This window comes from Lathyrus oleraceus, chromosome 3 (genome assembly GCF_024323335.1).
Source record: "Lathyrus oleraceus cultivar Zhongwan6 chromosome 3, CAAS_Psat_ZW6_1.0, whole genome shotgun sequence".
NCBI classification, from domain to species: domain Eukaryota; kingdom Viridiplantae; phylum Streptophyta; class Magnoliopsida; order Fabales; family Fabaceae; genus Lathyrus; species Lathyrus oleraceus.
In genome coordinates this window covers 420,727,130-420,799,218 of record NC_066581.1, presented here as the reverse complement: position 1 = coordinate 420,799,218, position 72,089 = coordinate 420,727,130, and the positions used below count along the sequence as shown (strand labels likewise).

General features: G+C 38.9%; 1 protein-coding gene across 1 annotated transcript; it reads left to right on the top strand.

Moving 5' to 3' along the window:
- Window positions 1-57,382: 57,382 nt before the first annotated feature.
- Window positions 57,383-59,457, top strand: LOC127128013 (glutaredoxin-C2). The gene is made up of 4 exons (XM_051057272.1): window positions 57,383-57,560; window positions 57,636-57,724; window positions 58,985-59,083; window positions 59,198-59,457. Exons 1-4 carry the CDS (start codon window positions 57,505-57,507, stop codon window positions 59,275-59,277), a joined length of 324 nt encoding a protein of 107 aa, XP_050913229.1. The 5' UTR covers window positions 57,383-57,504; the 3' UTR covers window positions 59,278-59,457.
- Window positions 59,458-72,089: the final 12,632 nt, after the last annotated feature.

The window sequence follows — 72,089 nt, the reverse complement described above, 5'->3', positions numbered from 1 at the left end:
AATAACAAAGAGACGAATTTTGGTCCCTAAGAGACCTCATGATGCAAATGTATGTATGCAAAAGTTAATACTCTATGGGGATATGTGTCCACAAAGGAAAAAGAAATCAGGAGAAACTGAAAATCCACAAGAGTGATACACTCATTAGGGAGACAGGGACTCTGGGGGGAATAAAGGGAATAAAATGCGTGAGCAGGTCACGACTTAAGACTCGCTGGGAGACACAAAGGGATTCCATGAAAATAAATCAATGGAAAGACTCGAGCTGACGCAAAAAATGCATGTATTGGGGAATGTGCCAATACAGCAAACTATCCACAAGGGATACTTCGGATAAAAATCCAGACTCAGGCAGGGAAGTCCAATAAAGGACTCAGCTGAGGAAACAACAAATGAGGTATTACCGATTACTGGGTAATAAGCCCAAAGAGACATGTGATCAAAACACCGGTATAAGGGTGAAAGAACAACACGCTCAAGAAGAATGAATATCTAAGACCGGTATAAGGGTGAGAGATATCAATCATCCAAAACATCTGAGGAAGACCTAAAAGGCATGCTTCAACTCAGGAAAATTTGACTCCACAGGGGACAAAAGTCATAATAGGGAGCAGAAAAGAAGGAACACCGGGGATACCAGTTACTGGGCATATAATAGGTGACCAACCAAGCGTGAATTGGGGAATATTTCCAAGACACTCATCATCCGAAAGGAGGGCTGTAAAAGCAAACTCAATTATAGGATGGACATTTGATTCCATAAGGAAATACGAATCTTACTCGACTGGGGAAGAAAAAGACTTCGACTGAAGAGCGCATGAGATATATTATCTATTACCGTCAGAACATAGATGACATACTCGCATGGAAGATTATCCACAACCGGTTACTGGGTTAATAAAGGATAAATGGACCGAAAAGAAAGGGCATCGAGATACCAGCTACAGGGTATAAAATGATGACCAATCAAGGGGAGAAACTATCATTACCAAACAAGGGTAAATGAAAAATGACTCGCGGGGGATAAATTGCTTGATCAGAACAATTATCCAAGAGATATATCACCGGTTATTGTGATATATACTCCAAACGAAGGAATATCAATACCGAATATTGGATAGAGATAACCAACACAGAGGGGATTACATCTACCGGCTACTGGGTAGAAAACCAAAGAAGAGAGTATCCGCCATCGGTTAGGATCAACAATATCAAGAGCTAACTCTGCAAGGGGATAAAATGGGGTTTATAACTACCGGTTACTGGGTAGAACACCACAGAAATAGGACTTCCAACTACCGGTTACTGGGTAGCAGGCCATAGAAATATCCATTGGGGAGAAGAATGAACAATTACTAGTTACTGAGCAATTGGTCACCTGAACCACAGGGGACTGCAGGGGAAAAACAAGACAGGAGTCAATCTAGGAACAAACTAGAGAGACGCAAATGAAACAAGACTCAACCCAATGAGGATATAACTCAGGGGAGTAATTCCATCTCAATACATATTTTTGGGAGGAAACTGAAATAATAATCATCCATGAGGACATAACTCAGTGGGGAATATAGAAGGAAAGATAGACACTTTCTGCCTACAGGTCTGACTCTACATGGAGAGATAAGACACAAATATCTGCTTGGGGAAATATGTATCACCAAATAGCAGGAGATAACAAGCAAAGATATATGGCAAAGAATGCAACATGAATATCTGAATGTTATAAATATGCATGTATATGCGTGGTTTATGTATGATTAATGCTGACAAACAAACATATCTAACACAAACAGGTCCAAGAATCAATGGACAGACATCCGGTACAACCTCTCAAACGAGAAAGCCAGGCCCACAGGAGAAACTCCAATCTGGTGGGGAGCAACAAATACCAGGAAACACCAATCACAGCTGGGGACCAAACAGGGTCGCTGCCGGGGATCAAGACTACTGCTAGGGGGAACATGCATGATCGCTGGGGATCAACAAAAGATCACAACTACCAAAGTTGGGGATTTTCCATCAGTTCTCAGGAGCTTGCAGAGATAATAATAAAATCCATCATGGATGAACTCTCCTGGGGATTTTATCGGGGGGATAAGATCAGTCAAAGAAAAACTCTATTAGGGATCTTATCAGGCAATAGTATGAAATTATGTGGGGAACAACCACCAAACATAAGCACATCAAATAACCATTCGCTTCTAGCCACTGAAGGAACATCCCTGCTGCGGAGAAGGAAACAAGATTTCGCTGGGAAGTTAACAACACATCCTCCTCGAAGTTCCAACACCAAACTAGGATCAGGTAAAGTCTCAGCCGGGACGCTACAGAGCCACTACCAGGGAACTCAACACGGGTAAGATCCATCGGAGAAGTAACTCTACTGGGGAACTTATCAGGGAAAGATATGAAACTCTGTGGGGAACAACCACCAAACAAAAGTTCCAAAAATCAAAAATTATCTTATATCTGCTGGAGAAATGTCTCTGCCTAGGATAAGAAAACAACTACTCTGCTAGGGAAGAAAGCTAACCAATAAGGAAGAAGTAACAAATAATCAGGCTCCGATCAGGCCAACTCCACTGGGGAAAGACTGCTGACAACTAAACTGAGGGCAACCTGCAGGCGATCATGCTGGAGATAATCTACTGGCGAACCAACTGGGGAAGTCTACGTGAGCAACCCTACTGAGGATGAGTGGTAAGCAAACTTGCTGGGGGGAAAAGTATGTGAATTCGATGAGGATAAGCTACAAACCAACCGGATGAAAATTTCCACTCATGCTGGGAATTCCTGCTCAGTCTGCGGGAGATTTCCACTCACAATGAGGGAAGACCAACTTCCTCGAAGAAAATAGCATATCAACTTTTATCAATCTATACAGGATTTTAGGTCAGTCCACACAAGGGACGACAACCATATAATCGATAAAACACAAATGTTAGACCCATACTTAATGTGTGAGCAAAGTCCTTACCTTGAATAAGTTTTGAATGATAGCAAATTGTGTGATCATTGACCAATTGTTGGCATGTGCATCATTTTGCATGATTCAATTGTGCTTTTATTTCATACTATTGTCTCATGTCTATACATGAAGATCCACAGTGATACATCTCTTAAAAGAACTCATAAAATCCATTTTGTGTCAGTATGCATCAACATATAATCCTATGCATCGATCCATACAGTATGTTGTAAATCACAAAATTCTTTTGTTCAGTATGCATCGATGCATACGAGTCATGTATCGATACATGGACAGGCAAAATGCTCTACGGATCGATCCATACGAGCCTTACATCGATCCATGATTAGTTGAAATGTCCTATGTATCAATGCATGCGAATTATGCATCGATCCATGTTAGTGGAAATGTCATATGCATCAATACATACGAATTATGCATCGATCCATGCTCACTTAAATTCACCAAAAACTCATTTATCTTACAGTATGCATCGATGCATACCCTCATGTATCAATGCATAAATCTGTTTTATGTTCTAACAGCTTCTGTTTTTGCATATATAAGAAATGTTGTGACAGCAGGGGAAGACACGAATTCTGAGAAGAAAAACAGTTGAACACAAGATCAAAAGAGTGTAGCAGCAATTGTTTATGGAGCAATCAGAAACCTAAAAGAGACTTCATCTTCTTCATCTTCTCAATCACTTTTCTTCAAGAACATCAACACATAATCATTCTTGTTCTTTGGATTAAAGGATCAACGAGATAACGTTCAGTGGTACGATCAAGGATCTAGCTGAGTTTTTCAGTGGAACGATCGAGGATCTAGCTGAGTTGAAGATTGAAGGGGGTTTCGAGGAAAAACCAATTGGTTTGTCCTTCAAGAACTAGAGTGTTCTTGAGGGTTTGTTAGTCACGTTTGCAGAACAGATTCAGCCGCAGCGTTGCGTTTGGAGATCGGGGGATTTCGCAAACAGGTCGTGGAACCGGTGAATTGTTTGCAATTTCGTGCAGGAAATTCTTGATCGAGCTCAGATCAAGTGGAGGTTTCATACAAGAAGAAGTTCTTGGAATTTAGAATTCTGTCATTGTATCGTAACCTTGTATCTACGAATTCGGCATAATTGATAATCAAAGTTCTCAATTTCATTTGAAATTGAGAGGGAGACGTACCCACACGCGAGGACGACGTGGGGAACTTCCTTACCAAATCTCTGCGTATCGTATTCTTTCCTTACTTTTCTTTACGTTTTCATCAGTTTTGCAATATCAGTTTATGTGTTGTGGCTGAACCCTTTGTGATACAATAGTGGCAAGAAAACTTTCAAACTAAAGTCCACCATTGTTCATCATTAAGCACATACACACCAACTGTTTGACAAAATTGTTAGCCGGGTTTTATTCATTGGAAATAGACTTTAATGATAAGTGCATTCAACTAGCTAAGATTCTGGTGTTAATAATTTCTGTCATTCTTATCCAAATCCAGCATTAAACTCGCGTGTCCGGTTTTCTAGTAGCGGTTCAGAATAGACGGAAGTCGATTCGGGACTGAAATTTTCCGCCAAGTTTAAAAACTCTGATAAAATTTTAATTTCGTTCAATTTTAAAAAGGTGATCTATTCACCCCCCCCCCCCTCTCGATCACTAGCCACACCGTCTAACAAGTGGTATCAGAGCGCCGGTTCGCTGGTGCTCTGTGGCTGCCTGTAACAGTATGGATTCTGAACCAAAGGGGGCGTATAATAGAGCGCCTATTTTCAACGGTGAAAATTATGGCTACTGGAAAGACTGCATGCGAGTTCATAAAAATTCTGTGGATAGGCTAGTATGGGCTGCCATTGAAAATGGTCCTTTTCAAATTACTATGACAAATGCGGCTGGCGCCATAGTTCCTAAACCAGAAGATGATTGGAATGAGAAAGATGATAAAAAGTGGTCGTGTGATTGGAGAGCTCGAAACATGATAATTTCAGCACTTGGTGTTGATGAGTATTATCGGGTATCCCATTGCAGGACAGCTAAAGAAATGTGGGATGCTTTAGAAGTTGCCCATGAGGGTACTACTGAAGTAAAACAGTCCCGCATTAACACACTCAATCAAGAGTTTGATCTCTTTCACATGAAACAAGGAGAATCTATCTCCGACATGCAAAAGAGATTCACTCATCTCACTAATAGGTTGAATGCTCTTGGAAAACCTGTTTCCAATGAAATTGCTACTAATAAAATTCTGAGGTGTCTTAGCAGGGAGTGGCAACCTAAAGTAACAGCAATTAAGGAAGCCAACGATCTAACGAGACGTACAATCACAACTCTGTTTGGAAAGCTGGAAGAACATCAGCAAGCATTAGAAAGTCTTGAAAAGTTTGAGAACAAGAGTAAGAAAGAAAAGGAGAAGAAAAGAGACAAAGAGGGAGAGAAGAAGCCAATAGCTCTTGTGGCCTCTAGCTCTAAGTCCTCACGAAAAGAGCAAAGCGACAATGATTCAAGTAGTGACAAAGATTCGGATGATGAGGAAATGGGACTGTTTGTAAGGAGATATAATAGATTCATTCGAAAGAATGGAGTCAAGCATTCCGACAAAAACCTCATGAAGTTTCGAAGACAATCTACAGATTCGAAACAGGAAGAGAACAAGAAGAGTAGAGGAAGGGGATCTTGTTTTAGTTGTGGTAAATCTGGACATTATAAAACGGACTGCCCTATGAAGTATAAGGATCAAAGAAAAGCTTCACCAAAAGGGTACAGCAAACAAAGAAGAGCGTACATTGCATGGGAAAGTGATAGTGATTCATCAAGTACACAAAGCTCAAGTGATGGTGATGAAGCCGCAAATATGTGTCTTATGGCTCACACAAAAAATTTGTCCTACCACAAGAAGAAAATCAATGACAAAAAGGTAAAACAAGCCTATTATAATAATTTCTCTTCTATGTCTTTTTCCGAATTGAAAATAGCTTTTGAAAAACTGCATAACGAAGTTGTAGATGCTTTTAAAAGACTATCTTCCGATAAACAGATTTTTTCATTTTTGGAAGGTAAAGTATACAAAGCTGAAACAGATTTAGAAAGGTTAAAAGCTAGTATTGCAGAAAATTCAAAAGTTATTGATATTGACGGCTGTAGTAGAGTTAGGTACTGTGAAGCTTGTCACATTTGGCAAAAAGAGGTAAACACTCTCAAGGTCAAATTGGAAAAAGCCTTACAACCTAAAGTTACTTATGTCGTTGACTCTAGGTTGTTTAAGAAGTCATTAAATCCACCATATGCAAAATACTCTTTTATTCTAAAGGATTTAATGAACAAGAAACAACAAACACATCATCATGGTTTATGTCATTATTGTTGTCATGCTGGCAATACCATTGAGAAATGCAAGTTTAGGAGATTTCTTGTTCCTAAAGGTATTTATCAATGGAAGCCAAAAGGCAACCATGTTAGCACTTACCCACTTGGACCCAATGAAAATTGGGTACCAACTTCTCTCTTTTGATATTGTAGGATGAGTGTCTTGTTTCCGTAGATAGAAGATGGTTTCTTGACAGTGGTTGCTCAAGGCACATGACCGGTGACATATCGCTTTTCATAGACTTCAAAGCAAAGAAGAAGGGATATGTTACTTATGGAGACAATAACAAAGGAGCTATACTCGGCAAAGGTAGTGTAGGTAATCCCTCCACCACTACTATTTCTAATGTCCACCTAGTAGAGGGACTTAAACATAATTTGTTAAGCATAAGTCAATTGTGTGACATGGGCTATAAAGTTTCTTTCACAAAAACTTGCTGCATAATTGAACATGCTGAACATAACGTTGTGTTTAAGGAAATAAGAGTAAACAATATCTATATGCTTGACCTTTTTGATGTGTCTTTAACAAGTACTAAATGTCTAGTCACCTTGAATGATGATTCTTGGCTTTGGCATAGACGTCTAGCGCATGTTAATTTCGATTTGCTTAACAAGGTTGTATCTAAGGATCTAGTAGTCGGTCTTCCAAAAATGAAATTTTCAAAAGACCACCTATGTGACGCGTGCCAAATGGGAAAGCAAACGAGGGTCTCTTTTAAATCTAAAAATATAATTTCAACTTCACGACCCCTTGAGCTTCTCCATATGGATCTCTTTGGACCTTCTAGGACAAAGAGCCTAGGTGGAAATTACTATGGCTTTGTAATAGTTGATGACTACTCTAGATTTACTTGGACTATATTCCTTCATAGCAAAGATGAAACTTTTTCTGCTTTTAAGAATTTTGCAAATCTGTCCCAAAACAAAATGAATTCCAAAATAGTTACAATTCGTAGCGATCATGGTGGTGAATTTCAAAACTATCACTTTGAGAAGTACTGTGACAAGTATGGTATTGAGCATAACTTTTCAGCTCCTCGAACTCCACAACAAAATGGCGTTGTGGAGCGTAAAAATCGTGTTTTAGAGGAGTTGGCAAGAACAATGCTAAATGAGGGTGGATTACCAAAATACTTTTGGGCCGATGCTGTTAGCACAGCTTGTTATGTTTTCAACAGAATCTTAATTCGCCCTATTTTAAATAAAACTCCTTATGAACTTTTAAAAGGAAGAAAGCCAAACTTGTCACATCTTCACGTATTCGGTTGTAAGTGTTTTGTTTTGAATAACGGTAAGGAAAATATTGGGAAGTTTGATGCAAAAGCAGATGAAGGTATCTTTCTTGGATACTCACTATCAAGTAAAGCTTATAGAGTGTATAATAAGCGTTTACTTACTGTTGAAGAATCTGTCCATGTTTCTTTTGATGAGTCTTATCCGAAAAATGTCGGAAAAGGTATTTCTTTTGATGACGCAGGTGTATCTACAGAAGACATACTCAAGGAAGCTGTTGAGGAAACTGATTAGTCCAAAACAGCTGCCCATGAGAAGGAGGAAGATACTAGTCATGAAGAAAATGAGGAAGAAAAGACAGCTGAAGTGAATGATCTTCCAACAGCTTGGAAATCCTCAAAAGACCATCCTATTGACAACATCTTGGGAGACATTTCAAAGGGAGTAATGACTCGTTCTAAGATAAGTAATTTATGTTCTCACTTCGCTTTTGTTTCACAAGTAGAGCCTAAAAATGCCAAAGAGGCCTTGATTGATGAATTTTGGCTAATGGCCATGCAAGAAGAGCTTAATCAATTTAAAAGAAATGACGTTTGGGAACTTGTCCCTCGTCCGCGAGATCATCATATCATAGGTACTAAATGGGTTTTTAGAAATAAGCTTGATGAAAACGGAGTGATAACTAGGAACAAGGCACGTTTAGTAGCACAAGGGTATAACCAAGAGGAGGACATAGACTATGAGGAAACTTATGCTCCAGTTGCTCGGCTTGAAGCTATACGTCTCTTGCTTGCCTATGCGTGTTCTAACGATTTTAAGCTTTACCAAATGGACGTAAAGAGTGCTTTTCTTAATGGTGTCATAAATGAAGAGGTATATGTTTCACAACCTCCTGGTTTTGAGAATGCTGAAAATCCAGATCATGTTTACAAATTAAAACGAGCTTTGTATGGTCTTAAACAAGCCCCTCGGGTTTGGTATGAAAGGCTTAGCAAATTTCTAGTTTATCATGGATATTCAAGAGGTAAAGTGGATAATACACTCTTCATTAAACACAAAGGAAAGCACATTCTGTTAGTTCAGGTTTATGTAGACGATATAATTTTTGGTTCAACTAACATACACTTGGTCGAAGAATTTTCTAAGGTTATGCAGGGTGAATTTGAGATGAGTCTTATGGGGGAGCTGACCTACTTCCTAGGACTTCAGATAAAGCAACTTGATGAAGGTACAGCAGTATGTCAAACAAAATACTGCAGAGAACTACTCAAGCGCTTTGGAATGAATGACTCAAAATCAATTGACACCCATATGCCTACCAACGGGAACTTAGATAAAGATGAGCATGGTAAGAGTGTAGATGTCAAAAAGTTCAGAGGTATGATTGGATCTCTTCTGTATCTTTATGCTTCTAGACCTGACATCATGTTTAGTGTTTGCATGTGCGCACGCTATCAATCAAATCCTAAGGAATCACACCTAAAAGTTGTTAAGCGCATATTTAGATATCTTCACGGAACACCTAAATATGGGCTTTGGTATTCCAAAGGAAGTGATTGTAGTTTAGTAGGGTACTCCGATTCTGATTTTGCTGGCTGAAAATCAGATAGGAAAAGCACAAGTGGTACATGTCACCTGTTTTCAAATTCCTTGGTAAGTTGGCATAGCAAAAAGCAGGTTTCTGTGGCTTTGTCAACTGCAGAGGCAGAATACGTTGCAGCCGGTAGTTGTTGCGCTCAGATTTTATGGCTGAAGCAGCAACTACAAGACTTTAACATTCAACTCAAACGTATTCCTATAAAATGTGACAACACTAGTGCCATAAACCTTACTAAAAACCCTGTTTTACACTCACGCACTAAACATATAGAGATTAGACATCACTTTCTTCGCGATCATGTTGAAAAAGAAGACGTTGTATTTGAGCATGTTGATTCTAAAAATCAGCTTGCTGATATTTTCACTAAACCTTTGGCAACGGAACCATTCTTCAACATTCGTCGCGAATTAGGGATATTAGATCTATCTCCATTGTTGTCTTAAGCTTGGTTGATTTTATTTATATTATGCCTCACCTTGGTTGATGAGACTTGCTTTAGATTTCACTTATTCCTCTCAAGGTTACACCAACAGAGGTAATATCACTCCTTTCTATATCTCATCTCGAACTATGTAATTGTGTATGTTACAACAAATTTCTTACTATCGTTTATGTAAATATCTTTGCATATATTGTTTGAACATTAAAATCTGATTTGTGAATCATACTTGAGCATATTGCATAAAAATTAATTAAATTGTGGTTTAGCATCAGTATGCATCGATCCAAAACATGTATGCATCGATACATGTCCTCAGGATTACAAATATTTCAAAATGGGTTCAGTATGCATCGATCCAACCATCGTGTGTATCGATACATAGATCCTTTACAAACAAAAATTCATGACATGGATCGATCCATGGCAATATGCATCGACACATACTGTCTGCTACTTGGATTAATTGCATATTGCTTAAGTTTCATTTTTTTTATTTAGTTGTACTTTATATGGTTTGGTTTCTGTTTATCTTAAACATCTTCTACTAGTAAAATGCCTATTACTTTCTGTTTACTTTCCGCCTTTGATTTCCTTACCCCTATTTGTCATTCTTTGTGAGTGACTCGTTACTTTTAAGCTTCCTTCTCTGTGATTGTTAGCTTTATTATCAATTTTGCTGTGTCTTGCTACTCACATATTGCCTTGATGAAACTGGTTCTTCTTTTTGATGTTGACAAAGGGGGAGAAAGCAGATGTTGACACAGCTGACAGAATTGCACAAACTCAGGGGGAGTATCACACATCTTGCCAAAAATTTGCCATCATCAAAAAGGGGGAGTTTGTGAGCAAAGTGGTTCCTTGAATAAGTTTTGAATGATAGCAAATTGTGTGATCATTGACCAATTGTTGGCATGTGCATCATTTTGCATGATTCAATTGTGCTTTTATCTCATACTATTGTCTCATGTCTATACATGAAGATCCACAGTGATACATCTCTTAAAAGAACTCATAAAATCCATTTTGTGTCAGTATGCATCAACACATAATCCTATGCATCGATCCATACAGTATGTTGTAAATCACAAAATTCTTTTGTTCAGTATGCATCGATGCATACGAGTCATGTATCGATACATGGACAGGCAAAATGCTCTATGGATCGATCCATACGAGCCTTGCATCGATCCATGATTAGTTGAAATGTCCTATGTATCAATGCATGCGAATTATGCATCGATCCATGTTAGTGGAAATGTCATATGCATCAATACATACGAATTATGCATCGATCCATGCTCACTTAAATTCACCAAAAACTCATTTATCTTACAGTATGCATCGATGCATACCCTCATGTATCAATGGATAAATCTGTTTTATGTTCTAACAGCTTCTGTTTTTGCATATATAAGAAATGTTGTGACAGCAGGGGAAGACACGAATTCTGAGAAGAAAAACAGTTGAACACAAGATCAAAAGAGTGTAGCAGCAATTGTTTTTGGAGCAATCAGAAACCTGAAAGAGACTTCATCTTCTTCATCTTCTCAATCACTTTTCTTCAAGAGCATCAACACATAATCATTCTTGTTCTTCGGATTAAAGGATCAACGAGATAACGTTCAGTGGTACGATCAAGGATCTAGCTGAGTTTTTCAGTGGAACGATCGAGGATCTAGCTGAGTTGAAGATTGAAGGGGGTTTCGAGGAAAAACCAATTGGTTTATCCTTCAAGAACTGGAGTGTTCTTGAGGGTTTGTTAGTCACGTTTGCAGAACAGATTCAGCCGCAGCGTTGCGTTTGGAGATCGGGGGATTTCGCAAACAGGTCGTGGAACCGGTGAATTGTTTGCAATTTCGTGCAGGAAATTCTTGATCGAGCTCAGATCAAGTGGAGGTTTCATACAAGAAGAAGTTCTTGGAATTTAGAATTCTGTCTTTGTATCGTAACCTTGTATCTACGAATTCGGCATAATTGATAATCAAAGTTCTCAATTTCATTTGAAATTGAGAGGGAGACGTACCCACACGCGAGGACGACGTGGGGAACTTCCTTACCAAATCTCTGCGTATCGTATTCTTTCCTTACTTTTCTTTACGTTTTCATCAGTTTTGCAATATCAGTTTGTGTGTTGTGGCTGAACCCTTTGCGATACAATAGTGGCAAGAAAACTTTCAAACTAAAGTCCACCATTGTTCATCATTAAGCACATACACACCAACTGTTTGACAAAATTGTTAGCCAGGTTTTATTCATTGGAAATAGACTTTAATGATAAGTGCATTCAACTAGCTAAGATTCTGGTGTTAATAATTTCTGTCATTCTTATCCAAATCCAGCATTAAACTCGCGTGTCCGGTTTTCTAGTAGCGGTTCAGAATAGACGGAAGTCGATTCGGGACTGAAATTTTCCGCCAAGTTTAAAAACTCTGATAAAATTTTAAATCCGTTCAATTTTAAAAAGGTGATCTATTCACCCCCCCTCTCGATCACTAGCCACACCGTCTAACATAATGTGGGGTAGAAAACCGAGACCAAAACTCCAGACTTTCTGGGGAATTTGGTGGTGTATTACCTTTCTCTACGCTCATGGAGGAGACAACCTGAAAGATGATGAAGAGGATACAAATATGCCAGGAATATGAACAAATGTCTTGCCCTTTTGGAGATCATACTATCCTTGGGAGAGCACTGAAGATGTTCCAATATATCTTTTTCAGTCCTTGTGAATGTTCACTTTGTTTAAAAACAGTTTATAAAAACTTGATTTGTTTAAAACAATGATATTAAAACATGCAAACATTTGTTAAACAGAAACAAACAAGAGTGCAAAGAATTGGATAAAGGCTCAAACTTATTTGATAGAATGGTAGTCTGTAAATGGCAAGACTCCATAGATCTTTACAAATTTGAAATTGGTGACATATATTCGAAAAGGGCTACATTGAACATAATGACCATTTCTCCACCAACTCTGAATCCAATGTATCTGAAGCTTCAGTTGACGATGACTGAGCGATAATCTTTGACAGATGACAATTGTAGAACAAAGTCTTGTCAAGATGTAGTTACTTGCCAATTCCCTAATTTTTGCCTAGATTGCCCCAAGGTGAGGTACTCAATCTAGCGGGATACATATTCTTTTTTTATGTCTCTAACTTTTGTCTGGATCTCCCTTTCGGGTTTTCAATCCACCGAGACGCTCATTTTTGCCTAAGTCGCCCTTTCGGGTTTTCAACTTAGTTAGCTATTCTGTTTTTATTTTTGGGCGAAGTATTTCTTGACTGCATCTGAATTCACAGGACGAGTGAAATCCTCCCCATCCATAGTTGTAAGTATCAAAGCACCACCTGAAAAGGCTCTCTTAACAACATATGGACCTTCATAGTTTGGAATCCACTTGCCCCTGGAATCGGGCGCGAAAGACAAAACTTTCTTAAGCACAAGGTCACCTTCTCAGTACACACGAGGCTTGACCTTCTTATCAAAGTCTTTCTTCATCCTTTGCTGATATAACTGACCATGGCACATGGCAGTCAATCTCTTCTCTTCTATTAAATTTAGTTGGTCATAACGACTCTGAATCCATTCAGCTTCAGTCAACTTGGCTTCCATCAAGACTCTTATTGATGGGATCTCAACCTCCACGGGGAGCACAACCTCCATGCCATATACAAGGGAGAAAGGGGTTGCCCCTGTTGAAGTGCGGAAAGATGTACAATAGTCATGCAAGGAAAATGGCAGCATCTCATGCCAATCTTTGTACGTAACAACCATCTTCTGGATAATCTTCTTGATGTTCTTGTTAGCGGCTTCAACAACCCCATTCATCTTGGGTCTATAAGGAGAAGAATTATGATGTGCAATCTTGAACTCACTACAAAGCTCTTTCATCATCTTGTTGTTCAAGTTAGATCCATTATCAGTAATAATCTTGTCTGGCACACCATAACGGCATATGAGTTGATTCTTGATAAACTTCATAACCACCTACCTGGTCACGTTCGTATACGATGCAACTTCAACCCATTTGGTGAAGTAATCAATTGCTACAAAAAATAAACTTGTGACCGTTAGACGCCTTTGGCTCTATCATGCCAATCATTTTAATTCCCCACATGGAGAAAGGCCATAGTGATGAAATAACATTCAGAAGTGTCGGGGGAATATGAATCTTATCCGCATAAATATGACACTTGTGGCACTTTTTCACATATTTGCAGCAGTCAGACTCCATTGTCAGCCAATAGTAGCATGCTTTCAACATCTTCTTTGCCATGGCATGTCCATTGGAATGAGTACCAAATGAACCCTCATGGACTTCAGTCATCAACAGGTCTGCTTCGTGTTTATCCACGCATCTGAGCATAACCATGTCAAAATTCCTCTTATAAAGCACATCGCCATTGAGGTAGAAACTGCCTGATAATCTCCTCAAAGTCTTCCTGTCTTTAACAAATGCCCTAAATGGGTAAATCTGACTCTGAAGAAAACACTTGATGTCATAATACCATGGCTTATCATCTTTCACTTCTTCAACTGCAAATACATGAGCTGGTCTATCCAAACGCATCACAGTAATATTGGGGACTTCATTCCAGAATTTCACCGCAATCATTGAAGCAAGCGTAGCAAGAGCATCTGCCATCCGATTCTCATCTCGAGGAATATGATGGAAGTCAAGCTCAGTAAAGAAAGTTGAAATCCTTCTCGCATAATCTCTATATGGGATGAGGCCAGGCTGATTCTTCTCCCATTCACCCTTAATCTGATTAACAACAAGGGCCGAATCACCATAAACATCAAGATGCTTGATCCTAAGATCAATACATTCTTCTAAATCCATAATACAGGCCACATACTCTGCCATATTATTCGTGCATTTGAAAGTTAGCCTTGCTGTAAAAGGAAAATGGGTGCCCTGAGGAGTAATAATCACTCCCCCAATACCATTTCCATATTGATTTACAGCGCCATCAAACACCATGCCCCATCGGGAACCAGGCTCTGGCCCTTCATCGAGCGTAGGCTCGTTGCAATCTTTCATTTTCAAATACAGAATCTCCTCATCAGGGAAGTCGTACTGAGCAGACCGATAATCCTTAACTGGTTGATGTGCCAAGTGGTCAGCCAAGATACTACCTTTAATAGCTTTCTGAGCTCGATACTCAATATCATACTCAGACAACAGCATCTTCCAACAGGCAATCCTCCCCGTTAAAGCAGGCTTCTCAAAGATATACTTGATTGGATCCATTTTGGATATCAACCAAGTCGTATGATTCAACATATACTGGCGTAAGCGTTTAGCAGCCCAGGCCAAAGCACAACATGTTTTCTCAAGCATTGAGTACCGAGACTCACAATCAGTGAAATTCTTACTCAGATAGTATATAGCATACTATTTCTTCCTTGATTCATCTTGCTGACCCAATACACAACCCATGGAGTCTTCAAGAACAGTCAAGTACATAATCAAGGGTCTCCCTTCCACAGGCGGAGACAGAATCAGAGGCTCAGACAGATACTCTTTGATACTGTCAAAGGCTTTCTGGCAATCCTCGGTCCAATCATGACACTGATCTTTCTGGAGGAGCTTGAATATTGGCACACATGTGGCAGTCATGTGGGATATAAATCTGGAAATATAATTCAAGCGACCAAGAAAACCTCGGACTTGCTTCTCAGTTTTGGGCGCAGGCATCTCTTGTATTGCTTTGACCTTGGCAGGATCAACTTCAATACCTCTTTCACTGACAATAAATCCCAATAACTTACCGGAACGGACTCCAAATGTACACTTGTTCGGATTCAGGCGGAGTTTGTACTTCCTCAAACGCTGAAAAAGCTTCAACAAGTGCTCTACATGTTCAACTTCTGTTCTCGACTTCGCAATCATATCATCAACATATACCTCGATCTCCTTGTGCATCATATCATGAAACATGGTAGTCATAGCTCATTGATGCGTGGCTCCGGCGTTCTTCAAACCGAAGGGCATCACTCGGTAACAGAATGTTCCCCAAGGTGTGATGAATGTTGTCTTCTCCATATCCTCGGGTGCCATTTTAATCTGGTTATATCCAGAAAATCCGTCCATAAATGAGAAGACATTGAATTTAGCTGTATTACCTACCAACATATCAATATGTGGTAGAGGGAAATCATCTTTCGGACTAGCTTTATTCAAGTCGCTATAGTCCACACACATTCGTACTTTTCCATCTTTCTTAGGCACAGGCACAATATTGGCCACCCATTGAGGATATGTAGAAGTCACCAGAAACCCCACATCAATTTGCTTCTGAACTTCTTCTTTAATCTTCACTTCCATATCGAGATGAGTTCTTCTAAGCTTCTGCTTCACAGGCACACACTCAGGCTTCAAAGGCAGGAAATGTTGCACGATATCAGTATCTAGACCAGGCATGTCTTCATACGACCAGGCAAAGACGTCGACATATTCTCGTAGCAACTCAATCAACCCCTTCTTGACAGATTCTTCTAGGAGTGCTCCAATCTTCACTTCTCGAACACAATCTTCAAACCCCAAGTTGATTGTTTCCAGATTCTCAAGATGTGGATGAATGATCTTCTCTTCGTGCTCAAGTAGACGGGTAATCTCATCAGGAATCTCTTCAACATCATCTTCTTCTGCCTCAAATACAGGGAATTCAAAGTTGGGAGATGGTGTTGGATCATTATGTTCAATGGGTTTGATCAACCTGCATAATGGTTTTGGATATAAAAGAGATTTTAGAATTCAAACAAAGAAAATCATTATGCAGATGAAAAGATTGATTTTATTCCTTTTTTAGGGTTTTTTAGTGATCACCAATTTCATGCAAAAAAGCAAAAAGTGAAAATAATTTAGAAAAACAAACATGTAATTATTGAATGAATATCATTGTATTAATGTGTCAACCATGTCATCACTTCTCCATTTGCCATGGGAGAAGGGTTTTCAAACAAAAATGAACATATTACGTGGACTTATGGACGACTGTTGGAACATCAACAGTGACCCAATTATTGCAGACTCCTCCAGGGATGACAAAGTTGCCAGAATCTTCCTCTGCATCATCTTCCACTACAGCGACAGCCTCTTGGTCTTCGACCGTGTGGATGAAACCACCACTCTGAAACAGCCCATGCTTGTTGAAAGTGCCTGAAGAGTACCCTACTCCAGCCCGGGATTTATTGTCTTCCAGCTTAATCATTTGTCCTAAACCAGTAGTTGCGCCATGCTCAATGGCCAACTTCCCATCATTGTAGGACGCAAATGAAGAAGTTCCTTTCTTTAACGGCTCAGCAACAGATAAGGCTTGGAACTGCGTCCCAACCTCATCCTCAGCATCTATGTAAGAAAAGAAACACAAATGGCTTACCAAGAGAGCCTTCTCTCCCCCTACCACCACCAACTTTTTGTTCTTAACGAACTTTAACTTTTTGTGTAGGGTGGATGTCACGGCGCCTGCCTCGTGAATCCATGGTCTGCCTAGCAAGCAGCTATATGATGGGTGGATATCCACGACCTGTAAAGTGATCTGGAAATCACTAGGTCCGATCTTGATTGGGAGTTCAACCTCGCCAATCACATTTTTTCTGGACCCATCAAAAGCCTTGACTACCACTCCACTCTGCCTCATGGGAGGCCCCTGGTAAGAAAGTTTAGCCAGAGTGGATTTTGGCAACACATTAAGCGATGATCCTGTGTCCACCAACACATTGGACAGGGCATCATCCTTGCAGTTCATTGATATGTGTAAGGCCAAATTATGGTCTTTTCCCTCCTCGGGAAGATCAGCATCGCAAGAGCTCAAATTGTTACAAGCAGTTATGTTTGTAACAATGTTATCAAACTGTTCTATTGTGACATCGTGATCCACGTATGCCACGTCCAACACCCTCTACAAAGCTTCGCGGTGTGGCTCGGAGTTCATCAATAGAGACAATACAAATATCTTTGATGGAGTTTATAGCAGCTGATTGATAACATTATATTCGCTCCTCTTGATGAGCCTCATCATCTCATCACAGTCCTCTCTCAAAATGCCATTATGGCCAACAGGGACAGGAGCTCTAGCAACAGCGGCAGGTCTATCAACAACAAGTGCCGGATTCGGAGAAGAAGAAGAAGTTCCCACAAGACGGGTAGCATTATCAACAGCATCAGTTCTACTCATGTCAACCTAGGGTTTGGACGGTGCCGAGAAAACACAACCGCTGCGGGCCAATCCACTGACATCAGAAATACTTGTAACAGAAGTGGAGGGCAAAGTCACCTCCTTCCCATCTTCTAATGCAACCGCATTATATCTGTAGGGAACAACCTTGTCTGAAGAGTATGGAACAGGGTCGGCTGGCATAATAATAAGAGACGGAGAAGCCTTCATCTTGCTGCCATCATATCTGACAACAACAGGTTCAGGTATTCTGAACACAAGGGATATAACATTAACTTCGTCCTCATCACGATTCTGAAGTATCTCGATCACACCCTGATCCAGCATCTCTTGAATGTCTTTCCAGACTTAGTGACATCCTCTCTCGTTGACAGTGCACACACGACAGTTGTCATGGTCATGCTCGTTGTGATTGTATCCATATAACAGTCTGTGCATCTTGACCAAAGATTATCTGATATGGCTAACATACCGGACTTTGTACTTGCCAGGTGTAAGACCCCAATTTTGACCCTAAGATACCTCATGGCATCATAATATTGCATTTGCAAAGCCTCAAGGATCATAAGCATCTTGGTTCTCCTTGCCTTTGGGTGGGACCTCTTGTGAGTGGTTTGAGATCACCAAGCATGCTTGAATTGTATATCGTTGTTTTTCTCATTTTTGTTTCATAACCAAAAGCACCAAAAATATGTCACTAACATCTTTTGTTTGTAGCTTGAGCAATCACAAGGTCTAAAAGCTTCTAGAAGATCATTGATGCAAAGATATGGCCAAGAGAAGATGGAAGCAAGCATGGAAATGGTTCCCAAAGCTCTCATCCATCAAATATGCCTCCCTAGCATCTCAACTCATCATTTTGATCAAAGCAAGTCAAAGGGTTTGAGGTTTGTTCCTCAAGGAAACCCTAATTCATCTGATCACCCCATAATGCCTTGCTAATGAAGCAACCTCAGCCCATGGTCAAATACAATCAAGGGAAGTTCTATAATTCATCATTTCATGTATATTTGAGCTTATTTGAGTGTCCTAAATCATCAATTCATCAAGATATGAGTCGTGGACTTGAGAAGTTGATCAGTCAATTCATCTAACTATTTTGAAATGCACTGAGACCTAACGTTTTATGTGTTGGTCAAATGGAGATGATACCAAAAGCAAAAATGTTCTTAGGGACAATATGAACAACTTTCATGTTCATCAAAAATTGATTTGAATCTTGGAAGGTCATCTCCCATTCCAAGACATTATAGGTCATTTTGACTAAAACCCTAATGTTGGGTCAACTTCCCAAGAACATAACTCATTCATTTTTTATGATTTTGAGGTGGGATCAAATGCATTGGAAATTGTATTGTGTCTAATTCAAATTTTATGTTGAACAAAATTTCAAAATCTCAAACGAAATACATGTGATAATGCAAAACATTATAGGTCACTTTGGACCAAATGCATTGAAAGGCAAAAAAGTCCAACTTCAAGTGCCCATAACTTCCTCATAAAAAATACAAATGATGCAAACTTTAAGTCCATATTGATTGTCTTGAAAAGATATACAACTTTCATGTTGTAGGTGTTTTCATTTGATGCTTTCATCATCAAAAAAGAAGGGCTTGAAGTTGGACCAATTTGGCAAAATTCTCAAAGGCATGTTTTACACTATGAACTTCATGGCCTGTTTTCATAAATTTCCACACTTCAAATGAGTTTTTGTCCAACATAACATTTATTCCTTATGTCAAGACCTTTCCAACCATTACCCGTATGCTTATGTTTGGATTTTCTAATTGGCATTTTCGAAGATATGAAGTTTTTGGCTCATTTATGCATAACATGTTGAAATTCATTACACAAGCCAATTCAATCACATGTACACGTCCATTTCATCTAGCTTGCATCTGAACACTCATTTTCCATTGCATTTGGGCCTCCCATGCGCCTGTACAGGCCCATGCATGGAGGCCCTCTCACTTCATGCACACGAGTTTTCCACCTCCTTGCATCACCTTGTGCTATAAATAGATGCACTGCTCCATTCATTTGGACACCCTGAATCAATCTGAAATGCTGCAGAAATCAAAACCTAGCCATAACTAAAGGAATACTCATTTTTCACTTCTGATTTCAAGTTTGAATTTCAACAAAATTAGTTGACCTTTAATACTTATTCCTTAACCTTGCACTCATACCATACTTCAAGTTCAAGCTGCAAGCAAGAGTTGGAAGGAATCGTGTGAATTAAAGCTGATCTTCAAAGGTTTACACCTCAACTATTTTGATCCATATCTCTTTGTATAATGTGATTTTTTTTGTCCATTTGGTTTTCTAAAGTCCTCGTGCAAGAGGCAAGCCAGTGGTGGTTTTGATTTTATGTTTTGATGAACTTCAGTTTATGCATCTGGATTTTCCAACTCTGATTTCTCATTCCATAGAAACTTTGAGTACAATCCAAGGCCATAGGGGTGATGTACATCACCCCAGCTTTCTAATGATATGAGGATCGCCCATTTTTATTAAGATTTTTGAACCTGCAAATGTCACCGGAAAATGCAAGCTCGCCGGAGAAGACGGTGGTGTACACCACCTTCTCTTTGTCAAATCAAATCTGAGCCATCAGATGCGTTTTCCAGATCAAATCGTGACCATCAGTTGTTATGACTTATTTTAATGCCTCGTGTGTCTCATTGACTAAGGCCTATGGTGAGCGTGCGCATGTGGAGCGTCTGATCCTCCACGTCAATTAATGAGGCTTGATCAAACGCCTCTCCTTTTTTCTGATTTTCTTAATTTCCATTTTATTTCTTTTATTCCATTAAACTTCAAAAAATCATAACTCTTTCATTTTAATTCCAAAAAATATGGGACCAATTGCATTATTTCTCTTTTTAATTTTAGTTTCTAAAAATGATTTTTAATATTTTTTATTTCATAATTTGATATTTTTTGTGATTTTCTCTTTTCTGGTCATTTTTAATTCATTTTAAATAGTTTTTGATATTCAAAAAATACAAAAATATTTTCCCAACCTATTTGAATAATGATGGATCTATGAAAAATATTCTCATCAATTTTTTAATTGATTTGAGATTTATTTGAGATTTTAGTTCAATTAGGTCATTTTTATTCATTTTTAATTGATTAAAAATAGTTTCTGACTTTTAAAAATGCTGAAATTTTTTGTCAAACTTTGTTTGACCTTGTTGAACTCAGGATAAATCATTTGGACTTTTAAAAGTTGAGTTGAAGTGATTTTGAAGTTTGACCTTTCTTTAATATTTTAATTCAAGTTTATTTTAAATATTAAAAATGCCAAAAATATTTTGTTCATTTCTTGACTTCCAATCTTCATCTCACTTCTGTTTTTGATTGTTTGACCATGATCCTCAATGTCATTGGTCAACACTTGTTGATTGGTACATTCTATCTCCTTTAATGCACTTTATTCTTTTCATTTCCATTTCCATTATTCATCTCCTTCTTCTTTTTCTTTTCCTTTTGATCAATGAGTTAAAGGTTGATAAGTTAGTATTGATGAAGAAGGTTTAATCTTCCTCAATCCAAATCTAATTCATCTTGATCAAATGATCTAGTGAATGGCTTTGTATTAAGGATTGGTTGCTTGCTAAATCATACAAAAGGCTTAAACCAATACAAGATCATTTCTCTTCTTCTTTTTGGCATGGCAAGTTGTTGGAACTTGGTTCACTAATCAAGACTTCTAACTTGTGTTGTTGCCTACATTATTATTGACCGGCCTCAGATAGTTGTGACTTCTACATAAGTCCAATTACGATTGCTTAACATAGCGCTAAATTTGCCTTATGGCACACTAACTACTAACATTAACTATTAACCATTAACATTTACTTTTTGCACTTTACATTTATGCAATTTACTATTCTTGTACATATTATTCATTTGCTTTTCCCTTTGCTCACTTGAGCACATGTTTATGTTAATGCAATTTGCCTTTTGCTCACTTGAGCACATAATTGTGTATATACTATTGTGCTTGTGTTTTGTTTTGATTGTTGTGGACCACAATGCAAAGGATTGGACAAAATGGACTTAGACTTTAGGACTTTCCCTATGAAAATTTGGAGTCAAAGAGAAACTAGGCATTGGGCCTTTAAAGTGCTACAAAAGTCAAAGAGCAACTAGGCATTGGGCCTTTAGAATGCTTAATGTTGAAAGATGACCTTGAAAGGACCAACTTCTAAACTCTTCTTGTCCATTCCTTGTTTGTTCTGCTAGAATCTTTTAATGTGTGTGTTCTTGTGCTAGGGATTCCACCTTGATCCAAATTGAGGAACAATTGCCATGAGCTTCTAAGAGAGAGGGATCCAAGATACATCGAGGAGCTTTCCAAGAGTTCATTTGATTGTTGATTGCTTGAGTTTATGCTTATGTGATTGCTTATTCCAAAGGATGGGAGCTACTTGGATCATCAATATGATCTCAAGAGAGGAACTCCATGTGTGGTTTTGCTTCTTATCCCTCACCTCTTGTATGTTTAGGACTTTAGTCATTCTTCTTCTTCCCTTCACTCTACCCAAGCCAAAACCTTTGTGCAAACATTTAACATTTGTTTTTAACATTAGAAACCTAAGCCCTATGCTTTTGATTTTCAAACTTTTCTTTTCATAATACTTATTTTGAATTGGATGCTAAGTCAACTTTGACCATATTTTATAAATACTTTTCATTGGTAAATACCACTCATTCAAATACTTTTGTGGTTTCAATGGCCACTCTCTTAATCAAAAAATTTCATAGCCTTTAGCTATTAGGTTTGAGTTATCCTTGAGGTAGATGTAATGCTCACCTATATCCTTAGTGATGGACAATGAGTCTTCCATGCTTATTATAGGGTTAACCCCTCACTAGCATGTTGAAGCTATCCTCACATGGTGGATTTGTGGTTTAGGTTGAGTTTTCTCCCTTGGATAACAAAATACCTTAAGGCTTTTGGACCAAATCAATCCACCAACTTGTCTTGAGATTTTTACCCCGAACTACGAGGTTTTGATCCTAATCTTCTTTAAGATAGTACGTAGGCAATGGGCTCATCCATCCAAACACAAAATGTAAATAAACTTGTATATTCTCTTCTCATCTCTTCAATCATGTTTGCACAAACAATTTTTCACAAAATAACAACCTTACAACAAGTATGAAAAGGGCTCCCTAGGAGTACCTAGGATGTTTTGGGTGCTTAAAACCTTCCCATTGCATAACCAACCCCCTTACCCCGATCTCTGACATTTTTACTAGTTTTTGGTTTGATAAAACTTTTAGGTTTTTGTTCGCTTTCTAACCATTCCTTTGGATAAATAGAAGTGTGGTGGCGACTCGACTTGTATGATTTACCTTGGATTTAGTCAATATCTCTAATGGTAACGAATACCCCGCTACACCAGGGCAACCCTGAACCATATTAACTACAGCCTTCCCATGCTCGGGCAATGGGTTCTTCTTAACACTAGTACCTACGTCCTCCAAAAACAAAATACCGCTTCTAACAAGGTCTTGAACCTTGGTCTTGAGAGGGTAACAGTTCTCCATATCATGTCCGGGAGCACCGGAATGATAAACACAGTGAAGCTCGGGCTTGTACCACCACTGAGGGTTGGTAGGTACAGCGGGTGGGTCACGTGGAGTGATCAACTTCCTTTCAATCAATGAATGATATAGCTCTGCATAAGTCATGGGAATTGGATCGAAAGTGACCCTCTTCCTATCATAGCTAGTGCTGGCTTGATTGTTGTTTCGAGGCTTGTAGGCTTGTGGTTGTAGACGATGTTGTTGTTGTTGATACTATTGATGTTGTTGTTGCAGGTTCTGATGCTGATAATGTTGATTTTCCCTGAAGGCAGGTGCTATATGAGCCACCTGGTGCTGGTTACTGGTCGGGCGCACAGTCTTCCTCTTCACAGAGGGTCTTCGTTGTTTAATATGGGAAGACACGGCATGTGTTTCTCCTATAGATGTTAGGGAATAACACTAGCCCATAGATGAGAAGTACAAACATGGCCTCGAAGGCATCCTCACTCATGGCCTTCCAAAATAAGTAGCTTGAGCAATGAGGAAATCAGATGGGAGACCTTGAATTCCACCTTTGGTAGTCATGTGAGCACCAATAATAGATTAATCTATATGCAACAAATCAGCAATCTCTTAAGAAGAAGGAACTCTCACCAAGCCACTGAACACAACTGATCTAGGATAGGTATATCCACAAGATAGGCATACTCCTCAAGCGTAGGCAAAAGCTGGAAATCCGGAAAAGTGAAGCAACGGTACAAGGGATCATAGAACTGCACCAACACACTCATCAGACCTTCATCCACCTAAGTAGCAAGAATAGACAGAAGCTTTCCATGGCGAGCTTTAAACTCCAAGGGATCTAATACATAGGATGTCAAACTCCTTAACTCTTTCAAGTCGGGTTGTCTGAAACTGTACTTCTTCGTATTCCTTCTTTGCTTATCCATGTCTGAAAATTTGCAAATAGACCTCTTAAGTTCCTTGAAAATTTTCTCATTGTTGATGATATGGATGCGAATGAATGCATGGATGCAACAATCACACTCAAGGATCAAGCAAGTCACACCACACAAAGTTCACGGGATAGATCAAGTCATCCTTAATATCAATCATCCATTTTGGTGGATTATAGTTTACACCTTATCAACACCCAAGTTCCATTGATATTAAGGATATACGAGAACAGATCAACCGCGAATCAAGGGTTTGTTGCAAGTCCCGAGCATGGAGTCTTGGTTAGGAACTACCCAAAAGGAGTGTACTATGGTTAAACCTGACAATCATGTTCTACAAGAGGTTCCCATAGTCATCATCCCATCTTTCGGATATTATCGGATAAACGACTACTCGTATTCCAAAAATATTCTCAAGAGAGACTCTTATGAGTGTAGTATCGCGTAACAATCGTATCAAATCTTACACTTGAACGATCTTCGCACTACGTCCTAAAATAGGCCAATATGGGCTAGGTAATCTAAGGTCCTTGGCTTATAAGGTTTATATTGGAAAGAGTAATGCCTAACCACGACTACTCGTGTGACAGTATTGATCCCAACATAACCTCCACCAAGTGAATGGGCTTGCAAGTCAACTTGCTAAGGAATAACTCCACACAAGTCAACAAGACTATACCATTCTCCTATCATAAGTGCACTCGAGTTCGGGTACAGAACTCATCTCACAAGAGACCACCAAGCACACAAGCAATTGATATATCAAGCAATTCATACATTACAAACAATACAGTCATCCCAAATTTGCACAAAAATATGTCACAAATACTATAAACATATAATACAACAAAGGTAAAAAGTAGGCTAAACCCACTAGGAAGCAACAACTCCCCAGCAGAGTCGCCACTTTTCTGTAGCGGGGTATTCGTTACCTTTAGATTTACTGACTAAATCAAAAGTAAATCATACAATTTGAGTCGCCACCACACTTCTATTTAGCCAAAGGAAAGGTTATAAAGCGAACAAAAACCGAGAAGTTTTAACAAATCAAAAACTAATAAAAATGTTAGAGATATGGGTAAGGGGGTTGGTTATGCAATGGGAAGGTTTTAAGCACCCAAAATATCCTTAGTACTCTAAGGGAGCCCTTTTTGCAAATGTTGTATGGTAGTATGGTATTTGTGAAAATATTTGTGCAAACATAATTTGGGAGATGAGAAAAGAATGTATAAGTTATTTACAATTTTGTGTTTGAATGGATAAACCCATTGCCTACGTACCATCTTAAAAAGGTAGGATCAAAACCTCGTAGTTCGGGGTAAAAATCTCAAAAATAAGTTGGTGAATTGATTGGTTCAAAAGCCTTAAGGTATTTTGTTATCAAAGGGAGAAAACTCAACCTAAAACCACAAATCCACCATGTGAGGAGAGCTTTAACATACTAGTGAGGGATCCACCCTATAATAAGTATGGAAGGCTTATAGTCCAATCACTAAGGATACATGTGAGGTTTATATCAACCACAATGATAACTCAAACATAATAACTAATGTTTATGAAACGTTTTAACACAAATGGCCATTGGAGCCATAAAAACAATTTGAGTGAGTTGTATTTACAAATGAAAAGTATTCACAAAATAAAGTCAAAGTTGACTTAAGGTTCAATTCAAAATAAGTGTTACGAAAAGAGTTTGAGGAAAATCAAAGGCATAGTGCCTAGGTTTCTAATTTTTTGAAAAAAATGTCAATGTTTGCACAAAATAAGTTTGGCTTGGGTTAGAGTGGAGAGAAGAAGAGAAGGGCTAGGTCCTAAACATTCAAAGATGAGGGGAGAGAATAAACCACTTGGAGTTCCTTTCTTGAGATCATAAAGATGATCCAAGAGCTTCTTTCCTTTGGACTTAGCAAGCAATAAGCAATTAACTCAAGCAATCAAGCAAATAATCAATCAAGTTTCTAGGAATCTTCCAATTGGATTTGTCTTTCTTATCTTGGATGTCCATGACAATGGTCCTTCTAATTGGCTCAAGTTTAGGATCCATATCACACAAGAACACACAAATCAAAAAGTTCCACAATGCAATAAAAGAATGGACAAGAGTGAGTTTAGAATAGAGGTTCTTTCAATTTATCTTCCAAGATTAAGCATTCTAAAGGCATTAGGCCTAGTTGCTCTTCAACAATTTTAGCATTCTAAAGGCATGAGGCCTAGTTGCTCTTCAAACTCCATTTAGCATAGGTAAGGTCCTAAATCTAAGTCCTTTCTCCATTTGCATTGGTTCACATAAACAAAACAAAACAAACACAAAGCAATAGTATATACACAATAATATGCTCAAGTGAGCAAAAGGCAAATGGCATAAACATAAACATGAGCTCAAGTGAGCAAAGGGCAAAGACAATATGAATAAATGAGCAAGAAATTAAATTCTATTAAAGTAAATTGCAAGAATTAAATGTTAGTAATTAGTAGTTAGTGTTAGTGTGCCATAAGGCAATTTGGCGCTATGTTAAGCAATCGTAAGTGGACTAATATAGTAGTCACACCTATCTGAGGCCGGTCAATAAAACTATAGGCAAATAAACACAAGTTAGAGGTCATGACTAGTAAGCCAAGCTCCTACAACTTACCATGCCAAAAGAAAAGAAGAATGACCTTGTATGGATTTAGGTTTTTTGCTTGACCAAGAAGCAACCTATCTTGGACACAAAGCAATTCACTTGATCTTTGATCAAGATGAATTTTATTTGGATCAAAGAAGGTTAAGCCTCTCATATGTCAAGGCTAACAACCAATCATTAACTCATTGGTCAAAAGAAAAAGAAGAAGATGGAAATGGAATGTACAAAGTGAAAAGTTAAATGACATAACCAAAACACATTGACCAAACATGAATGGAATCATCATCAATCAATGGTAAACAGAAGTAAAATGAAGATTAGAAGTCAAGAAAAGTCAAACATATTTTTGGTATTTTTTGGAATTAAAATAATACATAAAATAAAATGAACAAATAAAGGTCAAACTTCAAATCCAATTCAAATCAACTTGGATAAGTCCAATTGGATCATCATAAGTCTAACATGGTCAAACAAGGTTTGACAAAAAAATTCATCATTTTTTGAAAACAAAAACTAATTTTAAACAATTAAAAATGAAGAAAAATAACATAATTGAACTAAAATCTCAAATCAATTCAGAAATTGATGAGAATATTTTTCATAGATTCATCATCATCCAAAGATGTTAAGAAGATTTTTTTGGCATTTTTGAATATCAAAAAGTATTTAAAATGAATTAAAAACAACCAGAAAAGAAATAATTCACAAACAATATTAAATTGAATCACAAAAATAATTAAAAATCATTTTTAGAAACTAGAATTTAAGAGAATTTTTTTGCAATTGGTCCCATATTTTTGTGATTCCAAATAAAGAAGTTATGAATTTTCAAAAATAATTGGAATAAAAGAAAATAAAATGGAAATTCAGAAATTGGAAAAATCCACAAGCGTCAGATCCACTTCATTAGTTGAAGTGGCTGATCATGTGGCTAGGAAGCGTACGCGTATTGTGAACCTTAGTCAACAGCATGGCACATGGTATTAAATAAAGTCAATCAAATCAAGAGCCAAGATAAGATCTGGAAGAGTAGATCCAAGGGCTGAGGCTAGGACGCACGGGGACGGTGGTGGAAACCACCGTCTTCTCCGGTGAGAAGGCCAGTTCCGACCACCAGTTGCAGGTTTTCAAACCTCAATCATAGCACGCGATCCATATACCATTCGAAAGCTGGGGTGATTACATCACCCCTGTGACCTTAGTTTTCACTCAAGATCCCTATAGAGGAAGAAATCTGAGATAGAAAAATGAGGTGTTCAATCTGAACTTGTCCAATTCATAAAATTAAAACCACAAATCAATTGCCTCTCACATAAGGACTTCAGAGGTACCAACCAAACCAAGCAATGCACAATAATAAGAGAGAATCGAATCAAAACAGTTATGAGATAAACCTTTGAAGTGCAGTTTGTGTGAGCTTGATCCAATCCGATTCTTCAGTGCAGCTTGATCTTGAAGTAGCAAGGAGGCGAGGCCAAGGAATTATAAGTTGAAGATCAACCAGGGAAGTTGAAATTCAAGCTTGAGAAATTGAAGAAAATTTCAGAATTCCTTTAATGGAGGGTTGGGGAATCAGTTGAGCAGAACTTCAGGCGCCTTTAGGTTTCCATTTAAAGTGAGCAAGCATGTCTATTTTTAGCAAAAGCTGATGCAAGGGTGTGAAGAACTTGTGTGTGCATGAACTTGGGTCCTCCATGCATGGGCCTGTACAGGCGCATGTGAGGCCCAAAACCACTTGCAATTGAGTGTTGAACACTAATGAATGAAGTTTGGACGTGCAAATTGCAAGGCAATGGATTGTGTAGCAAGATTTCATATGTTATGCATAATTGGTCACAAAACTTCAACTCTTCGAAAATGCCATTTGGAAAATTTAAACATAAACATGTGGGTAATGGTTAAAAAGGTATTGACATAAGGAACAAATGTTATGTTGAATAAAAATCCATTTGGAGTTGGGAAAATATTGAAAACTGGCCATGAAGTTCAAGATACAAAACATGTATATGGAAAATTTGCCAAAGTGGACCAACTTCAAGCCCTTCTGTTTCAATGATGCAAACCACAAATGACAAAATCTTCAACATGAAAGTTGTAGATATTTTGAATACAGTCAATTTGGACTTACATTTTTTATGAGAAAGTTATGGGCACTTGAAGTTGGACTTTTTCAAGATTCAATGGCTTTGGTCCAAAGTGACCTATAATGTTTTGTATTATCACATGTACTTCTTTTAGGATTATGAAATTTTGTATAACATAACATTTGAAGTATACATATTAAGATTTCCAATGCACTTGGTCTCACCTCAAATTCATAAAAAATGAAGGAGTTAGGTCCTTGGGAAGTTGACCTAAAATTAGGAATTCAGTCAAAATGACCTATAATGTTTTGAAATGAATGATGACCTTCCAAATTTCAAATGGATTTTTGATGAACATGAAAGTTTTTCATATGGTTCTTAAGAACATTGTTTCTCTTGGGGTCATCTTCATTTGAAAAACACATCAAAACTTAGGTCTCAGTGAATTTTAAAATAGTCAGATGAATTGACTGATCAACTTCTCAAGTCCAAACTTTAAATCTTGATGAATGAATGATTGAGGACACTCACATAGGGTTATATATGCATAAAATGATGAATTAAAGAACTCACCTTGATTGTATTTGATCATGGGTTGAGGTTGCTTCATGAGCAAGGCACAGTCAATGCACAAATGAATTAGGGTTTCCTTTGAAAGCAATCCTCAAGCCCTTTGGTTTATCTTGATCAAATTGACAAATTGAGATACTTGGCAGTCATATATGATGATTGAGAGCTTTGGGGACCATTGTCATGTTTTCTTTCACTTTCATCTGGCCACATCAATGAGCATAGGGGCCTCCTAGGAGCCTTTGATCACATGACTGCTTAAGCTTCAAAACAAAAGAGGTTAGTGACATATTTTTGTGCTTTTGGTTAGTAAACAAAATAAGAAAAGCAATAATATACAATTCAAGCATGCTTGGTGGTCTCAAACCAACTCACACAAGTCCTAACCCTAGGGTTAAGGAGCCAAGATGCTAAGATCCTTGAGGCAAATGCAAATGAGCAATGTCATGATGCCATGAGGGATCTTAGGGTCAAAATTAGGGTCTTACAGTTATGCAAATGATGCATGAAATGAAACGTTTTTGTTTGTTTTTAATTTCAAGGAACATGTTATTTTATTTGCAAATTTTAAATAATAATCAATAGTAACAATTTGATTGACCATAAAAGTCTCTTTTATTCATATAACTTGGAAGGATTACACTGAGTAAAATTTAAGAAACCAAAATAAAAGTACAAGAGAAAAGGAGACCAGTCATCTTAAGGATATCTTAGCAACAGTTTCAGATGATCTGGTTGCAGCCGCGTACTTCCTTCAGATGCGTCGGATCTCGGACTCAAAAGATGTCTTCATCTGAGGTTTCTCAAGGACAAGCTGGTCAACAATCTTCTTTCAAGCACGAGAAGTCTGAGGCATACTAGAGGAAGATGAACCCTCTGGCTCTCTCTGTCTCTTCACTACTCGGTCTTCAAGAAGTTCAATAAGTGCGTCTTTGTCCTTAGACTCAAGTTGTAACTCCTCATGCTTTCGGCTTAAAGCATGGAGTCGCTCTTCCCATATATCTTTCTCTTGCTTCATCTTGGCGAGTGCATCTTCCAACTCCTCTACATCTTGGTTAGGGAGAGTTGATGGCTCAACCAAAACCATAAACATAGGTTTTTCACAAGCATACGACATCTTCAATTCTAAAGCTCTCTTCTTCACCCAAGTAGTGTAAGCTTCCAAAGCTACACAGTTGCACGAACCAAGCTCAGATCTTCCTTGCCTATGCACATTATGTCAAGCATGTATCATCTTCTGCTTCAAATGTTGGGGATCTTTACCCTCTTGATAGAAAAGACCTTCTAACTGAGTTTTATTAGGTTTGTCTCTCAAAGGGAACCCAAGTTGATGACGAGCCAAAGCAGGGTTGTAGTTGATTCCTCCTTGTGTACTAATGAGAGGCACATTAGGGAATTCACCACAACTATCAATAATATCCAAGCTACTCAACATATAATCGTACCAAACAATATCATCGTTAGTGAGGGACATAAGTCCCTAAGACCACCGTAAACATTGTTTGTTCTCCATGAAAGCATGCGTCTGAGGCAAGTGCGAAATAAACCACTTGTACAAAAGAGGAACACAACACACAATAATTCCGCCACCTTTAGAATTCCTCAGATGTAAAGAGAAGTACATATCACCCAACAAAGTAGGCACATGATTCCCAATCAAGAAAATTCTAATGGCATTAACATCAACAAAACCGTCAATGATAGGGAACAAAGCCAAACCATAGATGAGCAACACAAAGATGCCTTCAAAACCGTCCATACTACCGTCTTGAGCAAACACAATAGATTTCCCTATGAGAAAATCAGAAGTCAACCCAAACATTTCTCCTTTCTTCATCCAATGATCCTCAATCTCAGACTTCTTCAGATCAAGAGCTTCAACTATAATATGAGATATGGGAATCTCCTCCAATATACTAAAACGCACCTTGTCAGAAACAGGTATTCCCAAGAGATGGGAATACTAATCTAACATAGGCATAAGCTGATAATCGGGAAAAGTGAAGCAACAATAGAGAGGGTCATAAAACTGAACCAAAACACTCAAGAGTCCTTCAACCACATCAGTAGATAACACATATAGAAGCTTCCCACGATGTTGCTTGAAGTCCAAGGGATCTAATACAAAGGATGAAAACTTCCTTAGCTCTTTCAAATCAGGACATCTGAAACTGTACTTCTTAGTGTTCCTTTGGCCATAATCCATGGTCTGAAAATATTTGCAAATAAAACCTCAGTTCCTTGAAGTTATTTTCGTGTGATGAATGTTATGATGCGCATGAATGCAACAATAAAAAATAAGGGATCACACACAAGGCAAACAAATAAAGGTCAATGGATGAATCAAGTCATTGTCAAGATCAATCATCCATTTTGGTGGATTATGGTTTTCACCTTATCAACACCCAAGTTCCATTGATATTGAGAAGACTTGATTGGATCAACCAAGAATCAAAGGGTTTGTTGTGAGTCACGAGTAAGGAGTCAAGTTAAGAACCATCCCAAAGGAGTGTACTAAGGATAAAAACTAGAGATCATGTTCTAAAAAGTTCTCAGAGTCTTAATTCCATCTATTGGATATTATAGGTTAGGATGACTGACTCATCAACCCATAATGTTCTCAAGAGAAACTCGTCTGAGTGTAGTATCGCGTAACAACTATTATCAAGTCTACACCTGAACAGTCTCTGCACTACGTCCTAAATAGACCAAGTTGGGTTAAATATTCTACGGTCCTCAGCTTCTTGAACCCCGAATCAGAGAAAATAATGCCTAACCACAAATGACTTGTGTGACATTAGTAACTCCAAAAGGGTCTCCACTGAGTAGATGGGTCTCAAGCCAACTTGTTAAGGACTACTCCACACAAGTCGAACATGACTATACCATCCTCCCATCTTAATTGCACTAAAGTTCGGGTTAGAACTTATCTCACCACTCAGAGATCACCAAGCACAACAAGCAGATTATATCACATAAAACAAATATACAAACATCAAATATACAATTAAATACACACAAAAGAAGTAGGCTAAACCCACTAAGGACTACTCCTCATCAGAGTCGCCACTTAATTTCTGTAGCGGTAAATTCATGACCATTAAGCTATGGATAAACTTAACGTCAATAAAACCAGAGTCGCTACCACGCTTTTATTGTTTCCAAAGGAAAAGGGAAAAGTAAGAACAAAACCCAAAGATAAGAAGTTTTCAAATCAAAATTAATAAAATGCCAAAGATTACAGGTAAGGGGGTTGGTTACACAAAGGGAAGGTGTTAGCACCCAAAGTATCCTAGGTACTCCTAGGGAGCCCTTTTTTATGTGTGTATGTGTTTTTTGGTATAAAAGATGTTTGCAACAAATAGAGTGTGGAGATGAGAAAAAAATTCATTAATTATATTTTTGTGTTTGACAAGACCTTCGGACTTGTGCCTACGCACCAACATAAAAATGAGGGATCAAAACCTCGTAGTTCGTGGTATCAATTTTAAAATGAGTGGATTTATTTTAATCAAAATTTAAGTTTAAAATAGGCATAAAGGGCCCAAAAGTTTGAATGGGTGTTAGTTCTTTTTGTCTTTTGAAATTTTAAGTCAATATGATTAGATTTATTTACAAGTTTGATTTAAGAAAAGGAGTTTAAAAATGCAATGGCATAAGGCCAAAGTTTCTAATTTGCAATAAGGTCTAGTTTAGAAGTTACAAGTAAAGAAGGTTTTTGAAAAGGGGAAGAGATTTTGAAATTTAAGAAATGGGAGGAGATGAAGAGACTAATCCTAAGCATAAAATTAAATGTTGAGAGTTGAAAAGATCTGACCAATGGGATGCAATCCAACAGATAAGAATGTCGTATAGAAAACCCATTTTCCCTTTGAACTTTGATTCAAGCAATATCAATAGGCAAATAGAAATATGAAGAGCAAGGCATCAAATAAAGATAGACACATCCAAGCAAGCAACTTCACAGCTAAGAATAAGGAATGAGACACAGGTTCAAAGTAACAGTTTCATCAAGACCATGTAGCAGATGAACTCATGTGGATCCCAATACTGGCATCAGATGAAAGTTCAAATCACAATAACTTGGTCTCAGAAATGTTGGCATTGGCCAAGTCCTTTTGCATATGGAATGTTGCCTAATTCTAAGTCCAAAAGCTCAGATCAAACCAACAGTTCACACAAACATTTTTTAGGGGTTTTTGTTGTTTATTAAGTATTTTAAGGTCCTAAGACCACAAACACAAACAAGTTACACAAACAAATATATACAAACACAATATATGGCTCAAGTGAGCAAAGTGAAAAATGACATAAACATAAACAAGTTAAATGATATGTAAATGGAAAATGAAATGGTAAATGGCTTGGATTTAAATTACATAAAGTAAATGACTTGAAAATAAAAGCAAGATTGATAAAAGTTAGTCAAATGTTAGTTGATTAGATGTTAGTGGAGTTTTTCTTTTCAATTGATTAAGTCATTCTTTGGAGAACACTCAACTCTCTATTCACAAGCATGGATCCTTGAACCAAGACATCTTCCAAAGGAAGGAAAAAAGGCCAAGTTTCCACACAATATCATGAAAGGGGGGAGACTTACAATCACACTTACTAGAATGCTATGCCTTTAGGATCAAAATTTAGCGCTATGTTAAGCAATCGTAATTAGACTTATGTAGAAGTCATAACTATCTAAGGCTAGGAAATAGAAATTTTGGTGTTAATGCATGTTAGAGATATGGTATAATGAACCATACTCCTAAAACATACCACACACAAAAAGAAAAAGATCAAAGGATGGACCTATCTCATCCATACTTGTATTGGTTCATCTAATACAAAGTTATTGATGAACCAATTAGCCTTAGGATATTGAGACTTCATTGGTCAATGGAAAGGATGAGAGAGAATGGGATTGAAGATGGAGAGGGAGGGAAGATGAGAGAAACACAAATTGGTCATGGGAGGAATTTTATCAAATTAAAATCATTCATTCATTTTGGGAGATGAAATGTACATTTCATCAATCCCCTAAATCCAATGATTTTAATCCAACAAAAGTCAAATCAACCTTGACCAAGGCCCAAACACATAATCAAACTTCACAAATCAATAAAAATGGCTCAACATAATTTCTACACAATTAATCAATTAAAAAATCAAATAAAAAATGCATTTAAGTTGAATTATGTTTGGTCAAAAACCTAAAACCTCTACAAAACACCAAATAAATGGTCAAGAGATTTATCCTAGGTCAAACAAGGTCAAAGGACCTTAGACAAAAAATTTCATAATTTTTGAAAAGTCAGAATTATTTTTAAATAATTAAAAATATGAACAAAAATAATTAAATTATGAAAAATATCAAAATTAATCCAAAAAAAAAATTTAATTCAGAAAATGAAAGAGGAAAATATTTAAAGATTTTTGGTGAAAGTCCCATATTTTTTGGATTAAAAATGAAATTAATATGAATTAATCAAAATAAATGGATTAAACATAAAAATTAGAAAGAAAAAAAAACAAGGGCCATAAGATCTCCCTCATTATTGAGGTGGCAGATCTGATGGCCAAGCTCGTGCTTCCATCATGATCTACAATCAACGCGTGCATACACGTGGTAATTGTCGCATCCTGCGAAAAATCAACCGGCGAGCCTAAAAATAAAAACACACAGAGCCGCCACTAAACGTTATTTATCCCAAGATAGGGAAAGGAAACGCTCAGAGAAACCTGGAAAGACATGGTCTCGCGACCAGAGAGAAAAGGTTCGGGAGTCGGTTACGCGAGGGGAAGGTATTAGCACCCCTCACGTCCTAGGTACTCCTAGGGATCCACGTTCTAAAATAAAGAATAGGTTGCTAAACATCACACACACACACGGGGAACGCAGGTGGGGTTAAGAAGAAAGAGCTCGATAAGGTATCGCACCTTATGCCTACATATCTTGTCTGAAACAAGAATCAGAGCCACTGTAGTTCGGCTTACGCACGCCAAACAACACAAAACACACAAACAGATGGCAAACATGGAGCCCGACAACCACTGGATGGAATTACGTCGGCATCCGAACCTAAACACACTCAAAAGGGCAAACGTGGAGCCCGACAGCCAATCACTGGGCTTACGTCAGCATCCGAACCCAAAACACCAAGCAACATACAATCAAGCAAACAAACAAACAACAACATGCCAAGGAGTCAGGGACTCGAGCCTAGCATTTGTCAAACAACACACACAAAAAAAGAAAAAGGCGCCCGGAGAGGTCTCGCACGACCTCCTGCCTACATACCTTGTCTGGAACAAGGATCAGGGCGATGTAGTTCCCCTGAAAGGGACTAAATTGCTAACCAGAAACCGGGGAAAGATACACAACTAGGGAGCTGAGACTCGAGCCTAATGTTGTCATGCATCGTTTACCCTAAGTTCGGTTTTCTATCCTACTTGCATCAGCAAACTAACCTAACCAGGAAAGAAGCTAGCACACAAGCATACAGTCATATCATACATCAAATGAGAACAGGCATCTCAAACAAGCATGTCAATCAGATATCCACATAGCACGCACTATAGCCAAACAAGGGGCTCAATCAATCAGGTTTGACTGCCTAAGCAAGTCGTCTGTGCAGGCTGTGTTTGCTCTTAACCTTGCCATTACGAGGCTAAGGTGAAGCAGATGAAAGGATGAAGTGAGGATCAGACCTCACAGCTCTTATCCCTAACCAGGGAGAGCTGACAAATGAGCATGGGTCCAGAATAGGGGAACCCTTCTATACTCGATGACTCTGACACAATGTGCACTGCACAGATCTTGGGCTTTTGATCTCAATGCTACAACCATGTAATGGGAGCAAGGAGAAGACTCAACTGAATAGTGGGGGACAGGTTGCTTGTCCCTACCTTCCACCAATTGCCTTCTTTGAAGGACTTTTCCTGCTTGGGCTTAAAATAAACAACCACAATCATTGCCTCTTAAGGAGGACTTCAGACATTTATTTGCCCGGCCCGGTAACAGCCGGGTCTCCAGACTACATGAAGATTAGTAGGTTACCTCAATGCAAATTGCTTATGCAAAGCAAAGCAAAGCAATAGTTCACAAGGAACTGAGCAACTAAAGTACCTGGAAACAATCAAACTCAGTCAGTATTCAATCAGACAAATTGTACAGCAAACAATCAAACAGTTTAAACAATACGACACAAAGCAAGCTCAAGGCTTAAGCCCAAGCTCCAACACCTACAAAACAATGTTATGTTAGTGTACAAACATCCACAACATCAATTAAAATCAACTTGTATCATTCTCCATGTACATTGCTTTTTTGATCCTGAAAAATCAAGCAAACATTAGCAACTAGACCACTAGGCCAAGCCTAGGGTCCCAAAGCAAGAAAAAAGTTAAAACAGCAAGGTATCCACCATCCAACATCAAATTAACATCAAACAAGAGCAAACATCCTTGGTCTCATGTTTATATCATCCATCAAGTTCAATTCATGCACAAAACAATCCATATTGGTTCAAATGAAGCACCAAATATACAAACAGAAGTATTGCATTCAAAGCCATGCCAAAACACATCAAAAAAATCTCAAATTAAATACACCTAAACAGGGGTCAATCAAGGTCTACCATGCCAAATTTGAGCTCAATTGGGCAAATGGAACCATGTCAATGAAAATCAACAGAAACAGACACAATTACATGCTTCAATTCACACCATCAATGCATACATCCACTTCAAAAATTCATATCTCATTGGAAACTAAAAAGAAATGGATGAGACCAAAACAGGGAGGTCCTAACATGTGTCTAGTTCATGCATATCAAATTTCATGGCCATACAATACAACATGAGCATTTCTCAATCATTCTACCAACCTAGGTCACATGGACTTGCAAATTCAACAACCAGAAATGAAAAATCAAGATTAAATTGAAAATACAGTGAAAAATCCTACAAAATTCATCAAGCATCCTAACATTTCAACAAGTCATCATGCAAAATTTCATTCAATTCTAACATGCATAGGTTATCCAATTAAATTCAACAAGTTGACATCAAGAGGTGTGACACAAATTGTCACACCTAAGTTCCAGAATTTGCTGCTCTCTAACCAGGTATCAAAAATTCATGAAATTTACATATAAATAATCCTCAATGAGTCAAGAACCACCACAAAATTTTCAAGAATTTATTTGCAAGCATGTGCATTTCACAATTAAAATGGTAAAGTGTATCAAAATGTGACTCATGTGAGAAAACCCTAGGGCAAATGGAATTTCTACCAAGCACAACTTTGACCAATAGATCAAAAAAGTCCTAAAGTCAACAAGGAAGTCATAGAAAAAATCTCCATATTTTTCTGAATTTTCTACTATTTTTTTTATGAATTTTTTCATGTGTTAATGATTTTTAACAATTAATTAAATTAAATAGAATTTTGACAATGGCATTATCGTAAATACTAATGGCGGGAGCGGGAAACATGCAGTTTGAATTTTCAAAACAGATTTTGGATTGAACAGTAAAATTTCCAGAACTTCATCCTCTACAGTCCAGAATCCTCAAGAACACGAAATTTCAAATCATCACCAAAATGAACAATCTCATATCCGTTAGAACCGTCTGAGCCTAAGGATCACGAATATCAACTTATTCTTGGCTAAAAGTTCCTAAATCGAACGAATCGCGCGAGCTAGGGTTTATGTTCATATCTTAAAATCCAGATTTCTCCTCCTATGGTTCATCATTCTCAAAACTAATCACATCACCGCGATCTACATAACAAGGCCTTTCAAACGCATATAATGATTAAACAAATGGTGACGATCGATTTTGCTCAAACCTGGATATGGCAGCGGAGTTCTTGTTGTTTTTGAGCTTCAATTACACGAAACAGAAGTAGTGCAAGCTAGTGGTAGATGAATGATGCGTCCAACTTCAGTTGCCTTGGCCTCTAGTGCTCGAAATCCACATTTCACCATTGAAGCTCCTCATGCTACAGTCACGATTCGATGAGTTTCTTCCTCCAATCTCCAAAAACAGTCCAAGATAATGATGATACAAATCCAAAGCAAAAAGAATTTTGAGATTTGGTTGAAGAATGAAGAAGATTGATGCATATGAAGTTCTTGTGTTCTTGATGAAATGTGAGAGAATTGGAATGGTTTTGAGATCTGAACTTGGTAATTGTGCATTCTCCTCAAGAGTTTGTTATGATTAAGCTTATATACTTCCAACTAATCAAGCTTTAATCACCAAATTAGCAAAATGACATGCAATTAGCAAATGTGCATTTACTTAAGCAAGGGCAAAATGGCCTTTTCACTCAAGCCCTGTGACAGCTCATTGACAGCTCATACATTCTCAATTGATATTTGGAGTGTGTTGGCTCAAATGAGATGTTCACTCTTGTGCATGAAGATGGTGCATGAAGTAATATGGACATGAACAGTGCTGTATGAGAGCTCAAAATAGAGTTATGTATTGATACATAACACTTTTAACAGTATGCATCGATACATAACTTGTTTGTATCAATACAAGGCACTTTTTAACAGTGTGCATCGATACATAACTTGTTTGTATCAATACAAGGCACTTTTTAACAGTATGCATCGATACATAACTTGTTTGCATCGATACAAGGCACTTTTTAACAGTGTGCATCGACACATAACTCGTGTGCATCGATACATGGCCCTTTTTTGCCTTGCACGCATCGATACGAAATTCGTGTGCATCGATACATGGAAAATTTTGCCATGCACGCCCGGTGGTAATTTGACCATATCTCCTCAACCGTTCATCCGATTCTCACGATCTTGGACTTTTGAAAATGGGAGAGAAAGATCTACAACTTTCATGTTCAACAAAATTCCATTTGAAGCTTTTTTGATGGGGGAAAATTGGGTTGAAGTCGTTCCAAAAACTTGCCATCCTTTTGGAAACTTGAAACCATAGGTCATTTTTCCTTTTGGAAACCTTTGCTATGACCTCAAATCCTTCAATGTGAGTATCTGAAATGTCAAATGAGACTTGTTTGAACATGAATGGAGTATCTCTTGCCCTTTCCCTCCTCCAAATCCATCAATCCAGGCACCGTTGACCACAATTGACTTTTCTGACAGATAGATGAATTTGGCTACGCACTGATCAAATTGAGCCCCAAACTCCTGATGAAATGGCTCAACCATGAAACCCTAGCATCCATGAGCTCAATATAATCACATTATGATCCTCATATACATCATAGCCCCCATCTCCTGATTATGCCCTGATTGGCCCAATGCAGATGATTAAGGTTGACCAGTGGTCAAAACCCTAATCTCAAGGAATATGCTCCAACACTTGATGATGACCAACCATGATGATGATGATGTATCTTTTCAATCAAAGTGAAGACCAACATCCATTGAGAATCACAAAACCCTAATTCACAGCCCAATCCTCAGATGGCCCATGATCAGTCAATAAACCCTAGGCTTGCACTTAACTTCCTCATCTTCTGATCAAGACTTGGGAGGATAGCTTGCATAATGTAACCACATGATATGCAATATGCAATGCCTAATGACCTAAAATGATATGCAAATATGTTAATGCTAGTCCCAAGAAAGGAGGGCAAATTTTGAGGTGTTACAGCTGCCCCTATTCAATCCACTGTGAACCTGTCGATACGAAATAGCCTCGGCTTTCGGATGATCAGGATGAAGAGTGATTGAATACCAAGAACAGACGAACAATTTGCACTCTGATGAGATAATAATTAACAACGCCTGTCAGCATCGGCGAAGAAACAAACTCGAAACCGTCGACCTGGATACCAAAATAAATGGTAACACAGGGATAACCATGGTCTGAGCACCACACATCCACTCAGGATTATCATTCTCTTTTTTCTTTTTCTTTTTTTTTCTTTTCTCGAACCCCGAAATTTCCTCTGCGCAAACGATCCTCAGATCTCTGCATTTGAACCCCGGAAAATGCCTCAGCACTCCTTTTTGCCAACATAATGAACCCCGATCTCCAATTTGAACCCCAGTCGCCTGACGATAACTCTCGATCGCCAGAATGAACCCCGTTCTCCAGAAAATGTCGCAACATCTCCCTTTCTCCGTTTGAACCCCGGAACATGCCTCAGCATTTCCTTTCTCCATTTGAACCCCAGAACATGCCTCAGCATTTCTTTTCTCCATTTGAACCCCAGAACATGCCTCAGCATTTCTTATCTCCTGTGATAATTCCGCTGGCAATGTCGGAAATAACACTCAACCACTCTGAGGGCGACATGTCAGAGGGTAAACCTTCACAAAGGAAGGTAGCATGTGTATCTCTTCCTCAGAAGACACCTATAACAACCTCCATTGGCATCCGCCAAGGCCTAAGGTGACACATGAATAGAAGACACTCCTAAGGACCTCATCCTGGATATAATCTTCAACTCCATCTCCATTTGAACCCCGCTCTCCGGAAAATGTCTCCACATTTCCTTTTCTCCATTTGAACCCCGCTCTCCAGAAAATGTCTCCACATTTCCTTTTCTCCATTTGAACCCCGGAATCGCGCTGATCGCGTAACGTCTTCTGATATCATTTCCATCTCTGTCCGACAGAAACATTTCCTCCAATATCGCACTACTGGGGAACACTGCTGATCTGACGTCATGGTACCACACTCCTCAGAGTAACACTTTCAACCAGACACTGACTGATGACTGGGAGAAAATTCGACGTTTACTGGTCATCGAACAATGATGTTGACAGGACATCGAACAATGATGTTGACAGGACATCGAACAATGATGTTGACAGGACATCGAACAATGATGTTGACAGGACATCGAACAATGATGTTGACAGGACATCAAACAAGGATGTTGACAGGACATCAAACAAGGATGTTGACAAGACATCAAACAATGATGTTGACAGGACATCGAACAATGATGTTGACAGGACATCAAACAAGGATGTTGACAAGACATCGAACAATGATGTTGACAGGACATCGAACAATGATGTTGACAGGACATCAAACAATGATGTTGACAGGACATCAAACAAGGATGTTGACAAGACATCGAACAATGATGTTGACAGGACATCAAACAATGATGTGGACAGACATCAAACAATGATGCGGACAGACATCAAACAATGATGCGGACAGACATCAAACAATGATGCGGACAGACATCAAACAATGATGCGGACAGACATCAAACAATGATGCGGACAGACATCAAACAATGATGCGGACAGACATCAAACAATGATGCGGACAGACATCAAACAATGATGCGGACAGACATCAAACAATGATGCGGACAGACATCAAACAATGATGCGGACAGACATCAAACAATGATGCGGACAGACATCAAACAATGATGCGGACAGACATCAAACAATGATGCGAACAGACATCAAACAATGATGCGGACAGACATCAAACAATGATGCGGACAGACATCAAACAATGATCGACCAAACACTTACTGATGTCTGGGAAGAAACGGTGGTTCCAAACTCACAATGCTGAACTCCTCGGAGCATCGTCTTCGCTGTCAGACAAAACCAAACCTCAAGCGGTAATCACGGCTTGAATCGCGCTGATCGCGTAACATCTTCTGACTGTATCCCCATCTCTGTCCGACGGGAACATTTCCTCCAATATCGCACTACTGGGGAACATTGCTGATCTGACGTTGTGATGCTAGTCTCCTCAGAGTAACATCTTCACCTTTGGTGAACCCCAAATCTTCAAGCGGTAACCACAGTTTGGGTTGCGTTGAATACATCCCTTTTCCATCTCCGTCCGACGGAAGGAGTCTTCTCCAGTGTCGTACCACTGGGACAATACCTGTGATCCAATCATGAGGCTATACTACTCGGAGCAACACTTTCATTTTCTGGCAAAATACCTCTCAAACAGTAACCACGGCTTGAGACTAGCTGATGCTTGTAATGATGCATGATTGATTTTTTCTGCGTAATGCTCCATAATTATGGAAATGCTACGCGATTATTTATTTTTCTATGCAATATGCAATGCTTATTCTACATGATGAATGCATAAAAATATCCCCCTCAAGGGAATTTTCTGGGGAAAACGAGACTCTCTGCTGAGGAACTCGCCATTGCTCCAACTCCACCCTGCTGGGGAATAGCACTGCTGCTGGGAAATAGGCAACCCTTGCTGGGGAAGAACCTCCTTTGCATCCAATCCACTCGAGAAACTGCTAGGGATAAGAACCACCAATGCACTCTGTGGGGATACAACAATCTTTGACTTGCTGAGGATATCAATCCTGACTCTGCTTCAGGAAAACCCTCACAGATACCTGCTGACTTCACTGGGGAAATGCTCACAGATACTCCGCTGGGGAAATAGCAATCTCCAGGCTTAACTGGGGAAACATCAATCTATCACCTGCTGGGGATAACCATCCTGATCCTGCTAGGGAATGCATACTACTCCGCCGGGGACAATCCATGCAATCCATAGGTAGAATCAACTCAGCTGGGGATGCAAACATCCGTCCGCTACGGAAACTTGTCCAATCCACTGGTAGGATGGACACTGTTGGAGATATATTTCTTTGAAAAAGACCCGCTCCACTCGGGGAACCGCTGGAGATATATTTCATTGAAACCCGCTCCACTCGGGGAACCGCTGGAGATATATTTCTTTGAAAAAGACCCGTTCCACTCGGGGAACCGCTGGAGATATATTTCTTTGAACCCGCTCCACTCGGGGAATAGCAACCTTCTGGCTTGGCTGCTGAGGAAACATCGTTGTAACCCTGCCGGGGATAACCATCTTAACTCGGCTGGGGAATTCACAGACCTTGGATCTGCTGGGGAGTTAGTCCTATGATTCTGCTCGGGGACCTAGCTGGGACCTGAGAAAAGTAAGTACAGAACACCCGTCGACTCGTCGAACCATGGTATCCACCTCCCAATCTCGGATCAGCTTTCCACTTTTGAGAATTCCCAGACTCGTCTGGACCTTTTCTGCTCCATCATCTTGTATTCCAGGTCGCTCCGCGCTCGACGGGAGAGCGTACTCCTGGGATTAATACAGAAATTCGATTTCTCGATTTTGAAGAGTCTTCTTGGTTAATTCCAAAGGTCGTCGGACGTCTCGTCGTCTCTCCGTCGTTTTTCATTCGTTCGTCCCTGAGCGAACTCTGCGGGGAATTTTACAGACTTTTCAACCTTCCGATTTCGAAGAGTCTTCTTGATTAACATCAAGTATCGTCGTATGTCTCAACACCTCTTCGTCATTCTTTCGTATATTCGTTCCTGAGCGAACTCTCTGGGGATCTGTGACAACGCTTCCACATCACAACCTGCCAGTGAGTGAAGAATATCTAACAGTACCTGCAAAAACAGATCGTCAGATAAAACCGTGCCCCAGGCGTGTCAAGATTTCAACACTTGGGTCACTCAACCTTCCAAATAAGATCTCCAGCTTTCAATCTTATAAACATGCATTGGAAGGAACCTGTATGTTTTAAAATGCAAAATTCTTTATCAAAAATATCTGGATGTTTTTGCAATCAAAGCGGTAATGAAAAACAAAAACAAAATTATTTGACTGAATATGCATTTATTGACTGAAAAAGTGTGTGGCTCAAATGAGCAATACAAAAGGAAGCAATTCCTGAAAAGAGGTAATTGCGCTCAAAAGGAAAAATCTATCCTAATGGCAATGTGAAACCCGTGATCTCATCGAGTTTCAACTCGGTTACACCCCATATGTCCTCAGACTCTCCATGCTTTCCGCCTTCTGAACAAGACGATTCCAACTGATCCCTACCGGGTATTATCCATGATGCTTTAACCAAAGCGCAAACGATCATGCTGGACGCAGTTGTTCGTTTCAATTCCTCTTTTGCCTGGACCGCCCTTTCGGGTTTTCAGTCCACCGGGACACCCTTTTTTGCCCAAGTCGCCTTCTCAGGTTTTCGACTTGCCGGGTGTACATTTTTCTTTTTATCCCTAATTTTTGCCCGAACCTTTCTTCTGTTTTTGGTTCGCCGGGATGCCCATTTTTGCCTGGACTATTTTGTTCTTTTCGTCCAGCGGGTCAATTCATACGAAGTATTTTTTAACTGCGTCCGCATTCACAGGGGATGGAAAATCCTCGCCATCCATGGTCGTTAACAACAAGGCTCTATCGGAGAAAACCTTCTTGACCATGCTGGGGATTCATGACTGAGTGTCCGTTTGCCCCTTCGATCGTTTTGAGGAGGAAGGATCCTTTTCAGCACCATATCACCTACGTGATATACCCGAGGTCGTACCTTTCTGTCAAAAGCACGCTTCATCCTTTGCTGGTATAGCTGTCCATGACAGATGGCTGCTAGCCTCTTTTCTTCAATTAGGCTCAACTCTTCATACCGGGTCCTTACCCATTCAGCCTCTTGCAACTTCACGTCCATCAGGACTCTCAAAGAGGGAATCTGAACTTCAACAGGTAACACAGCCTCCATCCCATATACCAATGAGAAAGGAGTTGCCCTAGTAGGTGTGCGCATCAGAGTTCAATACCCAGGATACAAGCTTCATATTCAGCTACGTTGTTGGTGCACTCGAATGTTATCCTGGCAGCAAAAGCTTATTCACCTTAACCTCCCCATCAGACATCAGAATCCGTTCGGATTCAGGGTCAGGCCCCTCCTCCGGGATCGGTTACTCTCAATCTTTTGATTAGAGCACCTCGAGATGTCCTCATCAGGGAACTCAAACTTCATCGGTTGATAATCCTCAATGGGTTGCAGAGCGATGTAATCAGGCACTACACCCCTTGATTGCTTTTCTGAGCGGTGTACTGATCAGTCAATACTCTTTTGCTCCCCCGCAACTCGTCCGGTCGATGCTGGCTTCTCAAACACATACTCGATCGGATCCATCTCGGAAATCCACAAAGTGGCATGAACCAGCATATACTGTCTCAGTCGGCGAGCAGCCTATGCCAAAGTACATCAAGTTTTCTCGAACAGTGAATGTATTGTTTCACAGTCGGTAAACTTTTTGCTTAGGTAAATTGCATGCTCTTTTCGACAAGACGCGTCATGCTGCCCCAATACACCTCGTAGACCCCTTGAAGGCTGTCAAGTACAGATTAACAATTGCTCTTTCCACAGGAGACATCGGAATCAGAGGTTCCCGCAATTTTTCTTTTATTTTTTCAATGCCCATTGGCAACCATTATTTCACCTGACCGTTTGATCTTTTTTTTCTCAACATCTTGAATATAGGTTCGCACGTGGCTGTTAGATAAGATGCGAACCATGACAGGTAGTTCAATCTTTCTAAGAAACCACGAACCTCTTTTTCCGTTTTTTCTCGGTTCAGGCACCCCTTTTTTTTTTTTTTTTTTTTTTTTTTTTTTTTTTTTTTGCAGGATGAACCTCGATTCCTCTCTGACAATGAACCCCAACATCTTACCGGATCGCACTCTGATAGTGCACTTGTTCAAATTCAACCTCAGTTTGAATTACCTCAACCAGTCAACCGACTTGCCCCCAGTCTGCCAGATGCCCCTCTTCTGACTGGGACCTTGCTATCATGTCATAGCATAGCATTCAATTTCATGATGAATCCTATCATGAAACAAAGTCACCATGGCTCTCTGATACAGGCACTGGCGTTCTGCTTCTTTAGAGGACGGTCTCCTTTCCATGGCAGCCTGGGCACCACGACATCGGTATCCGACCCTGGCATATCCTGACATGACCAGGCGAAGGTATCCACATGCTCTTTCAACAGGGCTACCATTCTGCTCTCGACTCGCCTCTGAAGCGGCCTCATTTTCCTATTTCTTTCCTGACCTCGGCGGTGCTGGGAATAACAATCTCGCATCGCCCTCGAGCGGCTGAATCACTTTCTCCTCTTGTTTTGACAACCTGGCTAATTCCAGCAGATCACAATCTTCTTCGCTTTCTTCTTCAGCCTGATCGCTCGGATTGTCGAAGTCATATGAGGGCGTAACCAAATTGTTATCAACGAGATCCGGAGAATTATTTTTGAAGTTGGGACGAGACAAATCAAAAAAAGATGAAAAATGAAAATAAACATTGCCATTTTTATTTGTTTTTAAACTGCAAAAATAAATGAAAAACAGGGAACATCGCTTTTTGGCTGAAAAACATCCATTTATTAATGATGCAGAAAATGCAAATTTAAACATGAGGTGGCCCTTACAATGGACCATTACGTGTCGGGCAACACGTATAGCTTTCATGCATATAAACTGAAAACAAGAAATATTACTCTTCCGGGCGAGTGTCAGTGACGATCTTGTTTAGGCCTTTCAGCTTCCTAGTATGCACGGCTTTATCCAACTACTGAACTTGCAGTCACTGTCGGTCTCTCCACCCACTGCACAGGTGTAATCTGCATCTTCAGCAATTGCACTCACCATCGCCTGACCATGTGCTGGCATGGGATTAGCATTAACATTCGGTGACGGCGCAAAATTGATAGCCTTGGAGTCCACCAGGTCCTGGACAACATTCTTGAATGCTCTACAGCCCTCAATGTTATGCCCCGGTGTACCAGAATGAAATTCACACCGGGCGTTCTCATCATAGTTAGGTGGCCTCTGATCTGTTCTCATCGGAACCATCGCCCTCGGCTGAACCAAACCAAGATCCATCAACTTTTTGAACAGAACCGCATATGTCACGGGTGGCTTGTCAAAATAGCGATCAACCCCTTTTCCTCTCATCTGGTACCCAGCTCTCTGTTGAGGTGGCTGACGTTGCTGCCAGACTGACTGATTACCAGCAGGAATGGTTACTGCAGCAGTGTGCTGGTAGTAACGATCCCTACCGGGTCCTCCCTGGGCATACACAGCACTTGATTCACCCTCGTGCTTGCGCTGACCGTTCCCGAATGGCTTCTTCGATCCTGATGCCGAAGCATTACCTTGTATCTTCCCCATTTTCAGCCAACTTTCAATTCTCTCTCCGGCCACCACAATGTCTGCAAAGTTGGTTACTGGACAACCCACCATCCTTTCAGCAAAAACCCCTTGCAGGGTACCCATGAAGAGATCAGACATCTCTCTGTCCACTAGCGGCGGTTGAACTCTGGCAGCCAACTCCCTCCACCTTTGAGCATATTCTTTAAACCCCTCATTGTTTTTCTGAGACATACCCTGCAGCTGGGTACGACTCGGAGCCATATCAGCGTTGAACTGGTACTGTTTAAAGAATGCATCTCCCAAATCCTGCCAGCTTTTGATGTCAGAAGACTTCAGCTTGGTGTACCACTCCAGGGATCCTCCGGACAGACTGTCCTGGAAGAAGTACATCCATAGCTTCTGATCAGTCGTGTAGGCAGAAATCTTACGTACGAAAGCTTGGAGGTGAGTTTCCGGGCAGGAACTACCGTTATATTTGTCAAATGCAGGCGCTTTGAACTTCTGTGGGATCACAATCCCCTCGACCAGCCCCATGTTGGACATGTTGACAAACCCCGGAGTAGCATGGCTTTCCAGAGCCTTTACCTTCTCTGCCAGCAACTGAATTTCTTTGTTTTGTGGCTGAACACCATATTGCCCAAGTGGCTCATTGTGCATGGAGAATTGATCGGCCTCTCTGTCTTCCTCCTGGTCTTCATCAAACCCATAGAATGGAGGCACCAGACCATCCTTCAGACTATACCCCAGACCGGGCCCACCACCAGTAGCAACACCAAATCCAGCAGCATTGTTGTTCACCAAACCCACAGTTTCTCTTTTACCACCATCTTTGGATCCACCCAACCCCTGATTGGAGACACCATCCAGATTAACAACACTGTTAGCAGCTGAAGCCCGCTCGAGCTTTTCAACTTTATCTGCCAGAGCCTTCTGACCAACTGCAAAGCCTTGCATGATGTTGATCAGCTCGTTCATTTTATCTTTCAGTTCGAGCATATCTGTGTTTGGGAGATCCATCAGTCGAGGAGTATTGCGCCTGGTGTAATATCTGTGAGGTCGGGTTGAGTGCAAAGGTACAGTTCTGCGAGCACGAGCAATGATTCCTGCAAAACAGCAAACAGGTTAATATGCATGAATGCAACGTCTATCCATATGAGGAAGATTCTGTCTTTCGATTCTGGTTTCATCGAGACAGATAACGTTTTGACATCCACATTCTGAAATTCAAGATGTCTCTCAACCAGATTCTCAATCAATAATACTCCCCATATGGCTAGACGTAGTTTGGGTGCAGATGAATGCGAAATGAGAATGATGCATGAATGCAATGCACTGTGCCATCCTCCAAGTCATTTGAACATCTGTTCTGAAGCCTCTGATCTCTGAACTGATCATAACCATCTGAGGTACTGGTTAACCATAAGTCCGGCTCAAGGGTTCCGAAATAAACGGACCTGAAAGATACATCATCATCATCATCATCAATCTCTCCAAACAATCTCTGAGCAGATATTCTCAACCGTCTGACTCGGCCCGGGGAATCCTGAAATAAACGGATCCCCACTGATAAATATCTCGGCCCGGGGAATCCTGAAATAAACGGATCCCCACTGATAAATCACGGACAGCACTCCGGCGTCTCGGCAATAAACGGCCATAAATCCGACTTATAAATATGACTCGGATCCACGGAACAAAAAGTCACCATCTGAGTCACCATCAATCACCAACAGTCACCATCTGTACCTGTTAGAATGATCATTCCCTCCCCACTCACGGGTGTCATCTAGGCTAGGGTAAAGTCGAAAGAAACGCAGCATAAATAACCTTTCGCAGAATACCATCATATACACACCCGAAGTATGTAACGATAATATCCCACCAGGGTCTGAACTGCTCGTGATGTCAATGTTCCGCTAAGTGGCGCCATACCACCCGCTTCCCATGCATCACTCTATTCCTAGGTTTCCTAGATTTCACTCATAGCCTGGGTATTGGGCCTTTTACCTCGAGTAACTCCCACCCTAAAACAGAGGAACCACCTGTACAGAGGACGGCAACAATATGATAGTATGATGCATGCAAACATTTAATGCAAATATATATACATTGGTTAGAATAATAAATGCAATAAATAACACACAATAAGCAACCTAAACTATCCTAGAACGCTAGGAAGGACTCGCTTAGGGACGATGGACCAGCATAGGTCTACATCTGATACTCCCCAGCAGAGTCGCCAGCTGTCGCATCCTGCGAAAAATCAACCGGCGAGCCTAAAAATAAAAACACACAGAGCCGCCACTAAACGTTATTTATCCCAAGATAGGGAAAGGAAACGCTCAGAGAAACCTGGAAAGACATGGTCTCGCGACCAGAGAGAAAAGGTTCGGGAGTCGGTTACGCGAGGGGAAGGTATTAGCACCCCTCACGTCCTAGGTACTCCTAGGGATCCACGTTCTAAAATAAAGAATAGGTTGCTAAACATCACACACACACACGGGGAACGCAGGTGGGGTTAAGAAGAAAGAGCTCGATAAGGTATCGCACCTTATGCCTACATATCTTGTCTGAAACAAGAATCAGAGCCACTGTAGTTCGGCTTACGCACGCCAAACAACACAAAACACACAAACAGATGGCAAACATGGAGCCCGACAACCACTGGATGGAATTACGTCGGCATCCGAACCTAAACACACTCAAAAGGGCAAACGTGGAGCCCGACAGCCAATCACTGGGCTTACGTCAGCATCCGAACCCAAAACACCAAGCAACATACAATCAAGCAAACAAACAAACAACAACATGCCAAGGAGTCAGGGACTCGAGCCTAGCATTTGTCAAACAACACACACAAAAAAAGAAAAAGGCGCCCGGAGAGGTCTCGCACGACCTCCTGCCTACATACCTTGTCTGGAACAAGGATCAGGGCGATGTAGTTCCCCTGAAAGGGACTAAATTGCTAACCAGAAACCGGGGAAAGATACACAACTAGGGAGCTGAGACTCGAGCCTAATGTTGTCATGCATCGTTTACCCTAAGTTCGGTTTTCTATCCTACTTGCATCAGCAAACTAACCTAACCAGGAAAGAAGCTAGCACACAAGCATACAGTCATATCATACATCAAATGAGAACAGGCATCTCAAACAAGCATGTCAATCAGATATCCACATAGCACGCACTATAGCCAAACAAGGGGCTCAATCAATCAGGTTTGACTGCCTAAGCAAGTCGTCTGTGCAGGCTGTGTTTGCTCTTAACCTTGCCATTACGAGGCTAAGGTGAAGCAGATGAAAGGATGAAGTGAGGATCAGACCTCACAGCTCTTATCCCTAACCAGGGAGAGCTGACAAATGAGCATGGGTCCAGAATAGGGGAACCCTTCTATACTCGATGACTCTGACACAATGTGCACTGCACAGATCTTGGGCTTTTGATCTCAATGCTACAACCATGTAATGGGAGCAAGGAGAAGACTCAACTGAATAGTGGGGGACAGGTTGCTTGTCCCTACCTTCCACCAATTGCCTTCTTTGAAGGACTTTTCCTGCTTGGGCTTAAAATAAACAACCACAATCATTGCCTCTTAAGGAGGACTTCAGACATTTATTTGCCCGGCCCGGTAACAGCCGGGTCTCCAGACTACATGAAGATTAGTAGGTTACCTCAATGCAAATTGCTTATGCAAAGCAAAGCAAAGCAATAGTTCACAAGGAACTGAGCAACTAAAGTACCTGGAAACAATCAAACTCAGTCAGTATTCAATCAGACAAATTGTACAGCAAACAATCAAACAGTTTAAACAATACGACACAAAGCAAGCTCAAGGCTTAAGCCCAAGCTCCAACACCTACAAAACAATGTTATGTTAGTGTACAAACATCCACAACATCAATTAAAATCAACTTGTATCATTCTCCATGTACATTGCTTTTTTGATCCTGAAAAATCAAGCAAACATTAGCAACTAGACCACTAGGCCAAGCCTAGGGTCCCAAAGCAAGAAAAAAGTTAAAACAGCAAGGTATCCACCATCCAACATCAAATTAACATCAAACAAGAGCAAACATCCTTGGTCTCATGTTTATATCATCCATCAAGTTCAATTCATGCACAAAACAATCCATATTGGTTCAAATGAAGCACCAAATATACAAACAGAAGTATTGCATTCAAAGCCATGCCAAAACACATCAAAAAAATCTCAAATTAAATACACCTAAACAGGGGTCAATCAAGGTCTACCATGCCAAATTTGAGCTCAATTGGGCAAATGGAACCATGTCAATGAAAATCAACAGAAACAGACACAATTACATGCTTCAATTCACACCATCAATGCATACATCCACTTCAAAAATTCATATCTCATTGGAAACTAAAAAGAAATGGATGAGACCAAAACAGGGAGGTCCTAACATGTGTCTAGTTCATGCATATCAAATTTCATGGCCATACAATACAACATGAGCATTTCTCAATCATTCTACCAACCTAGGTCACATGGACTTGCAAATTCAACAACCAGAAATGAAAAATCAAGATTAAATTGAAAATACAGTGAAAAATCCTACAAAAATTCATCAAGCATCCTAACATGTCAACAAGTCATCATGCAAAATTTCATTCAATTCTAACATGCATAGGTTATCCAATTAAATTCAACAAGTTGACATCAAGAGGTGTGACACAAATTGTCACACCTAAGTTCCAGAATTTGCTGCTCTCTAACCAGGTATCAAAAATTCATGAAATTTACATATAAATAATCCTCAATGAGTCAAGAACCACCACAAAAATTTTCAAGAATTTATTTGCAAGCATGTGCATTTCACAATTAAAATGGTAAAGTGTATCAAAATGTGACTCATGTGAGAAAACCCTAGGGCAAATGGAATTTCTACCAAGCACAACTTTGACCAATAGATCAAAAAAGTCCTAAAGTCAACAAGGAAGTCATAGAAAAAATCTCCATATTTTTCTGAATTTTCTACTATTTTTTTTATGAATTTTTTCATGTGTTAATGATTTTTAACAATTAATTAAATTAAATAGAATTTTGACAATGGCATTATCGTAAATACTAATGGCGGGAGCGGGAAACATGCAGTTTGAATTTTCAAAACAGATTTTGGATTGAACAGTAAAATTTCCAGAACTTCATCGTCTACAGTCCAGAATCCTCAAGAACACGAAATTTCAAATCATCACCAAAATGAACAATCTCATATCCGTTAGAACCGTCTGAGCCTAAGGATCACGAATATCAACTTATTCTTGGCTAAAAGTTCCTAAATCGAACGAATCGCGCGAGCTAGGGTTTATGTTCATATCTTAAAATCCAGATTTCTCCTCCTATGGTTCATCATTCTCAAAACTAATCACATCACCGCGATCTACATAACAAGGCCTTTCAAACGCATATAATGATTAAACAAATGGTGACGATCGATTTTGCTCAAACCTGGATATGGCAGCGGAGTTCTTGTTGTTTTTGAGCTTCAATTACACGAAACAGAAGTAGTGCAAGCTAGTGGTAGATGAATGATGCGTCCAACTTCAGTTGCCTTGGCCTCTAGTGCTCGAAATCCACATTTCACCATTGAAGCTCCTCATGCTACAGTCACGATTCGATGAGTTTCTTCCTCCAATCTCCAAAAACAGTCCAAGATAATGATGATACAAATCCAAAGCAAAAAGAATTTTGAGATTTGGTTGAAGAATGAAGAAGATTGATGCATATGAAGTTCTTGTGTTCTTGATGAAATGTGAGAGAATTGGAATGGTTTTGAGATCTGAACTTGGTAATTGTGCATTCTCCTCAAGAGTTTGTTATGATTAAGCTTATATACTTCCAACTAATCAAGCTTTAATCACCAAATTAGCAAAATGACATGCAATTAGAAAATGTGCATTTACTTAAGCAAGGGCAAAATGGCCTTTTCACTCAAGCCCTGTGACAGCTCATTGACAGCTCATACATTCTCAATTGATATTTGGAGTGTGTTGGCTCAAATGAGATGTTCACTCTTGTGCATGAAGATGGTGCATGAAGTAATATGGACATGAACAGTGCTGTATGAGAGCTCAAAATAGAGTTATGTATTGATACATAACACTTTTTAACAGTATGCATCGATACATAACTTGTTTGTATCAATACAAGGCACTTTTTAACAGTGTGCATCGATACATAACTTGTTTGTATCAATACAAGGCACTTTTTAACAGTATGCATCGATACATAACTTGTTTGCATCGATACAAGGCACTTTTTAACAGTGTGCATCGACACATAACTCGTGTGCATCGATACATGGCCCTTTTTTGCCTTGCACGCATCGATACGAAATTCGTGTGCATCGATACATGGAAAATTTTGCCATGCACGCCCGGTGGTAATTTGACCATATCTCCTCAACCGTTCATCCGATTCTCACGATCTTGGACTTTTTGAAAATGGGAGAGAAAGATCTACAACTTTCATGTTCAACAAAATTCCATTTGAAGCTTTTTTGATGGGGGAAAATTGGGTTGAAGTCGTTCCAAAAACTTGCCATCCTTTTGGAAACTTGAAACCATAGGTCATTTTTCCTTTTGGAAACCTTTGCTATGACCTCAAATCCTTCAATGTGAGTATCTGAAATGTCAAATGAGACTTGTTTGAACATGAATGGAGTATCTCTTGCCCTTTCCCTCCTCCAAATCCATCAATCCAGGCACCGTTGACCACAATTGACTTTTCTGACAGATAGATGAATTTGGCTACGCACTGATCAAATTGAGCCCCAAACTCCTGATGAAATGGCTCAACCATGAAACCCTAGCATCCATGAGCTCAATATAATCACATTATGATCCTCATATACATCATAGCCCCCATCTCCTGATTATGCCCTGATTGGCCCAATGCAGATGATTAAGGTTGACCAGTGGTCAAAACCCTAATCTCAAGGAATATGCTCCAACACTTGATGATGACCAACCATGATGATGATGATGTATCTTTTCAATCAAAGTGAAGACCAACATCCATTGAGAATCACAAAACCCTAATTCACAGCCCAATCCTCAGATGGCCCATGATCAGTCAATAAACCCTAGGCTTGCACTTAACTTCCTCATCTTCTGATCAAGACTTGGGAGGATAGCTTGCATAATGTAACCACATGATATGCAATATGCAATGCCTAATGACCTAAAATGATATGCAAATATGTTAATGCTAGTCCCAAGAAAGGAGGGCAAATTTTGAGGTGTTACAGTAATCATGAAGAATGACTCAGATTAAAACGTTGGACTCAGATCAGATGATTCAAGATAAGCCAACACACCACCGGAGCCCTAGCTCCGGTATTCTTCTCCGGTGAGAGCCGCCAGATTGGTTAAACCAAAACCTCATGAAAAATGAAAAATGAATATACTAATTTGAAGGAAAAATGCTCAGGAGCGCGAATCTAACCTCAATTTTCTGCAATTCCAAGTATATAAAAAGATACAAGGATTTGAATTTTGAGGATCATGAACTGAGTTACTTCGATTTGACCTCAAAGCAACTCAATCTTCTTTCCTACATTGATAAGACTTCAGACAACCAAAAATCACAAGAATAATGAAGAATTGAGGGAGAATCGAGGAGAAGAAAATTCTAAAAATTCACCTTCAATGGAACTTCATATTGGTACGATCTTGATTCCAATTATGCTTGGCCTTGCTTCAGATGCTTGTTGGAAGTGATTAGGATCAATAAAAGGTCTGGACTCTTGGAGTTTCAATCTCAAAACAGATGGAGATTTGAAACTCAATTTTCAAAGAAAACCTTCAAGATTATCTTTCAATGGAGAGGGTTTGGGATTACAGGTTCAAAGCTCGGGCACGAGGTCCTTAATTCTGAGCAATGGGGGTCTTATTTATAGGCCATGAGATTCATTTCCACACACTTCCAAATTTGGCAAATTTGAGAAATTTTATTTGCATGCTTGCATGGGCGTGTGATAGGCCCATCAAGTGATGTAACTAGGTCCAAAAATGAGTGTGAATCATGTTGAATTCATGTTGAAAGGCCATGCAATCGTGTATGAAAAGTGGAAGTGGAAATCATCCAAATGGTTCTTCATATTTCACCCATGCATAAGTCCTTCATCCTTTGACCAAATAAGATGATCTTGGACTTTTTGAAAAGGTGAGATCAAGGGGAACAACTTTATTATTGAACATTTTTTCATTTTAAGCTTGGATCATGATGACTTTTAAGGTGGAAGTTTAGGAAATCAAACATATTTGAAAATTTTCTAAGTCCCAAGTCAAATGTTCACTTCTTCCACCTTGAATAACTTTTTTTATGGACTTCAAATGAGAAAAGTTCCTTCATCAAAGTTGTAGCTCTTTCAAAACTCTTAAATTTGGTCACAAATTTTACCTAATTTGGATTTATAATGAAGGAGTTATTCATTTTAGAAGTTGAGGAAAATCACTTGTTCAATGGTATTGACCCAAAATGACCTATAATGTTTCCTCTTGGCACATGCATTTGCAAGTTGAATTTGAACTTCCTCCAAACATCAATGTTGAAGTATATATCTTGAATTTGATCATGGAATTTGAATGACTTTCATATCATAAAAATTGAGCAAGTTATAGTCTTGGGAAATTGACCTCTAAACTAGGGTTCAGACAAAATGACCTATAATCTTTCACCATAAAAAATGACTTTCCTAGCAAAACTAGCTCGTTAATTCAACATGAAAGTTGTTTGGAATGTTATTTTGAGTAACTTAGCTCTTGGAATAATTTTCATATGACAAAAGTTGTAGGAGATAGGGTCTATGGAACCCCAGTTTTGACCAGTTGACTTTCTCTGGTCAACGACCATGAACCATCTTGCTAACTTGATATTATCTTGACTTTTGGGACTCATGGAGGATCATATATGCATATATGATGTAATGTGAAGTGTCCTTTGAAATATTTGATCAATTGTTGAAGAAACTTGTTGAAGAAGTCACACAAGATACCCAGATGAGTTAGGGTTTCCAAGGCAAACAAACTCCAAACTCTTGATGATTCCTTGATCAAAATAACATGTGAAGATCATGAGGATTCATATATGATGCTTAGAGCCAATGTGAACCATCTCTTGATTGAGCTTCTTGCATTGAGGGTCTCAAACCCTAGATATGAACTTGATAGAGCATATGTGAGCATACACACTACCTACAAAAGCAACAAACTATACATTGACATATTTTTGGTATTTTGGTTAGTACATAATGAAAAACAAAGTATGATACAGTCAAATGTACTTGGTGATCTCTCCCAATGCAAACCCAATGAATAAAGGGGTAAGAAGGATGCCAATGTGTGATCCCAATGCCAATGCATATGATGAGATAGAATGAAGGATCTTAGGGTCAAAATTTGGGTCTTACTGTAACCAAAATATTTTAATTTGGAAGATCAACGGTTGTTTACCAATTTTCATAGTAAACAATGACGCCTTCACATGCATGCATCAATGCATGTGGCACCTTCACATGCATGCCCCTAAGTCATTGACGCGTATGTTAAATGAAAAATAGATGTGTCAGTTCAACTAACACATGTTTCCTAAAATGTGATTATTTCCGTAAATAATTTAAAAAATATGTTATTTTAGAATTTTAATTAAAAAATATAATTATTTAAAAAAAATTGCCGATTGATTGAAAGTATAAAATTATTTTAATATTGTAATAATACCATATAATTTTATTTTTCACATAACTTATATATAAATTAGATAATTTAAAAAAAAAAACTACTCCAAGTAAAATGACACGGGTTCTACGTACCATATTATTATACTATCACGTGGTTGGCATGTGACCAGCCAGAACTCACTCGGAGAGAGTATATAACCCACCACACCACGCATCTTGAAGCAATGCGCGTGTGAAGAGTTTTCGATTGCAAAAAGAAAAAGTAGCGAAGAAACAAATTCGATAGCATAGCAAAATGGCACTAGCTAAGGCGAAGGAGATTGTAGCTTCAAATGCCGTCGTTGTTTTCAGGTCAATTTCATTTCCGAATTCAATTTTTTTCAATCGATTCATTGTTTGTAACAACGCTCGATTTCGGTTTTTCAGCAAAAGCTATTGCCCTTTCTGTGTCCAAGTCAAGAAGCTCTTCGCTAATTTGGGTGTCACTTTCAAAGCCATTGAACTCGATACTGAATGTGCGTCCTTTATTCCTTTTGCGAATTCTTTTGTTATTTTTAGGGCTTTTGATTTTAGAATTTTAGAATTGATTTTAATTTGTTGGATTGTTCTCAATTATAATTGTTTATTTAGTTTCATATTTAGGGCCTGTTTAGATAAACAAACAACTTATTTGCAACTTATAGTAAAAGTGTTTATGAAGATAAGTGCTTAGGTATAAGCTTACATAAGCTATTTCTTTAGCAAAAGATAAAATTAAATTGTTTTATATATGCTAAAGTATTTTCATAAGCTATGCTAGAGTACTTATGAAAATGAGTTGAAAAAAAGCTTATGAAAAATGTCGGGAGCTGTTTTCATGTATACGTAACAGTTTCATAAAACTTATGCAAGTAGTTAAGCTCGCATAAGCCGATTCAAATAGGCCTTTGATAGGCTCTAAATTAGATGGCTTTACTTAGGTCAATGAATATGGTCACTCGATGAAATAATAAAATACACCCATCTTATTACTTATACTGGCCAGCTTTGTTTTTTAAAATTTTGTGAACATTAGGTTGCACCAATTACAGTTTTCTCCTTGCAAGGTGACTAAAAATCAGGGCATTGTGTTCTGCTTTAAATATCATATATTGTTGTTTAGGGATCAAGAATCATTTGGTATTGGCGTGGTTCTTCTTTTAACTACTACTAATGTACTACTTGATGGCTTTGTACTGTGTTCATTTTTTGGACACTTTTTATTGGTTTTCTATTCTGTTTTTGACGCATATTCATTTTATTGTGTGACTTAATTGTGTGCGTTTTGTTACTGGAAAGGGTATTTTTAGCATTGTCTAGTCCTCCGCTCAATACAGGATTCAGGTTTGTTTTCACTAAACTGCTGGATTCTAAATAGTGTTCTATTTAGCAGCAACGAGTTTTCAGTAAACTGTATATGAAGGTAAGAATGAGGCATTGATTCCTTGCAAGTACGTGTCGTGGAATGAATATGGGAAATATAGAGCATTAGTAATTTGTGCTGGATCAGGGATTGAGTTTCACATGATTTTTTTATTAGCTCCATAGTCGATTTTTAAATAATCAAATAACATATGGTTTTCACTTAGTCAAATGAGAGTCTATGAATAAAATGTTCTGACTGGTAATTGGATTTCCTTGTTTTAATAATATGGTTCTATTCTAGTCTCCTATATTTTATGGCTTTTGTTTATTCTTTCATAAGTTCTCTGTGTGTTTTGTCTGTGAATTAACTGAAGTGGTTGGAAATTGTGCAGCTGATGGAAGTGAGATCCAAGCAGCATTAGGTCAGTGGACTGGTCAGAGGACTGTGCCGAATGTTTTTATTGGTGGAAACCACATTGGCGGCTGTGACAGTAAGATTTAGATATAGAGTACTTTTTAATACCTATACACAACTTTCTTAATCATTTGGTTTCATTTCAGATAATTTATTGAATTGTTTTCTTGTTCCTTCTGCTTCTATGCAGCCACAACCAACTTGCACAGCCAGGGTAAGCTGTTACCCCTGTTGACATCTGCTGGAGCTCTTTCCGGGTCAACCTCGTAAAGAGGAGTTCAAATTCTGGTTACATAGTGTAATAAAAATACTCGAATAAGAGGAGTTCAAATCTCTTAATACCCTGAAACTTGCGGTTGTTATGAACTTAATACCCTGTTATTCTTGCGTGATTCTCTTTAAAGTACAACTCCATTAAATAAGTCTATTAAATTTTGGTTATTGACAACAGATATACTGAGATTTTATTACTTGGGCTCCGGTGAGTATGTTAATGAGAATTGCCAAGCCTGGAGTACAATTTAAGAAGTTTTCATTTCTAATTGAACCTTACAGACTTTGCCATGGGCATGAGCATGGTTGGGTTGGGCAAAAAACTGAACTGGAAAACAGTTCATGCAAATTGTGTTGGTTCTCTGTTTAAGTGCAACGTGGTTTTAATTCTTGAACTGGACTGCTTTTGTTACTGTGTTTTAAAACCAATTTTAAAATGGGGAATGCCCTTTCAACTCTTATATGTATATGTGTTTTCCCACTACCATGATCTTTTTCACACACCTTATTATGCTCTTTTCAACTCTTATTATGTTAAAATTTAATTTAGATATGTATTTACCTATGCATAAAAGATTGAACCGAAGATGCATTTCTATAACTTCCTTTAGTTTAATATTCAATGAGTTTTTCAGAGATACATCTTTGAAATATGCTCGGTGGTTTAGGACATTGCAACATCTTTATAATATTTGAATAATGGTAAAAAGTATTTCAAATAACTTTTAAATTATCATCTATCTTCAGTTTAGGTACGATGAAACATATCCTCCCTTCATTGTTAATTGATGGTGAATGGTATTCAAGTTAGACAAATCTTTGATTTTTCAAATATCACAGGAGAGTATTTAGTTTGGATTTCAGATCTACGAGAAGTATGTTCTCGGAAATTCAAAATTAAAGTGAGGGTTTTACGCCATTGAAATACACAAATGCAAAATGGTGATATGTATTCATTCTGGTTTGTGTAAAGAAAATGGTATGAGAGATCTTATTTATAAAAGTAATCCATGGCTTTACGAAGATGCATATTCGTATAGTCCCCTGATTCGTTTTTTGTAATAATTTAAATGTGCGTCCAAAGATACATCTTTGGATACACCTTATTTTTTAAGAAATAAATGGATTTTCGGAGATGTACATCTGTAAAGTCTCTTGTATTATTTTTTTATAAGTAAAAGATGTGTTTGGAGATGCATCTCCACATCTCCCAAATCCATTGTTCACAAAATCAATGTATTATGCAAAACAAAAATTGTCCAAAATTTATCACCAAATTTTATAACATTATATGTGATGATTACATAAAACAAACAAGTTACATTGTTAGATTAAAACTACAACAGATTAGAAAATATGTCACTATTCAAATCTAATGGTGATTTCTTCTTTGACCTTTCCTTATTTGTTTCTCTTTCATTCTCTCTAAAAAGTGAATCGGCCAAGTTTCAATATCTTGTGTGGAATGTGTTGTCCGCTCTAGAGATGTCTTTAGTATAGGACATCCCGATTTCAAATAAACCTATACAAAATGTTGTTTTTTCGGTAGTCAATCAATATACATGATGCGTTCAGATAGATTTTGAGATGACTTACTCCGAAGTGGAAATAATGTTTCGGAGAAACCATATCATGTTAAATGAATACACACCATATCATAAGCACTTGCTATAAGATGTCTTATTTTTTGGAAGCACATCAATTTATCAAGCGATTATGGACCACTAAGACAAGGAACAAGAGCATTGATAATTGAATCGTAATTTTCTCTATTCCCATAACTTTGTGTATAATTCTCTATACATCGCCATCTCTTGTATAAGATGATATATGACAAATTGGTACTCGTCATCTCCTTTACCGAGCAAACTCGAAACAAATTGAAACCACAATTCTTGCCACCTTCAACATTTACAATCCGCTCAATGTATTTGTGCATAAAAGCAACATCTCTTCCATGTGTTTGATTTTTTTGTGACGGTAGTTAAGGAGATGGTTTGCTAATGCGAGCACCCTTGAAAACACTTTTTTTTTGGATTTTGGAGTCTAAGATTTTGGAAAATGTGAGTCAACATGTTTATAGTATGAAGGAGACTGTCATGTGGAGTTGTCACTTTGTTTTGGTTTGACCTTTTTAGGAGCACATTTTGTTATAACCGATTCTGAAGATGGTTTTAAATCTGTTGTTTATGGATAGATAATATTCCTCAGTTGCTCTTTGATGTGTAATTTTATGATATCATCAATTTTCATGAATCTCTCTTAGATCACTTCCCACTCGGTCATGATAAATATGTTTGAGTTATCATTCTTCATCACACCATCATCATCAAAACATAGCCATTTTTAGTGAGTGCAAATTTCATCTATACATATCGATTTTTCAAGCTTCATATTCTTTGATATTAAACAAGTACATGGAAGACCATATGTATTCTCAAGTGTACAACCACACTTTGAGATATCAGAACATATTTTATCTGCTCATTTGGCTTCGCGAAAAATAAAATTCAATTTTGCCCAAGATACGTTGTCAATCAATTGTGAATAAAGGATGATGTCTTTGAATCGATGTTCTAACAAAGTAATGCTTTGATCAAAAGATGTATGTATCTCATTGTGTTGGTTTTAAAGCATTTGGTTCACGACGTTCCAATCTTGACAAAATCACCTTTACTGTTTCCCAACTGATTCTTTAGTCTAGAATGTGCAGATTCAACCCTGTTAGTTGTTCTATCGTCAAAGTGTCAAACTTGATTGGTTCAGGCACAAATAATATTCTCTTTAACCTGATCCAAAATAGTTCCCTCAACATATTTTAGTAAGTCTGGATATCTCATACACACACGCACACACACACACACACGTACACACACACACGCGCGCACACGCACACACACACACACAACAAAAACATATTTTCGTGGAAGAATTTATTATACCATTTCATGCATCCATTATATTTTCCACCACCACACTAGGTTTGACCATTTTCCATTTTCCATCTTCATGTTTGACTTGTTTGGTGCCTACCACATGTTTTACTCGACTACTCACATTTTTGGTTATGTGATACTTACAAAGTAATGCAGATGATGTAGGAAACACCGTTGCAACCGAATTCATCAATGCGTGTCTCGATTGGTGATTATTAGCTATGATTCGTTTTTTGGTCCTTCAACATAGTCTTGTACATTTTCAAACCCCATGTAAAACTGTCCTATTTTTTTGGATCCAAAAATACAAAATCGATTGAAAGAGTCATCTCCATAGATGTAACACCAACAATTTCTAGAAGTGGAGGTCTATAGTTGTTTGTTTTGTATGTTAAATAAATAATGAGAACTGAAATTCTAGTTAACAGACTTTCGATGTCACACGGGATGTTATGACATCCAATTCTGCGCAGACAAGTATTATGCAGAACTTTAAAAAGTAAGTGCAGTAAATAACACAAGGAATTGTTTACCCAGTTCGGTGTCACACACACCTACGTCTGGGGGCTACCAAGCCAGGGAGGAAATCCACTATTAGTAGTATTAATTCAGACCTTAAACCAACAGTTTAACCCTATCACTTAATACCTACCCAATGCAATTTCAATCTTACTCTAAGATCAGAGTTCCTACTCACTCCCCCTCAATCACCTCAGTGATTACAACCTTTAATTAGGTTAAAGTTAATGGTGAAGTCACACTTCAAACAACTCTTGATTGTGCTTAACAACTTTAATCAAGATACACAGCACTCACGCTTAAAAGCTTAGAGTGACACAACACATACAACTCAATGAACACCCTAGTCCAATGCAATCATCTAGGAGATAATTGCTTGGCTCACAAGATACACCTAATACAAGACACACACACAAATACAGCAGTGAAGTATATGGAACAATAAAATCTTCACGCCTAAAATCCCCGAGTTCTGAATGAAGGACTGCCATCCTTTTATATTGTAGCACTTGGGCCTTGTACTTGTATTTCCTGAAATTAAGGTCAAGCAAGTTAACCTAATTTCCACATATTATGGTACTAACAAATAGGCTATTTGTTAGGTTCATTAATTGTAGCTTAGTTGTTAGTTTCCTGGATTTTAGCTCAGCTGTTGGATTCCTGAAGAATAGCCTGAGAAAAATGCTGAAACAGAAAAACTAACCAACCTACAATTTAGCTTATGCTGTCAGGAATGAATGTCACAACATTCAGTTTGACGTCCAAAGCATAGACCATATGCTAAGTCTGTTATTTTCCTGAAAACAGACTGTACAAAATGTTGTACTGTAAAGGACCACTCCGTCCGTACTTCAGTATCAGCTTACATTAATAAATGTCAAAACATCCAATTTGACATTTACACATAGGGCCTTATGCCATGGTCTGTTATCCTCCTGAAGAATAGACTGAGATACATACTGAACTGTAGCAGAAAACCAACCTGCCTATTTTTCAGTATATGCTGTCAATGATGAATGTCATAACATCCAGTTTGACATTCAGACAGTAGGCCTTATGCCAGGTCTGTTATTCCCTTGATAAACAGAATGAAATTTAAATACTGAGTTTGACATTCTATAAATCCTGTATTAGCTAAACCTGTAGTATACTACTCAAGTATGTCATGACATCAGTCAAGACATCAAAGTATAGTTAGATGTTCTAACATAAAATGCAGCCAATCAACCGTCTCCAGAACATGTCATGACATCAGTCAAGACATTAGAGTCCAGTTAATGTTTTAACATAAAATGCAGCCAATCAAACATCTACAAACTCCCCCTTTGGCAAATTTTTGGCTAAAACAACTTGGCATCACAACATAGTTCACAGCAGCGGAAAACACACATCTAGCAGGGAAATTAACCTAGCTAATACACTCAGAGCAGCACACTCACCACAAATAGAAGTTAAATAAAAACTTCACATATCAGCACACATACAGAAGTTAAATAAAAACTTCTAACAGCAGCACACACAAACACACTCACACTCATAGAAGTGGAACATCAGCTGCAGCACAACCTCTGGATTAGAGGATCTTCAATATCTGTTTAGCAAAAAACATCTGTTGTCCTGGGGCTTCACAGGTGTTACTCCCCCTTTTTGTAAAAAATGTTGCCAAAAATACAGGAAATGATTTAATCATCTGACTTAGAGTCAGCCTCATCATCAATGCCATCATCAGAACTGGCCTCCTCTTCACTCTCTGCACTTTGCCTTGCAGCTCCTTCTGTAGCATCAACAGATTCACCAAGCACACCACCATCAGACATCTCCAATTTTATGATCAACTTTTCCAAAGTGAGCTTCCTTGCCTCTAGCTCTTTGCAAGTCTCTCTGAGTATGGCAATGACAGCAGCTTTATCTGGTTGATTGCCAACACTTGATGTCTCTCTAGTTGTCATGGCAATGTCAGGGACATGCTTACCCAGAAACAATTTATAATTGAAGGCCAAAGGACTCTCTCTTCTTTTCACAAAGTCATTCTCTGTCAATATGTTTGGAAATTGATTCAACACAATTCCACATATGAGGGAAGGGAAGGCTATAAGCCCCTTCACACTGAAGCTCCCAGCATGTTTCATGGTTTGATAAAAAATGTAGGTTCCATAGTCAAACTTTGCTTTGGTTCCAACAGCGTAGATGAACTTTCCAAGCATCACAACCACAGTGGATTTATGATTTGTGGGCACCCAGTTGGCAGCTCCAACTTACCTTTAAGAGGCCACTTCCTGACTTGATTTACAGTGATGACTTGACAGATTCTGTCGTCAGTCACTTCAAGCTCAGGTTGAGCTACATCAGGTCTTCCCAAATACAGGTTGATTACTGAGGGAGAGAAGTTCACACACTTGCCTCGCACATATACTTTTCTGAATTCTCTGGACCTTCCATCTGCACATTCCTCAGACACATTGACAATAAACTCCTTTACTAAAGTCTCATAGCACTTTGGGAGTTGAGTCACAGTTTTCATTAACCCTGCCTCTTGAATAAGGTCTACAATCTCCTTACACTCCAGGGCATTCTGAGCCAGTTCCCTCTCCAAGGCCAGCCTCTTGTGATAGACATACTTCCACCTGTTCACACTAGAAGCAAAATGGAATGACACGTTGTCAATAGGTACCTCAGGGACACTAGCATCCAGCTTGCTAGTGGTTGGCTTCTTCTTTGACAAAGATGTTGTGACATCACATGGGACATCTGAATTAGACTCCACAACAACAGACTTGGTCTTCATTTTCTTGGGCACCTCTTTGCTCCAAGATTTCGCAGGTCCATGCCCTTTCCTTTTGAGGGAACTCTCTGTCACCTTTGGATTGGGAGAAGTTGCCACATCAACCTTCCTTGTTGGGGACCTCTGCACCACAGTCTTTTTTTCTCTCCTAGTCTAACCCTTTTGGCTATGCTAGGGACAACTGATGTCAACAGTTCATTATCAGAGAACTCTTCCAGATTAACTGTGTCAGCTTTAGGGTTGTCACTGACATCATGAGTGACACGGACCTCCTCACCTCTGATTGTCTAAGGGTTTGTCAATTTTTGACCCCTCATGAGCATCAGGTTGCTCAGCATCGTCAGATACATTCTTTCTTAAGACGACTGCGTTTTCTTGACATGCAACATTATCAGGTATGATAGTGTTCAAGGGAACGGAGACCCCAGGAACATTATGATTACCAGATAATATCTTAGTTACAATAGTTGCAATGGCATTATGCACATACCTCGAGCCTTCCCTGGTTTGTTCATCAAGTGCGATTGCTGAGGAGAATCCGGAGACCGTTTCTTTAGGTCTTCTTGCATGAGACGAAGTTGCAGCGTCAGCCACAGGATCTTCCCGGTTAGGGTTGCAAGACTCAGAGCTGGAGGAATCAGACATGGTAGTGTAGGAGGTTGAGTCGGATTGGTGCGACATGATGAATATCTCGGAGGAGAGTTGAGCAGTTTCTTTGGGAGAAAGTTTGCAAGGCTGAAAGTTGAAACGATGGAATAGGAAACGCTTGTTGCACGAACAATGTCTATTATTTGTTGACCAATCAGAGTGCACTATTAATTGTTTAATAAGTTGACTTACTAAACAGTAAATAACTAACATCTTTAGTTGCTATAATTTCTCAGAAGCGCACATTCCCTCTTTGCCCCTAACTTTGTCAAACTGAGTAGCATCCAATGTCATGACATTCTGAGTGACATTGTACTCAGTCTGCATCTGGTTTATCCATACCAGTGGTGAACACCTGCTACCAGAAGCTAGGCACTTAGCTTCTGCAGTGGACAATGATACACACTTCTGTTTCTCCCTTGCTACTACACCATTTGGACGAGGTCCAATAGGTGAGGATGACTCATGGCTTTCAATCTGACATTTTCCACAGCCTTTTCTTTCATCCATAAGCAAATTTGGGATTCCTCTAATTGCTTCCTTGGATAAGATCTTCTTCATTCCTCTTAAATAAAGTTGTCTAAGTCTTCCATGCCACAACTTTACTTCCTGCTCTTCCTTGGCTAAGGGGCACTTTGAGGAGTAGTGTGAGACTTTAGATTCCCAGAGATAACAATTATCTTTGGATCTGACTCCTCTCATAAATTCCTGATTGCAGCCTTTCATCACCGCACATCCTTCCTTAGTGAACTGTACATTGAAGCCTTGATCACATAGTTGGCTTATGATGATGAGATTAGCAGTTAGTCCTTTTACTAACAACACATTTCTCAGTTTTGGAACTCCAGGACAATCCAGCTTACCAACACCCTTGACTTCTCCTTTAGCTCTATCACCAAATGTCACATACCTGGTGGCATGGGGTTGTAGATCCACCAATAAGTTGCTCATTCCAGTCATATGTCTTGAGCAACCACTGTCAAAATACCAGTCTTGTCTGGTAGATGCCCTTGGAGATGTGTGAGCTAGTTTAGCAACCCATTGTTGTTTCTCAATGGGGATATTATGCTTAGATGCCTGCTGCTTAGGTCTTACTTGAGGTGTCTGATTAACAACCCATTTTTGTTTCTTAATGGGGGCATTATGCTTAGATGCCTTCTGCTTAGGTCTGACTTGAGTATTCTGGTTAGGATAACCATGCAGCCTGTAGCAGAAAGGTTTTATGTGACCAAATCTACCACAGTAGTGACATCTCCATCTCTGAAATTTCTTCTTCTGATGGTTACTTATCCTGGTTCCCTGATGTTGAGACATCGGTTGTGACTTCTGCTTGAGTTTCTGAACTTCAGCCTTTGATCTTTTGAGTTCAGTTGAGGATTTCTTAGCAAAGCCTAACCCAGACATGGTTCCTGACTTCTGTCCCACCTTTAGAATCTCTTCCAAGGTGTCAGTTCCTTTATTCAGCATTCTGATGGATTTAGTCATTTGTTCTAGCTTAGATGTCAGCAAAGATATCTCACCATTCAAACCATCTATGACTGTCAGCTGCTTCTGTTTCTCAGCTTCCAGCACTTTGATGAGTTTCTTCTGCTTTTCTCCTTGGATACACACTTTTGAACTTTTAACACATAGTTCTTTATATGAAGCAGCAAGTTCATCCAAGGTAAGTTCATCTCCACTTGAGTCATCATCAGAGGCACAGACACTGGTCAGAGCAGTGACATGTTTAGCAGATTCTCCTTCAGATTCACTCTCAGAATCTCCTTCGGACCAGGTGACAGATAGCCCTTTCTTTTGCATCTTGAGGAAGGTAGGGCATTCAGCTTTAATATTACCATAACCTTCACATATGGCACTGGATTCCCTTGCCTTGAGTGACCTTTTCTTCATATTTTTACTTTCTACTGATGTCATATGAAGAGTTCTTGACATTAGGTCTACCCTGTTGATCAACCTTCTTTATGAACTTGTTGAACTGTCTTCCAAGCATGGCTATGGCTTCTGAAATGCTTTCATTTTCTCCAATGTTTCCTTCTTCTGAATTCTCTTCAGTATTTGATACAAAAGCTATGCTTTTGTTCTTCTTTTCAGCATCCTCACATAAGCCCATTTCAAAGGTTTGGAGTGAACCAATAAGTTCATCAACCTTCATATTGCTGATATCTTGAGCCTCTTCTATGGCTGTGACCTTCATGGCAAATCTCTTTGGCAATGATTTGAGAATCTTTCTTACAAGTTTCTCATCAACCATTTTCTCACCTAAGCCACCAGAAGTGTTGGCAATTTCAAGAATATTCATGTGGAAGTCATGAATAGTCTCATCCTCTTTCATCCTCAGATTTTCAAACTTGGTGGTCAGCATCTGAAGTTTTGACATCCTCACCTTGGAGGTACCTTCATGAGTTATCTTGAGGGTATCCCAAACTTCTTTAGCCAGCTCACAGTGATGCACCAGTCTGAAGATGTTTTTACTTATTCCATTGAACAGTGCATTCAAGGCCTTAGAGTTTCCAAGGGCTAATGCCTCTTGCTCCTTGTCCCACTCTTCTTCAGGAATTTGTATACTGACTCCATCTTTACCTGTCTTCATTGGATATTCCCATCCTTTGTTGACAGCTCTCTAGACCTTGCTATCTAGAGACCTCAAGAAGGCTATCATACGAGGTTCCCAGTCATCATAGTTAGAACCATCCAGCATGGGTGGTCTATTTGAGTATCCTACATCCTTGTCCATGGTACTAGAAAGTAACTTCCCTAGATCTCACCCAGAAATTAACAGGCAGGGTGCCTGCTCTGATGCCAATTGATATTCTAGTTAACAGACTTTCGATGTCACACGGGATGTTATGACATCCAATTCAGCGCAGACAAGTATTATGCAGAATTTTAAAAAGTAAGTGCAGTAAATAACACAAGGAATTGTTTACCCAGTTCGGTGTCACACACACCTACGTCTAGGGGCTACCAAGCCAGGGAGGAAATCCACTATTAGTAGTATTAATTCAGACCTTAAACCAACTGTTTAACCCTATCACTTAATACCTACCCAATGCAATTTCAATCTTACTCTAAGATCAGAGTTCCTACTCACTCCCCCTCAATCACCTTAGTGATTACAACCTTTAATTAGATTAAAGTTAATGGTGAAGTCACACTTCAAACAACTCTTGATTGTGCTTAACAACTTTAATCAAGATACACAGCACTCACGCTTAAAAGCTTAGAGTGACACAACACTTACAACTCAATGAACACCCTAGTCCAATGCAATCATCTAGGAGATAATTGCTTGGCTCACAAGATACACCTAATACAAGACACACACACAAATACAGCAGTGAAGTATATGGAACAATAAAATCTTCACGCCTAAAATCCCCGAGTTCTGAATGAAGGACTGCCATCCTTTTATATTGCAGCACTTGGGCCTTGTACTTGTATTTCCTGAAATTAAGGTCAAGCAAGTTAACCTAATTTCCACATATTATGGTACTAACAAATAGGCTATTTGTTAGGTTCATTAATTATAGCTTAGTTGTTAGTTTCCTGGATTTTAGCTCAGCTGTTGGATTCCTGAAGAATAGCCTGAGAAAAATGCTGAAACAGAAAAACTAACCAACCTACAATTTAGCATATGCTGTCAGGAATGAATGTCACAACTTTCAGTTTGACGTCCAAAGCATAGACCATGTGCTAAGTCTGTTATTTTCCTAAAAACAGACTGTACAAAATGCTGTACTGTAAAGGACCACTCAGTCCGTACTTCAGTATCAGCTTACATTAATAAATGTCAAAACATCCAATTTGACATTTACACATAGAGCCTTATGCCATGGTCTGTTATCCTCCTGAAGAACAGACTGAGATACATACTGAACTGTAGCAGAAAACCAACCTGCCTATTTTTCAGTATATGCTGTCAATGATGAATGTCATAACATCCAGTTTGACATTCAGACAGTAGGCCTTATGCCAGGTCTGTTATTCCCTTGATAAACAGACTGAAATTTAAATACTGAGTTTGACATTCTATAAATCCTGTATTAGCTAAACCTGCAGTATACTACTCAAGTATGTCATGACATCAATCAAGACATCAGAGTACAGTTAGATGTTCTAACACAAAATGCAGCCAATCAACCATCTCCAGAGCATGTCATGACATCAGTCAAGACATTAGAGTCCAGTTAATGTTTTAACATAAAATGTAGCAAATCAAACATCTACAAGAACTATGGGAAAAATGTTGATTAACTTGATGGAATCAGAATGACTCCAAAATATATCTCAAACTGTGACTTTATCCTCACAAACTCTCTACCTAGAAACATATGCATCATCTTCCAAAAGCATCAACAGTTGTTGCGTCTTAAATATTGGTCCTCTTACCGCCTTGTTGTTTCGAGCACACACGTTGTATATTTGCTTTAGATTTGAAACATTTAAAGGTATCTTACGTTTCAAATATGCGAGTATGTTTTTTGGTGCCACCATATTTAATGTCATGTCTGAAACAAGTTCTCTCTCCTCCTGAATAAGGAGACATACGATGGGATGAGCGACTATCTTATCAGTCAATACATGATTATGTATACTAGAAATCACATTAAATTTCCAAGTTTCATCTGCCATATGCTATTCGTGCAATTTAAACAAACACTAACATTTTCTCAATCTCGTGCCATCTCGTTTCAACTTCTTAATCCGTGGTTGGTACGTTCCACTTATTTCACATCTCATTATTATAAATGCTTGTCTTCTATCCGAACCATTATCGGACCTTCCGATTACAACGCCAAAACCCAATTTCTCGACCTTCATGCAGATCCATTATAGCATATGTTCACGAATAATAAACTTTATTCTTAAATTATGCACGAACATCTACCTCAACAACGACCGACCGAGCACCCAGTTTAACATCATCATTCACTTCATTCGGTTTAACATCGTGCTTCACTTCAACCGAGTTAACATCCGCACTCACAATAGCTTTGGGAAAATTATGAAAAAAAGAACGTTGAGTTTGAATATGCATCTCCGAACAAAGTTGAGTTGATTTGTATATGCATCTCCGGACCACACCAAACTTCATCTGGAGATGCATATTCAAATTCAACTTTCTTTTTTTTTCTTCATATTTTTCCCAAAGGTACTATGAGGATGAATGTTAAATAGGACGAAGTGAAGGATGATGTTAAACTGAATGATGTTAAATCGGGTGTTATACCGGTTGTTGTCGAGTTAGATGTTCACGAATAATTTACAAAATAAATAAGAGTTTATTATTCGTGAACATATGCTACAACGGACCCGTAAGAAGGCTGGGAAATTGGGGTTTGGTGTTATAATCAGAAGTTCTGACAATGGTTCTGATAGAAGACAAACATTTGTAATAATGAGATGCAAAAAAAGTGGCACGTACCAACCAACAATTAGGAAGTTGAAACTTGATGACACCGGATCAAGAAAATATGAGTTTTAGTTTAAATTGCACATATATCGTAACGCGAATGATATATGGAAATAAAATTTGGTTTCTGGTATATAGAATCATGTCTTGACTGACAAGCTAGCTGGTCTCCCATTGTATGTCGCCTTATTCGGAAGGAGAAGGAACTTGTTTTGGACATGACATTAAACATGGCGGTACTGAAAAACATACTTGCAACTTTGAAACGGAAAAGACCTTAAAATGTTTCAAATATCAAACAAGTATATAATTTGTGTGTCCAAAACAACAAGGCGGTTAGAGGTCCAAGATATGAAATGCAACAACTATTAAAGCTTTTGGAGGATAACTACTAAGTTTCTAGGTACAGAGGTTGTGAGGACAAAGTCATAGTTCGAGATATATTTTGGACTCATCTTGATTCCATCAAGTTGTTCAACATATTTCCCACTGTGCTCATAATTTATTCAGC

Excerpts from the sequence above, each read along its gene's own strand:
- LOC127128013 (XM_051057272.1), top strand. The coding sequence starts at position 57,505 with ATGGCACTAGCTAAGGCGAAGGAGATTGTAGCTTCAAATGCCGTCGTT. Across the intron at positions 57,561-57,635 it reads AATGCCGTCGTTGTTTTCAG|CAAAAGCTATTGCCCTTTCT; the intron begins GTCAATTTCATT and ends TCGGTTTTTCAG. Across the intron at positions 59,084-59,197 it reads CCACATTGGCGGCTGTGACA|CCACAACCAACTTGCACAGC; the intron begins GTAAGATTTAGA and ends GCTTCTATGCAG.